Source organism: Brienomyrus brachyistius, unplaced genomic scaffold (assembly GCF_023856365.1).
Source record: "Brienomyrus brachyistius isolate T26 unplaced genomic scaffold, BBRACH_0.4 scaffold57, whole genome shotgun sequence".
Classification (NCBI taxonomy): Eukaryota; Metazoa; Chordata; class Actinopteri; order Osteoglossiformes; family Mormyridae; genus Brienomyrus; species Brienomyrus brachyistius.
In genome coordinates this window covers 1,653,770-1,714,717 of record NW_026042332.1, presented here as the reverse complement: position 1 = coordinate 1,714,717, position 60,948 = coordinate 1,653,770, and the positions used below count along the sequence as shown (strand labels likewise).

The 60,948-nt window shown below is 44.4% G+C and overlaps 1 protein-coding gene and 51 non-coding genes across 52 annotated transcripts; all 52 read left to right on the top strand.

Moving 5' to 3' along the window:
- Nucleotides 1-8,077: 8,077 nt before the first annotated feature.
- Nucleotides 8,078-8,159, top strand: trnal-uag (transfer RNA leucine (anticodon UAG)). The gene has a single exon. It is a non-coding gene; the product is annotated as a tRNA-Leu (tRNA).
- A 3,317-nt stretch (nucleotides 8,160-11,476) lies between these two features.
- Nucleotides 11,477-11,558, top strand: trnal-uag (transfer RNA leucine (anticodon UAG)). The gene has a single exon. It is a non-coding gene; the product is annotated as a tRNA-Leu (tRNA).
- Nucleotides 11,559-12,403: 845 nt separating this feature from the next.
- Nucleotides 12,404-12,485, top strand: trnal-aag (transfer RNA leucine (anticodon AAG)). The gene has a single exon. It is a non-coding gene; the product is annotated as a tRNA-Leu (tRNA).
- Nucleotides 12,486-12,712: 227 nt separating this feature from the next.
- trnal-aag (transfer RNA leucine (anticodon AAG)) lies at nucleotides 12,713-12,794 on the top strand. The gene has a single exon. It is a non-coding gene; the product is annotated as a tRNA-Leu (tRNA).
- Nucleotides 12,795-14,875: 2,081 nt separating this feature from the next.
- On the top strand, nucleotides 14,876-14,957 carry trnal-uag (transfer RNA leucine (anticodon UAG)). Its single transcript has one exon. It is a non-coding gene; the product is annotated as a tRNA-Leu (tRNA).
- Nucleotides 14,958-15,493: 536 nt separating this feature from the next.
- Nucleotides 15,494-15,575, top strand: trnal-aag (transfer RNA leucine (anticodon AAG)). The gene has a single exon. It is a non-coding gene; the product is annotated as a tRNA-Leu (tRNA).
- A 1,154-nt stretch (nucleotides 15,576-16,729) lies between these two features.
- trnal-aag (transfer RNA leucine (anticodon AAG)) lies at nucleotides 16,730-16,811 on the top strand. Its single transcript has one exon. It is a non-coding gene; the product is annotated as a tRNA-Leu (tRNA).
- Nucleotides 16,812-17,347: 536 nt separating this feature from the next.
- trnal-aag (transfer RNA leucine (anticodon AAG)) lies at nucleotides 17,348-17,429 on the top strand. The gene has a single exon. It is a non-coding gene; the product is annotated as a tRNA-Leu (tRNA).
- Nucleotides 17,430-17,656: 227 nt separating this feature from the next.
- On the top strand, nucleotides 17,657-17,738 carry trnal-aag (transfer RNA leucine (anticodon AAG)). Its single transcript has one exon. It is a non-coding gene; the product is annotated as a tRNA-Leu (tRNA).
- Nucleotides 17,739-17,965: 227 nt separating this feature from the next.
- trnal-aag (transfer RNA leucine (anticodon AAG)) lies at nucleotides 17,966-18,047 on the top strand. Its single transcript has one exon. It is a non-coding gene; the product is annotated as a tRNA-Leu (tRNA).
- A 227-nt stretch (nucleotides 18,048-18,274) lies between these two features.
- trnal-uag (transfer RNA leucine (anticodon UAG)) lies at nucleotides 18,275-18,356 on the top strand. Its single transcript has one exon. It is a non-coding gene; the product is annotated as a tRNA-Leu (tRNA).
- Nucleotides 18,357-18,583: 227 nt separating this feature from the next.
- On the top strand, nucleotides 18,584-18,665 carry trnal-uag (transfer RNA leucine (anticodon UAG)). The gene has a single exon. It is a non-coding gene; the product is annotated as a tRNA-Leu (tRNA).
- Nucleotides 18,666-19,510: 845 nt separating this feature from the next.
- trnal-aag (transfer RNA leucine (anticodon AAG)) lies at nucleotides 19,511-19,592 on the top strand. Its single transcript has one exon. It is a non-coding gene; the product is annotated as a tRNA-Leu (tRNA).
- Nucleotides 19,593-19,819: 227 nt separating this feature from the next.
- trnal-aag (transfer RNA leucine (anticodon AAG)) lies at nucleotides 19,820-19,901 on the top strand. The gene has a single exon. It is a non-coding gene; the product is annotated as a tRNA-Leu (tRNA).
- A 227-nt stretch (nucleotides 19,902-20,128) lies between these two features.
- trnal-uag (transfer RNA leucine (anticodon UAG)) lies at nucleotides 20,129-20,210 on the top strand. Its single transcript has one exon. It is a non-coding gene; the product is annotated as a tRNA-Leu (tRNA).
- A 227-nt stretch (nucleotides 20,211-20,437) lies between these two features.
- On the top strand, nucleotides 20,438-20,519 carry trnal-uag (transfer RNA leucine (anticodon UAG)). The gene has a single exon. It is a non-coding gene; the product is annotated as a tRNA-Leu (tRNA).
- Nucleotides 20,520-21,055: 536 nt separating this feature from the next.
- On the top strand, nucleotides 21,056-21,137 carry trnal-uag (transfer RNA leucine (anticodon UAG)). The gene has a single exon. It is a non-coding gene; the product is annotated as a tRNA-Leu (tRNA).
- A 227-nt stretch (nucleotides 21,138-21,364) lies between these two features.
- On the top strand, nucleotides 21,365-21,446 carry trnal-uag (transfer RNA leucine (anticodon UAG)). Its single transcript has one exon. It is a non-coding gene; the product is annotated as a tRNA-Leu (tRNA).
- A 536-nt stretch (nucleotides 21,447-21,982) lies between these two features.
- Nucleotides 21,983-22,064, top strand: trnal-aag (transfer RNA leucine (anticodon AAG)). The gene has a single exon. It is a non-coding gene; the product is annotated as a tRNA-Leu (tRNA).
- A 227-nt stretch (nucleotides 22,065-22,291) lies between these two features.
- On the top strand, nucleotides 22,292-22,373 carry trnal-uag (transfer RNA leucine (anticodon UAG)). Its single transcript has one exon. It is a non-coding gene; the product is annotated as a tRNA-Leu (tRNA).
- A 227-nt stretch (nucleotides 22,374-22,600) lies between these two features.
- On the top strand, nucleotides 22,601-22,682 carry trnal-aag (transfer RNA leucine (anticodon AAG)). The gene has a single exon. It is a non-coding gene; the product is annotated as a tRNA-Leu (tRNA).
- A 536-nt stretch (nucleotides 22,683-23,218) lies between these two features.
- On the top strand, nucleotides 23,219-23,300 carry trnal-uag (transfer RNA leucine (anticodon UAG)). Its single transcript has one exon. It is a non-coding gene; the product is annotated as a tRNA-Leu (tRNA).
- Nucleotides 23,301-23,527: 227 nt separating this feature from the next.
- Nucleotides 23,528-23,609, top strand: trnal-aag (transfer RNA leucine (anticodon AAG)). The gene has a single exon. It is a non-coding gene; the product is annotated as a tRNA-Leu (tRNA).
- Nucleotides 23,610-24,145: 536 nt separating this feature from the next.
- trnal-uag (transfer RNA leucine (anticodon UAG)) lies at nucleotides 24,146-24,227 on the top strand. The gene has a single exon. It is a non-coding gene; the product is annotated as a tRNA-Leu (tRNA).
- Nucleotides 24,228-24,763: 536 nt separating this feature from the next.
- Nucleotides 24,764-24,845, top strand: trnal-aag (transfer RNA leucine (anticodon AAG)). Its single transcript has one exon. It is a non-coding gene; the product is annotated as a tRNA-Leu (tRNA).
- Nucleotides 24,846-25,072: 227 nt separating this feature from the next.
- trnal-uag (transfer RNA leucine (anticodon UAG)) lies at nucleotides 25,073-25,154 on the top strand. Its single transcript has one exon. It is a non-coding gene; the product is annotated as a tRNA-Leu (tRNA).
- A 227-nt stretch (nucleotides 25,155-25,381) lies between these two features.
- Nucleotides 25,382-25,463, top strand: trnal-uag (transfer RNA leucine (anticodon UAG)). The gene has a single exon. It is a non-coding gene; the product is annotated as a tRNA-Leu (tRNA).
- Nucleotides 25,464-26,308: 845 nt separating this feature from the next.
- trnal-aag (transfer RNA leucine (anticodon AAG)) lies at nucleotides 26,309-26,390 on the top strand. Its single transcript has one exon. It is a non-coding gene; the product is annotated as a tRNA-Leu (tRNA).
- A 538-nt stretch (nucleotides 26,391-26,928) lies between these two features.
- trnal-uag (transfer RNA leucine (anticodon UAG)) lies at nucleotides 26,929-27,010 on the top strand. Its single transcript has one exon. It is a non-coding gene; the product is annotated as a tRNA-Leu (tRNA).
- A 227-nt stretch (nucleotides 27,011-27,237) lies between these two features.
- trnal-uag (transfer RNA leucine (anticodon UAG)) lies at nucleotides 27,238-27,319 on the top strand. The gene has a single exon. It is a non-coding gene; the product is annotated as a tRNA-Leu (tRNA).
- Nucleotides 27,320-28,164: 845 nt separating this feature from the next.
- On the top strand, nucleotides 28,165-28,246 carry trnal-aag (transfer RNA leucine (anticodon AAG)). The gene has a single exon. It is a non-coding gene; the product is annotated as a tRNA-Leu (tRNA).
- Nucleotides 28,247-28,784: 538 nt separating this feature from the next.
- On the top strand, nucleotides 28,785-28,866 carry trnal-uag (transfer RNA leucine (anticodon UAG)). Its single transcript has one exon. It is a non-coding gene; the product is annotated as a tRNA-Leu (tRNA).
- Nucleotides 28,867-29,093: 227 nt separating this feature from the next.
- On the top strand, nucleotides 29,094-29,175 carry trnal-uag (transfer RNA leucine (anticodon UAG)). Its single transcript has one exon. It is a non-coding gene; the product is annotated as a tRNA-Leu (tRNA).
- A 536-nt stretch (nucleotides 29,176-29,711) lies between these two features.
- On the top strand, nucleotides 29,712-29,793 carry trnal-aag (transfer RNA leucine (anticodon AAG)). Its single transcript has one exon. It is a non-coding gene; the product is annotated as a tRNA-Leu (tRNA).
- Nucleotides 29,794-30,020: 227 nt separating this feature from the next.
- Nucleotides 30,021-30,102, top strand: trnal-uag (transfer RNA leucine (anticodon UAG)). The gene has a single exon. It is a non-coding gene; the product is annotated as a tRNA-Leu (tRNA).
- A 227-nt stretch (nucleotides 30,103-30,329) lies between these two features.
- trnal-uag (transfer RNA leucine (anticodon UAG)) lies at nucleotides 30,330-30,411 on the top strand. The gene has a single exon. It is a non-coding gene; the product is annotated as a tRNA-Leu (tRNA).
- Nucleotides 30,412-30,946: 535 nt separating this feature from the next.
- On the top strand, nucleotides 30,947-31,029 carry trnal-uag (transfer RNA leucine (anticodon UAG)). The gene has a single exon. It is a non-coding gene; the product is annotated as a tRNA-Leu (tRNA).
- Nucleotides 31,030-31,256: 227 nt separating this feature from the next.
- On the top strand, nucleotides 31,257-31,338 carry trnal-aag (transfer RNA leucine (anticodon AAG)). The gene has a single exon. It is a non-coding gene; the product is annotated as a tRNA-Leu (tRNA).
- A 227-nt stretch (nucleotides 31,339-31,565) lies between these two features.
- trnal-aag (transfer RNA leucine (anticodon AAG)) lies at nucleotides 31,566-31,647 on the top strand. The gene has a single exon. It is a non-coding gene; the product is annotated as a tRNA-Leu (tRNA).
- Nucleotides 31,648-31,874: 227 nt separating this feature from the next.
- Nucleotides 31,875-31,956, top strand: trnal-uag (transfer RNA leucine (anticodon UAG)). Its single transcript has one exon. It is a non-coding gene; the product is annotated as a tRNA-Leu (tRNA).
- A 227-nt stretch (nucleotides 31,957-32,183) lies between these two features.
- Nucleotides 32,184-32,265, top strand: trnal-aag (transfer RNA leucine (anticodon AAG)). Its single transcript has one exon. It is a non-coding gene; the product is annotated as a tRNA-Leu (tRNA).
- A 227-nt stretch (nucleotides 32,266-32,492) lies between these two features.
- Nucleotides 32,493-32,574, top strand: trnal-aag (transfer RNA leucine (anticodon AAG)). Its single transcript has one exon. It is a non-coding gene; the product is annotated as a tRNA-Leu (tRNA).
- A 536-nt stretch (nucleotides 32,575-33,110) lies between these two features.
- On the top strand, nucleotides 33,111-33,192 carry trnal-uag (transfer RNA leucine (anticodon UAG)). Its single transcript has one exon. It is a non-coding gene; the product is annotated as a tRNA-Leu (tRNA).
- A 227-nt stretch (nucleotides 33,193-33,419) lies between these two features.
- On the top strand, nucleotides 33,420-33,501 carry trnal-uag (transfer RNA leucine (anticodon UAG)). The gene has a single exon. It is a non-coding gene; the product is annotated as a tRNA-Leu (tRNA).
- A 227-nt stretch (nucleotides 33,502-33,728) lies between these two features.
- On the top strand, nucleotides 33,729-33,810 carry trnal-aag (transfer RNA leucine (anticodon AAG)). Its single transcript has one exon. It is a non-coding gene; the product is annotated as a tRNA-Leu (tRNA).
- Nucleotides 33,811-34,346: 536 nt separating this feature from the next.
- trnal-uag (transfer RNA leucine (anticodon UAG)) lies at nucleotides 34,347-34,428 on the top strand. The gene has a single exon. It is a non-coding gene; the product is annotated as a tRNA-Leu (tRNA).
- A 227-nt stretch (nucleotides 34,429-34,655) lies between these two features.
- trnal-aag (transfer RNA leucine (anticodon AAG)) lies at nucleotides 34,656-34,737 on the top strand. The gene has a single exon. It is a non-coding gene; the product is annotated as a tRNA-Leu (tRNA).
- Nucleotides 34,738-35,891: 1,154 nt separating this feature from the next.
- Nucleotides 35,892-35,973, top strand: trnal-aag (transfer RNA leucine (anticodon AAG)). Its single transcript has one exon. It is a non-coding gene; the product is annotated as a tRNA-Leu (tRNA).
- A 227-nt stretch (nucleotides 35,974-36,200) lies between these two features.
- On the top strand, nucleotides 36,201-36,282 carry trnal-aag (transfer RNA leucine (anticodon AAG)). Its single transcript has one exon. It is a non-coding gene; the product is annotated as a tRNA-Leu (tRNA).
- An 845-nt stretch (nucleotides 36,283-37,127) lies between these two features.
- On the top strand, nucleotides 37,128-37,209 carry trnal-aag (transfer RNA leucine (anticodon AAG)). Its single transcript has one exon. It is a non-coding gene; the product is annotated as a tRNA-Leu (tRNA).
- Nucleotides 37,210-38,672: 1,463 nt separating this feature from the next.
- On the top strand, nucleotides 38,673-38,754 carry trnal-aag (transfer RNA leucine (anticodon AAG)). Its single transcript has one exon. It is a non-coding gene; the product is annotated as a tRNA-Leu (tRNA).
- Nucleotides 38,755-50,112: 11,358 nt separating this feature from the next.
- Nucleotides 50,113-58,866, top strand: LOC125724530 (serine/threonine-protein kinase pim-1-like). The gene is made up of 6 exons (XM_049001271.1): nucleotides 50,113-50,278; nucleotides 50,717-50,811; nucleotides 50,960-51,004; nucleotides 51,088-51,466; nucleotides 58,406-58,582; nucleotides 58,674-58,866. The coding sequence occupies exons 1-6, from the start codon at nucleotides 50,152-50,154 to the stop codon at nucleotides 58,769-58,771; spliced, it is 921 nt and encodes a 306-aa protein (XP_048857228.1). The 5' UTR covers nucleotides 50,113-50,151; the 3' UTR covers nucleotides 58,772-58,866.
- Nucleotides 58,867-60,948: the final 2,082 nt, after the last annotated feature.

Genomic DNA, 60,948 nt, shown 5'->3' with positions numbered 1-60,948 from the left:
CAATAAGGTTTAGTAAATTTTAATTCTAAATTGAAGGGGGGCCAAGCTTTGTGCTAAACTTTGTCACACTAAAAAATAGGAACCAACTTGCAGGCAGGCAGGGGAGGAGGCCTCACCCTAGACTGGTGTAGCAGAAAAAGCAGAAGGTGTGTGTTGCAGGGTTGTTGTGACATTATGCTTACTCTTGACCTACTGGGCCTAACAAGGGAAGGGGTTGCTGACGCCCCAGACGGGCTATATAAGCCAGACACAGACAATAGAGTTTGAGCTTCCTCGGGTATGTACTGTTTGTGCATCTGAGCGGCTCCCGGATCGCGGTCTGTGCAAGGAATAAAGAGAGCGGACTTACAACCATCCTTCGCCTCACGTATGCATCTCTTTCCTCATCAACGGACTCGGCGGAGTCTAACTCCAACAAAACTACTGTGTGTTCAACGAATATGGGTTTTCGAGTAAGATTTTCTCCAGATCTGATAGCTTAATTTTGAGAGAATAATTGGGTATTACGCTGCTATGTAGCTTGTTTTTTTTTCTACATTGGATGGAAACTTGTCAATCGGACGGACGGACGAGCGGCGGCTACGAAGGAGAAGACTGAAGAGGAGCGTCTGCCGACCGAAGCGGACCTTTCCGTGCCTTGTGCCTTCGTCCCATGTTACAGATAAGCGCCGAGACCTCATCTCACCTTGAAAGCAAATGTATGCTACGCGGGTGGACTGGACATTTTGCTTTGGGGTTTTGAAAGAGCTCCGAGTATATTTTGTATGTTTCGGTTATGTTTTGTAATTGCAACTGTGGGGAAAAGCCTTAAAAGAGGTACACTTTGTTTATATCTGTTTTTGAAAATAAATGCCGGCTGTTCATTTCGGCGAGGTCCTGTTGCTCTTATTACTCCTATTGGAAAAGTTCCTTAGAAAGAGGGCACTGACCTGTCGTAGTAACATTCTGTACTACATAGTGTGCCCCCTTACATTGACTGACTTATCCTTTCAGAACGAGTGACTGCCCTGTCCTTAGAGGATGTGTTGATGTTTGCCAGAGGGCTATAGCATCATTTCCACTTGCAGGAATGACACCACTACCATGCATTCAGTTTTTGACTGATTATCTTTCCCCAATGTCAAAGACCTGTGCAGATACGCTAAAGCTGCCACTCTTAGAATCATACAGTGACTTTGAGACAAACATGGAGTTTGATATTCAGAATTCTCCAGGCTTTTTGCTGCTTTTAAAACTTGACTATGCTGAGTCTGAATTTTAGAAGCCACTGAGAAGTTGGCTTATAAACATACCTAAACATGCAATAATCCAAATGTTTGTCCTCTAACCAGTGTTCCAAAGGTTCAGTTTATTGTTTCATCCTACATGCCGTGTATATTTTGGACGACATGTAGTTTTGAGTTGGCCTGTGTGTCATCATCTCCTGCATGTTCTGAGATCCGTCCCTTCGTAATTCATTCAGAGTAGAGGTTTTTGTTAGTGCTCATAGCCTTGTATTATTATTTGGTTAAATTTGTTTTAGCCTTGACCACTTTGACCATTTGTCTATCAAATAAGAATTATAATTTAAGAAGAAAAGAGCTTCATGTGTTACCTGTCAGTCTATTGACAAATGTGGATTCTTGATTCTTGTCCATAAAGATGAACAGCTTTACACGTTGGCTTTTTATCAAACTGAATCAAAACAAAAAATGTTTGAGAGCAAGTAGAACACGACTGTAAGATGTCACCTTTTTTGTTTTTTGTATGACTTCATACTTCACTGTTTAAGGTTCATATTAACTAGCTAACATTAAAGTTAGCTAGCGTTAAACCGCTACAAGTTTTGACTTTGGCCTAACATGACGCTGTGACAACGCTATTGCCTGTACCTGTAAATATGCGATTGTAAATTGTGAAATTTAACCTAATAAATTTAAACATTCATGTCGAACAACTTACCTAGAAAAGCTTATGCTCCCAGACTGCCAAGTCCACGTGGAAGATTCTAGTCAATGGAAACTCCTGCTACATCACTGCACATGTGCAAAGCTCGACTCGGCTTTTTCTCTCCAGCAATGCAACGTTACAAGTCCACTTTACTCACCTAACTTAGTATTAGAATTTTATCATGTAAAAGGAGACCATTACTCATTATTTTAATTAATTTAACAGGATAATGACATACAAGTAAAGGACCCTGATATATTTTAATAGAGAACAAGTGTTACCTTCTACAGTATAAAGTAAAATTTAAATAAAAACCGGATCAACCTCAGGGAGGGTGAAAACTGCGGAACTGAGCTGCTTTGAATGTTCAAATCAAAACTGTAAATGCAGTTACAATTGTTATGATGCACGCGGAAGTGCTGCAGATCCTTTCTCGATACAGTTGTGAAGTTTTTGGGTGACAATGAAACAAGACGGACCAATTTTTGAATGTTTACAGAGTATCAATATACTGTATTATCAAAACGAGATATGTAATGACATAATACAGGTTACATCAGTAAGATTAAGTCGATTATTTTTTTTTAATTCAGAATCTTGGAGAGACCAATACTATTCCTTCCTTGTTGTAATGTAAGGTACTGTCTCTTTGGAGAATCCTTGGGTATCGCTGGTTTGACTTTGTGATGAAGGAGCAGTTGCTAGAGGAGTCCCGAATGAGGCACGTTACCTGCTTTGTGATGGAGCGTCAGTTACGGCGCTATGGTGTTTCTCTGAGGATGATCCGGCTCATGGGATCCTCATTGCTGATAACCTGAGTGGCTGGACCAGGCCGAGGGGACGCCCACGTAACACATGGCTGCGGGAGATGGATGGCCATCTCCAGAGGGTGGGACTGGACCGTGTGTCTGCCTGGGGGGTCGCCAGCTGAGATCCCAAGGAGTTTCCCCATGTGGTGGGTGCGGCGACACGCTGCATCAGCACACACTCCCCGCCCTGACCTGACCTGACCTGTTCAGGATTTATAAGTTTAGCTATTATCGATTAAAGGTAAGCTAACACCTTCTCTAGCAGCTTCACATCTGAATTCATTAAGGACAGGTGACGATAGCTGGAACAATCAGCAGGGTTCTTGCCATGTTTTAAAAGTAATGAAATTATCACAGAGTTTATAGAGTAATAGAGTTGAGAAGACCTCATGGCCAAGGACAGCATACGAAACAGAGGATGGGCTAACAGTGGCCAATAGGATATTGCAACACTTCAGCTTGAATTCTTGGGAGCCTTATTTTTTGCAATCATTGATTTCATAAGTATTATTGGTTATAGTACCATATTTGGATTTCACACATGAAATAATAGCAAAGGAGTTGCACTAAAGGAGCTTGAGCGCTAACAACTTACTAGGCTTTGCTCCATTAACATACCGTGTCCTGGGTGGGTGAACATGTACTGTAGCCTTACACATAAGCGGACCATTAAGTTTGCCCTGCACTCTGGAGATCTGAGACTCTGGGTCCAGCTGCTGAGATTGCAGACTCCAAACCATTCAGTCGTGCCAAACACATGGATATTTAAACACACCAGGTTCAGCAGGGAGCTTCTGGTTTCCCTATCTTCTGACATCATTATACCGCTTTCAGCACTGAGCGGATGGTCTGCTGATGTCAGAAAACGAGGACATACTCACTGCTACATCCCATGCCTGTTTGACCTTGGAAGGCTGAGCTGGAACAGTTGTCCTCCCATAAATGATGTGCTCCAGCAGGAGCAGGTCTGTTTTCACAGATGAAAACTGATCAGGCTTGGCAGGCAAAGGCACCATTGTAATAGCAATCTGCTGTAGCTCATGCACTGCTGCCTTCTAAAGCTGAGGTGGTTCATTCTCATTGGTTCATTGCCTGTTACGCCTAAACATACCTCTGAAACATTAAAACAGTCAGGACAACCTTTTAGTGCCTTGCACTGATGCAAAGTTTTTTTTTTTCGCTGTCAAAATAGCAAAATGGATTTGGATACAAATATAAAGTAGCTTAAAAAGCTCTGTTATATTTTCTGAAAATTTTTTATGTGAAACTTTTGCACTAATGTACTGTAACAGACTTACACATACACAGTATTAGTACTTCTTGTGTGTTGTGATAAGTACCATTAGTGAGCTGTGCCCCTTCAGAGTTGCTGTAGGATGGGAGTGTTTTGAATCCGTGCATAATATGTGTATCGTTCATTCTTTGAATTTTCCATTTCAAAACCAAATCGGAAAAACAAAAAAAACAGACGGCAGCTTCATGAAGCATTCATAATGCACAAAACACATGGCCATAATGTATTATGCCTTTTTTGAAACATTTAGACCCATGTTTGTAATGCTTTTTCAATGCGCAACAGAAAATAGAAAGTCTACTTGCATTTTCAGTGATGTCAAGAAACATAAAAAATTGTCAAAATGCAATCAGGAACAAATGAGTTCTCATACCACAAAATGTTGAGGTTTTTTAACGCTCATCTCAATCACAGATATAATTTTTGCCCAATTCCTGAAATCCCGTTCACTTTCCTCTTAGGCTTTTTGCCGAGGGAAACGGATGATCTAAAATGCTAGAAAACCGCCTACAAAATGACATCAGACTTGCACTTGGCCATACCTCCACTCCATACCCAGAAGCAGGATCTGCTCTGCACAAGTTAAAAAGTCAGTGGGTGAATCTCCGTATCAGGAATTCAAAGACTGTACTTGTGATCTTGCTATAATTGGTCTGTTAACTTGCCTTCCAAGAACGAACTTGGGGCGCAATGAATCATGGAATTGTTCTCTTTTGGCAAGGATGCATCCAATGTATGCTTGACATTTGGGGTGGAGCAAGACCAACATTTACCGTCCTCATGTACTTGTGTTTTTAGTCTTGGAACTGCTCTTCAGCAATGGAAGATGAGGTAAAACAGGTACATGAGCACACAAGTACGGTCAAGTACATATACTTCCGTTTACCAAGTATGTGCAGGATACGACACTGCCTGATCTGTTCCACGTATGCATACATTTTTATGCTGCTTCAAATCTAACTTAGCAATTACAGACCTGACTTACATTCCATTTTTGGCAAAAGTTCTGGAGAAGACAGTCACTGCTCAACTTCAGTCATACTTGGAGACACACAACATACTGGATTGATTCCAGTCGGTCTTCCGCCAGTGACACAGCATTAAAACTGCCTTTCCCAAAATAAGTAGCCCTGTTGTGATCCATGCTTACATGATTGGCTGATCATGGTAAACAGCACTCTATTATGTGTACATATTCAGCAAGTAATCGTTTCAGTTACACAGCATTACATCACAAAGCATTATGTCATACACAGCATTGTCAAATGGCAATACATCATCCTCATATAGGGCATGTTCAGACGTTCATTCTAACCATATTGACTGCAACAGAAATAACCCTTTTTTTTCTTTCTTTTTTTTGTAAAAAAGTGCAGGTAGTGTGGCCGAGCTCACCTCACCTCAGATGCCTGTCTCCCAGCCCTTGATCCCGGAGCCCCTTCCCCTGTCTTCCCCTGTGACTGACTCTGTGCTCGCCGCTCGGGCTGCGGGTGGAGTGTGCCAGGCGTCACACCTGGCCGATGGACGGTCTGATGCTGCCCCCCCTCCCCCGTCTCCCTCTCCCTCCCCATCAGCTGCGTCCTGGGCGACGCCCTCCATGGGAAGCGAGACTTACCGCCTTTCAGATGCCCTAGACCGGGGCTCACCTACGATTTCAACAGTACTGAATGCAACGCCTGTGGAGGCCTGGAAAGGCCCTAGCTAAGACTAAGCATTCAGAATCGCCCCGGTCTGGGGCTCTTCGTCAGCACCCCCTGCCTGACATCACGGCTGCGCTTCGAAGGCAGAAGGAGAGGAGGCAGTCTGCGGCAGCTCACGCGGCCCTGCGTGCTGCGAGCTCGGGTCTGGATGATGGCGATGGCTTTTAACTGAATAGTTGTGGTTATTGTGTTTGGATTATTTTTTTGTTTTGCCATCGTCCCTTAGCGCCCCATCCTATGTTTTTAGGGGTCTCAGCGCTGCCATGTCTAACTTCTAAGAAGCCTGGTTGTCTGTATATGTCTAGAGAAAATTTCCTCACGCTAAAAATGCATGTGGGTGTCTAATGTGACTTTCTCATGTTGCCGACTCATTGGAGTTCGACCGCGGTTCAACACAAATCAACAGACAAGACCTGCCTGTTTCTCTTAGGATATCTATTGTATATAAAGGTTCTTCATATGAGCCGAACTGCAAAATAAAGATTAACATGGGTAGTGTGGCTGAGCGGTCCAAGGTGCTGGATTAAGGCTCCAGTCTCTTCGGAGGCGTGGGTTCGAATCCCAACGCTGCCATGTTTAACTTCTAAGAAGCCTGGTTGTCTGTATTTGTCTAGAGAAAATTTCCTCACACTAAAAATGCATGTGGGTGTCTAATGTGACTTTCTCATGTTGCCGACTCATTGGAGTTCGACCGCGGTTCAACACAAATCAGCAGACAAGACCTGTCTGTTTCTCTTAGGATAACTATTGTATATAAAGGTTCTTCCTATGAGCCGAACTGCAGAATAAGGAATAACATGGGTAGTGTGGCCGAGCGGTCCAAGGCGCTGGATGTAGGCTCCAGTCTCTTCGGAGGCGTGGGTTCGAATCCCACCGCTGCCATGTTTAACTTCTAAGAAGCCTGGTTGTCTGCATTTGTCTAGAAAAAGTTTCCTCACACTAAAAATGCATGTGGGTGTCTAATGTGACTTTCTCTTGTTGCCGACTCATTGGAGTTCGACCTCGGTTCAACACAATTCAGCATACAAGACCTGCCTGTTTCTCTTAGGATACCTATTGTATATAAAGCTTCTTCATAGGAGCCGAACTGTAAAACAAAGACTGACATGGGTAGTGTGGCCGAGCGGTCCAAGGCGCTGGATTAAGGCTCCTGTCTCTTCGGAGGCGTGGGTTCGAATCCCACCGCTGCCATGTTTAACTTCTAAGAAGCCTGGTTGTCTGTATTTGTCTAGAGAAAATTTCTAAACGCTAAAAATGCATATGGGTGTCTAATGTGACTTTCTCTTGTGGTCGACTCATTGGAGTTCGACAACGATTCAACACAAATCAGCATACATGACCTGCCTGTTTCTCTTAGGATGTCTATTATATATAAAGGTTCTTCATATGAGCCGAACTGCAAAATAAAGATTAACATGGGTAGTGTGGCCGAGCGGTCCAAGGCGCTGGGTTAAGGCTCCAGTCTCTTCGGAGGCGTGGGTTCGAATCCCACCACTTCCATATTTAACTTCTAAGAAGCCTGGTTGTCTGTATATGTCTAGAAAAAATTTCCTCACGCTAAAAATGCATGTGGGTGTCTAATGTGACTTTCTCATGTTGCCGACTCATTGGAGTTCGACTGCGGTTCAACACAAATCAGCAGACAAGACCTGCCTGTTTCTCTTAGGATAACTATTATATATAAAAGTTCTTCATATGAGCCGAACTGCAGAATAAGGAATAACATGGGTAGTGTGGCCGAGCGGTCCAAGGAGCTTGATTAAGGCTCCAGTGTCTTTGGAGGCGTGGGTTCGAATCTCAGCGCTGCCATGTTTAACTTCTAAGAAGCCTGGTTGTCTGTATATGTCTAGAGAAAATTTCCTCACGCTAATGATGCATGTGGGTGTCTAATGTGACTTTCTCTTGTGGTCGACTCATTGGAGTTCGACAACGATTCAACACAAATCAGCATACAAGACCTACCTGTTTCTCTTAAGATACCTACTGTATATAAAGGTTCTTCATATGAGCCGAACTGCAAAATAAAGATTAACATGGGTAATGTGGCCGAGCGGTCCAAGGCGCTGGGTTAAGGCTCCAGTCTCTTCGGAGCCGTGGGTTCGAATCCCACCGCTGCCATATTTAACTTCTAAGAAGCCTGGTTGTCTGTATTTGTCTAGAGAAAATTTCCTCACACTAAAAATGCATGTGGGTGTCTAATGTGACTTTCTCATGTTGCCGACTTATTGGAGTTCGACCGCGGTTCAACACAAATCAACAGACAAGACCTGCCTGTTTCTCTTAGGATAACTATTGTATATTTAGGTTCTTCATATGAGCCGAACTGCAAAATAAGGAATAACATGGGTAGTGTGGCCGAGCGGTCCAAGGCGCTGGAGTTAGGCTCCAGTCTCTTCGGAGGCGTGGGTTCGAATCCCACCGCTGCCATGTTTAACTTCTAAGAAGCCTGGTTGTCTGTATTTGTCTAGAGAAAGTTTCCTCACACTAAAAATGCATGTGGGTGTCTAATGTGACTTTCTCTTGTGGCCGACTCATTGGAGTTCGACAACGATTCAACACAAATCAGCATACAAGACCTGCCTGTTTCTCTTAAGATACCTACTGTATATAAAGGTTCTTCATATGAGCCGAACTGCAAAATAAAGATTAACATGGGTAGTGTGGCCGAGCGGTCCAAGGCGCTGGGTTAAGGCTCCAGTCTCTTCGGAGGCGTGGGTTCGAATCCCACCGCTGCCATATTTAACTTCTAAGAAGCCTGGTTGTCTGTATATGTCTAGAAAAAATTTCCTCACGCTAAAAATGCATGTGGGTGTCTAATGTGACTTTCTCATGTTGCCGACTCATTGGAGTTCGACCACGGTTCAACACAAATCAGCGTACAAGACCTACCTGTTTCTATTAGGATACCTATTGTGTATAAAGCTTCTTCATATGGGATGGACTGTAAAACAAAGAATGGCATCGGAAGTGCGGCTGAGCGGTGCAAGGAGCTTGATTAAGGCTCCAGTGTCTTTGGAGGCGTGGGTTCGAATCCCACCGCTGCCATGTTTAACTTCTAAGAAGCCTGGTTGTCTGTATTTGTCTAGAGAAAGTTTCCTCACGCTAAAAATGCATGTGGGTGTCTAATGTGACTTTCTCATGTTGCCGACTCATTGAAGTTCGACTGCGGTTCAACACAAATCAGCAGACAAGACCTGCCTGTTTCTCTTAGGATAACTATTATATATAAAGGTTCTTCATATGAGCCGAACTGCAGAATAAGGAATAACATGGGTAGTGTGGCCGAGCGGTCCAAGGAGCTTGATTAAGGCTCCAGTGTCTTTGGAGGCGTATGTTCGAATCTCAGCGCTGCCATGTTTAACTTCTAAGAAGCCTGGTTGTCTGTATATGTCTAGAGAAAATTTCCTCACGCTAATGATGCATGTGGGTGTCTAATGTGACTTTCTCTTGTGGTCGACTCATTGGAGTTCGACAACGATTCAACACAAATCAGCATACAAGACCTGCCTGTTTCTCTTAAGATACCTACTGTATATAAAGGTTCTTCATATGAGCCGAACTGCAAAATAAAGATTAACATGGGTAGTGTGGCCGAGCGGTCCAAGGCGCTGGGTTAAGGCTCCAGTCTCTTCGGAGCCGTGGGTTCGAATCCCACCGCTGCCATATTTAACTTCTAAGAAGCCTGGTTGTCTGTATTTGTCTAGAGAAAATTTCCTCACACTAAAAATGCATGTGGGTGTCTAATGTGACTTTCTCATGTTGCCGACTCATTGGAGTTCGACCGCGGTTCAACACAAATCAGCAGACAAGACCTGCCTGTTTCTCTTAGGATAACTATTGTATATAAAGGTTCTTCCTATGAGCCGAACTGCAGAATGAGGAATAACATGGGTAGTGTGGCCGAGCGGTCCAAGGCGCTGGATGTAGGCTCCAGTCTCTTCGGAGGCGTGGGTTCGAATCCCACCGCTGCCATGTTTAACTTCTAAGAAGCCTGGTTGTCTGTATTTGTCTAGAAAAAGTTTCCTCACACTAAAAATGCATGTGGGTGTCTAATGTGACTTTCTCTTGTTGCCGACTCATTGGAGTTCGACCTCGGTTCAACACAATTCAGCATACAAGACCTGCCTGTTTCTCTTAGGATACCTATTGTATATAAAGCTTCTTCATAGGAGCCGAACTGTAAAACAAAGACTGACATGGGTAGTGTGGCCGAGCGGTCCAAGGCGCTGGATTAAGGCTCCTGTCTCTTCGGAGGCGTGGGATCGAATCCCACCGCTGCCATATTTAACTTCTAAGAAGCCTGGTTGTCTGTATTTGTCTAGAGAAAGTTTCCTCACACTAAAAATGCATGTGGGTGTCTAATGTGACTTTCTCATGTTGCCGACTCATTGGAGTTCGACCGCGGTTCAACACAAATCAGCAGACAAGACCTGCCTGTTTCTCTTAGGATAACTATTATATATAAAGGTTCTTCATATGAGCCGAACTGCAGAATAATTAATAACATGGGTAGTGTGGCCGAGCGGTCCAAGGAGCTTGATTAAGGCTCCAGTGTCTTTGGAGGCGTGGGTTCAAATCTCAGCGCTGCCATGTTTAACTTCTAAGAAGCCTGGTTGTCTGTATATGTCTAGAGAAAATTTCCTCACACAAAAAATGCATGTGGGTGTCTAATGTGACTTTCTCTTGTGGTCGACTCATTGGAGTTCGACAACGATTCAACACAAATCAACAGACAAGACCTGCCTGTTTCTCTTAGGATAACTATTGTATATTTAGGTTCTAAATATGAGCCGAACTGCAGAATAAGGAATAACATGGGTAGTGTGGCCGAGCGGTCCAAGGAGCTTGATTAAGGCTCCAGTGTCTTTGGAGGCGTGGGTTCGAATCTCAGCGCTGCCATGTTTAACTTCTAAGAAGCCTGGTTGTCTGTATATGTCTAGAGAAAATTTCCTCACGCTAATGATGCATGTGGGTGTCTAATGTGACTTTCTCTTGTGGTCGACTCATTGGAGTTCGACAACGATTCAACACAAATCAGCATACAAGACCTGCCTGTTTCTCTTAAGATACCTACTGTATATAAAGGTTCTTCATATGAGCCGAACTGCAAGATAAAGATTAACATGGGTAGTGTGGCCGAGCGGTCCAAGGCGCTGGGTTAAGGCTCCAGTCTCTTCGGAGCCGTGGGTTCGAATCCCACCGCTGCCATATTTAACTTCTAAGAAGCCTGGTTGTCTGTATTTGTCTAGAGAAAATTTCCTCACACTAAAAATGCATGTGGGTGTCTAATGTGACTTTCTCATGTTGCCGACTCATTGGAGTTCGACCGCGGTTCAACACAAATCAGCAGACAAGACCTGCCTGTTTCTCTTAGGATAACTATTGTATGTAAAGGTTCTTCCTATGAGCCGAACTGCAGAATAAGGAATAACATGTGTAGTGTGGCCGAGCGGTCCAAGGCGCTGGATGTAGGCTCCAGTCTCTTCGGAGACGTGGGTTCGAATCCCACCGCTGCCATGTTTAACTTCTAAGAAGCCTGGTTGTCTGTATATGTCTAGAGAAAATTTCCTCAAACAAAAAATGCATGTGGGTGTCTAATGTGACTTTCTCTTGTGGTCGACTCATTGGAGTTCGACAACGATTCAACACAAATCAGCAGACAAGACCTGCCTGTTTCTCTTAGGATAACTATTGTATATAAAGGTTCTTCATATGAGCCGAACTGCTGAAAAAGGAATAACATGGGTAGTGTGGCCGAGCGGTCTAAGGCGCTGGATTTAGGCTCCAGTCTTTTCGGAGGCGTGGGTTCGAATCCCACGGCTGCCATGTTCAACTTCTATGAAGCCTGGTTGTCTGTATTTGTCTAGAGAAAGTTTCCTCACACTAAAAATGCATGTGGGTGTCTAATGTGACTTTCTCTTGTTGCCGACTCATTGGAGTTCGATCTCGGTTCAACTCAAATCAGCGTACAAGACCTACCTGTTTCTATTAGGATACCTATTGTGTATAAAGCTTCTTCATATGGGATGGACTGTAAAACAAAGAATGGCATCGGAAGTGCGGCTGAGCGGTCCAAGGAGCTTGATTAAGGCTCCAGTGTCTTTGGAGGCGTGGGTTCGAATCTCAGCGCTGCCATGTTTAACTTCTAAGAAGCCTGGTTGTCTGTATATGTCTAGAGAAAATTTCCTCATGCTAAAAATGCATGTGGGTGTCTAATGTGACTTTCTCTTGTGGTCGACTCATTGGAGTTCGACAACGATTCAACACAAATCAGCATACAAGACCTGCCTGTTTCTCTTAAGATACCTATTGTATATAAAGGTTCTTCATATGAGCCGAACTGCAAAATAAAGATTAACATGGGTAGTGTGGCCGAGCGGTCCAAGGCGCTGGGTTAAGGCTCCAGTCTCTTCGGAGGCGTGGGTTCGAATCCCACCGCTGCCATATTTAACTTCTAAGAAGCCTGGTTGTCTGTATTTGTCTAGAGAAAGTTTCCTCACACTAAAAATGCATGTGGGTGTCTAATGTGACTTTCTCATGTTGCCGACTCATTGGAGTTCGACCTCGGTTCAACACGAATCAGCGTACAAGACCTGCCTGTTTCTCTTAGGATACCTGTTGTGTATAAAGGTTCTTCATATGAGCCGAACTGCAAAATAAAGATTAACATGGGTAGTGTGGCCGAGCGGTCCAAGGTGCTGGATTAAGGCTCCAGTCTCTTCGGAGGCGTGGGTTCGAATCCCACCGCTGCCATATTTAACTTCTAAGAAGCCTGGTTGTCTGTATTTGTCTAGAGAAAGTTTCCTCACACTAAAAATGCATGTGGGTGTCTAATGTGACTTTCTCTTGTTGCCGACTCATTGGAGTTCGACCGCGGTTCAACACAAATCAGCAGACAAGACCTGCCTGTTTCTCTTAGGATACCTATTGTATATAAAGCTTCTTCATAGGAGCCGAACTGTAAAACAAAGACTGACATAGGTAGTGTGGCCAAGCGGTCCAAGGCGCTGGATTAAGGCTCCAGTCTCTTCGGAGGCGTGGGTTCGAATCCCACCGCTGCCATATTTAACTTCTAAGAAGCCTGGTTGTCTGTATTTGTCTAGAGAAAATTTCCTCACACTAAAAATCCATGTGGGTGTCTAATGTGACTTTCTCATGTTGCCGACTCATTGGAGTTCGACCGCGGTTCAACACAAATCAGCAGACAAGACCTGCCTGTTTCTCTTAGGATAACTATTGTATATAAAGGTTCTTCCTATGAGCCGAACTGCAGAATGAGGAATAACATGGGTAGTGTGGCCGAGCGGTCCAAGGCGCTGGATGTAGGCTCCAGTCTCTTCGGAGGCGTGGGTTCGAATCCCACCGCTGCCATTTTTAACTTCTAAGAAGCCTGGTTGTCTGTATTTGTCTAGAAAAAGTTTCCTCACACTAAAAATGCATGTGGGTGTCTAATGTGACTTTCTCTTGTTGCCGACTCATTGGAGTTCGACCTCGGTTCAACACAATTCAGCATACAAGACCTGCCTGTTTCTCTTAGGATACCTTTTGTATATAAAGCTTCTTCATAGGAGCCGAACTGTAAAACAAAGACTGACATGGGTAGTGTGGCCGAGCGGTCCAAGGCGCTGGATTAAGGCTCCTGTCTCTTCGGAGGCGTGGGTTCGAATCACACCGCTGCCATATTTAACTTCTAAGAAGCCTGGTTGTCTGTATTTGTCTAGAGAAAGTTTCCTCACACTAAAAATGCATGTGGGTGTCTAATGTGACTTTCTCATGTTGCCGACTCATTGGAGTTCGACCGCGGTTCAACACAAATCAGCAGACAAGACCTGCCTGTTTCTCTTAGGATAACTATTATATATAAAGGTTCTTCATATGAGCCGAACTGCAGAATAAGGAATAACATGGGTAGTGTGGCCGAGCGGTCCAAGGAGCTTGATTAAGGCTCCAGTGTCTTTGGAGGCGTGGGTTCAAATCTCAGCGCTGCCATGTTTAACTTCTAAGAAGCCTGGTTGTCTGTATATGTCTAGAGAAAATTTCCTCACACAAAAAATGCATGTGGGTGTCTAATGTGACTTTCTCTTGTGGTCGACTCATTGGAGTTCGACAACGATTCAACACAAATCAACAGACAAGACCTGCCTGTTTCTCTTAGGATAACTATTGTATATTTAGGTTCTTCATATGAGCCGAACTGCAGAATAAGGAATAACATGGGTAGTGTGGCCGAGCGGTCCAAGGAGCTTGATTAAGGCTCCAGTGTCTTTGGAGGCGTGGGTTCGAATCTCAGCGCTGCCATGTTTAACTTCTAAGAAGCCTGGTTGTCTGTATATGTCTAGAGAAAATTTCCTCACGCTAATGATGCATGTGGGTGTCTAATGTGACTTTCTCTTGTGGTCGACTCATTGGAGTTCGACCTCGGTTCAACACAAATCAGCAGACAAGACCTGCCTGTTTCTCTTAGGATACCTATTGTATATAAAGGTTCTTCATATGAGCCGAACTGCAAAATAAAGATTAATATGGGTAGTGTGGCCGAGCGGTCCAAGGCGCTGGGTTAAGGCTCCAGTCTCTTCGGAGCCGTGGGTTCGAATCCCACCGCTGCCATATTTAACTTCTAAGAAGCCTGGTTGTCTGTATTTGTCTAGAGAAAATTTCCTCACACTAAAAATGCATGTGGGTGTCTAATGTGACTTTCTCATGTTGCCGACTCATTGGAGTTCGACCGCGGTTCAACACAAATCAGCAGACAAGACCTGCCTGTTTCTCTTAGGATAACTATTGTATGTAAAGGTTCTTCCTATGAGCCGAACTGCAGAATAAGGAATAACATGGGTAGTGTGGCCGAGCGGTCCAAGGCGCTGGATGTAGGCTCCAGTCTCTTCGGAGGCGTGGGTTCGAATCCCACCGCTGCCATGTTTAACTTCTAAGAAGCCTGGTTGTCTGTATATGTCTAGAGAATATTTCCACACACAAAAAATGCATGTGGGTGTCTAATGTGACTTTCTCTTGTGGTCGACTCATTGGAGTTCGACAACGATTCAACACAAATCAGCAGACAAGACCTGCCTGTTTCTCTTAGGATAACTATTGTATATAAAGGTTCTTCATATGAGCCGAAATGCTGAAAAAGGAATAACATGGGTAGTGTGGCCGAGCGGTCTAAGGCGCTGGATTTAGGCTCCAGTCTTTTCGGAGGCGTGGGTTCGAATCCCACGGCTGCCATGTTTAACTTCTAAGAAGCCTGGTTGTCTGTATTTGTCTAGAGAAAGTTTCCTCACACTAAAAATGCATGTGGGTGTCTAATGTGACATTCTCTTGTTGCCGACTCATTGGAGTTCGATCTCGGTTCAACACAAATCAGCGTACAAGACCTGCCTGTTTCTCTTAGGATACCTGTTGTGTATAAAGGTTCTTCATATGAGCCGAACTGCAAAATAAAGATTAACATGGGTAGTGTGGCCGAGCGGTCCAAGGTGCTGGATTAAGGCTCCAGTCTCTTCGGAGGCGTGGGTTCGAATCCCAACGCTGCCATATTTAACTTCTAAGAAGCCTGGTTGTCTGTATTTGTCTAGAGAAAGTTTCCTCACACTAAAAATGCATGTGGGTGTCTAATGTGACTTTCTCTTGTTGCCGACTCATTGGAGTTCGACCGAGGTTCAACACAAATCAGCAGACAAGACCTGCCTGTTTCTCTTAGGATACCTATTGTATATAAAGCTTCTTCATAGGAGCCGAACTGTAAAACAAAGACTGACATAGGTAGTGTGGCCAAGCGGTCCAAGGCGCTGGATTAAGGCTCCAGTCTCTTCGGAGGCGTGGGTTCGAATCCCACCGCTGCCATATTTAACTTCTAAGAAGCCTTGTTGTCTGTATTTGTCTAGAGAAAGTTTCCTCACACTAAAAATGCATGTGGGTGTCTAATGTGACTTTCTCTTGTGGCCGACTCATTGGAGTTCGACCGCGGTTCAACACAAATCAGCAGACAAGACCTGCCTGTTTCTCTTAGGATAACTATTGTATATAATGGTTCTTCATATGAGCCGAACTGCAAAATAAGGAGTAACATGGGTAGTGTGGCCGAGCGGTCCAAGGCGCTGGATTTAGGCTCCAGTCTCTTCGGAGGCGTTGGTTCGAATCCCACCGCTGCCATAATTAACTTCTAAGAAGCCTGGTTGTCTGTATTTGTCTAGAGAAAATTTCCTCACACTAAAAATACATGTGGGTGTCTAATGTGACTTTCTCTTGTTGCCGACTCATTGGAGTTCGATCTCGGTTCAACACAAATCAGCGTACAAGACCTACCTGTTTCTATTAGGATACCTATTGTGTATAAAGCTTCTTCATATGGGATGGACTGTAAAACAAAGAATGGCATCGGAAGTGCGGCTGAGCGGTCCAAGGAGCTTGATTAAGGCTCCAGTGTCTTCGGAGGCGTGGGTTCGAATCTCAGCGCTGCCATGTTTAACTTCTAAGAAGCCTGGTTGTCTGTATATGTCTAGAGAAAATTTCCTCATGCTAAAAATGCATGTGGGTGTCTAATGTGACTTTCTCTTGTGGTCGACTCATTGGAGTTCGACAACGATTCAACACAAATCAGCAGACAAGACCTGCCTGTTTCTCTTTGGATAACTATGGTATATAAAGGTTCTTCATATGAGCCGAACTGCAGAATAAGGAATGACATGGGTAGTGTGGCCGAGCGGTCCAAGGCGCTGGATTTAGGCTCCAGTCTCTTCGGAGGCGTGGGTTCGAATCTCAGCGCTGCCATGTTTAACTTCTAAGAAGCCTGGTTGTCTGTATATGTCTAGAGAAAGTTTCCTCACACTAAAAATGCATGTTGGTGTCTAATGTGACTTTCTCTTGTTGCCGACTCATTGGAGTTCGACCTCGGTTCAACACAAATCAGCGTACAAGACCTGCCTGTTTCTCTTAGGATACCTATTGTATATAAAGCTTCTTCATATGAGCCGAACTGCAGAATAAAGATTAGCATGGGTAGTGTGGCCGAGCGGTCCAAGGCGCTGGATTAAGGCTCCAGTCTCTTCGGAGGCGTGGGTTCGAATCCCACCGCTGCCATAATTAACTTCTAAGAAGCCTGGTTGTCTGTATTTGTCTAGAGAAAATTTCCTCACACTAAAAATACATGTGGGTGTCTAATGTGACTTTCTCATGTTGCTGACTCATTGGAGTTCGACCGCGGTTCAACACAAATCAGCAGACAAGACCTGCCTGTTTCTCTTAGGATAACTATTGTATATAAAGGTTCTTCATATGAGCCGAACTGCTGAAAAAGGAATAACATGGGTAGTGTGGCCGAGCGGTCCAAGGCACTGGATTTAGGCTCCAGTCTTTTCGGAGGCGTGGGTTCGAATCCCACGGCTGCCATGTTTAACTTCTAAGAAGCCTGGTTGTCTGTATATGTCTAGAGAAAATTTCCTCATGCTAAAAATGCATGTGGGTGTCTAATGTGACTTTCTCTTGTGGTCGACTCATTGGAGTTCGACAACGATTCAACACAAATCAGCGTACAAGACCTTCCTGTTTCTCTTAAGATACCTATTGTATATAAAGGTTCTTCATATGAGCCGAACTGCAAAATAAAGATTAACATGGGTAGTGTGGCCGAGCGGTCCAAGGTGCTGGATTAAGGCTCCAGTCTCTTCGGAGGCGTGGGTTCGAATCCCACCGCTGCCATATTTAACTTCTAAGAAGCCTGGTTGTCTGTATTTGTCTAGAGAAAGTTTCCTCACACTAAAAATGCATGTGGGTGTCTAATGTGACTTTCTCTTGTTGCCGACTCATTGGAGTTCGACCTCGGTTCAACACGAATCAGCGTACAAGACCTGCCTGTTTCTCTTAGGATACCTGTTGTGTATAAAGGTTCTTCATATGAGCCGAACTGCAAAATAAAGATTAACATGGGTAGTGTGGCCGAGCGGTCCAAGGTGCTGGATTAAGGCTCCAGTCTCTTCGGAGGCGTGGGTTCGAATCCCACCGCTGCCATATTTAACTTCTAAGAAGCCTGGTTGTCTGTATTTGTCTAGAGAAAGTTTCCTCACACTAAAAATGCATGTGGGTGTCTAATGTGACTTTCTCTTGTTGCCGACTCATTGGAGTTCGACCGCGGTTCAACACAAATCAGCAGACAAGACCTGCCTGTTTCTCTTAGGATACCTATTGTATATAAAGCTTCTTCATAGGAGCCGAACTGTAAAACAAAGACTGACATAGGTAGTGTGGCCAAGCGGTCCAAGGCGCTGGATTAAGGCTCCAGTCTCTTCGGAGGCGTGGGTTCGAATCCCACCGCTGCCATATTTAACTTCTAAGAAGCCTGGTTGTCTGTATTTGTCTAGAGAAAGTTTCCTCACACTAAAAATGCATGTGGGTGTCTAATGTGACTTTCTCTTGTGGCCGACTCATTGGAGTTCGACCGCGGTTCAACACAAATCAGCAGACAAGACCTGCCTGTTTCTCTTAGGATAACTATTGTATATAAAGCTTCTTCATATGAGCCGAACTGCAAAATAAGAAGTAATATGGGTAGTGTGGCCGAGCGGTCCAAGGCGCTGGATTTAGGCTCCAGTCTCTTCGGAGGCGTGGGTTCGAATCCCACCGCTGCCATAATTAACTTCTAAGAAGCCTGATTGTCTGTATTTGTCTAGAGAAAATTTCCTCACACTAAAAATACATGTGGGTGTCTAATGTGACTTTCTCAAGTTGCTGACTCAATGGAGTTCGACCGCGGTTCAACACAAATCAGCAGACAAGACCTGCCTGTTTCTCTTAGGATAACTATTGTATATAAAGGTTCTTCATATGAGCCGAACTGCTGAAAAAGGAATAACATGGGTAGTGTGGCCGAGCGGTCCAAGGCGCTGGATTTAGGCTCCAGTCTTTTCGGAGGCGTGGGTTCGAATCCCACCGCTGCCATGTTTAACTTCTAAGAAGCCAGGTTGTCTGTATTTGTCTAGAGAAAGTTTCCTCACACTAAAAATGCATGTGGGTGTCTAATGTGACTTTCTCTTGTTGCCGACTCATTGGAGTTCGATCTCGGTTCAACACAAATCAGCGTACAAGACCTACCTGTTTCTATTAGGATACCTATTGTGTATAAAGCTTCTTCATATGGGATGGACTGTAAAACAAAGAATGGCATCGGAAGTGCGGCTGAGCGGTCCAAGGAGCTTGATTAAGGCTCCAGTGTCTTCGGAGGCGTGGGTTCGAATCTCAGCGCTGCCATGTTTAACTTCTAAGAAGCCTGGTTGTCTGTATATGTCTAGAGAAAATTTCCTCATGCTAAAAATGCATGTGGGTGTCTAATGTGACTTTCTCTTGTGGTCGACTCATTGGAGTTCGACAACGATTCAACACAAATCAGCATACAAGACCTGCCTGTTTCTCTTAAGATACCTATTGTATATAAAGGTTCTTCATATGAGCCGAACTGCAAAATAAAGATTAACATGGGTAGTGTGGCCGAGCGGTCCAAGGTGCTGGGTTAAGGCTCCAGTCTCTTCGGAGGCGTGGGTTCGAATCCCACCGCTGCCATATTCAACTTCTAAGAAGCCTGGTTGTCTGTATTTGTCTAGAGAAAGTTTCCTCACACTAAAAATGCATGTGGGTGTCTAATGTGACTTTCTCATGTTGCCGACTCATTGGAGTTCGACCTCGGTTCAACACGAATCAGCGTACAAGACCTGCCTGTTTCTCTTAGGATACCTGTTGTGTATAAAGGTTCTTCATATGAGCCGAACTGCAAAATAAAGATTAACATGGGTAGTGTGGCCGAGCGGTCCAAGGTGCTGGATTAAGGCTCCAGTCTCTTCGGAGGCGTGGGTTCGAATCCCACCGCTGCCATATTGAACTTCTAAGAAGCCTGGTTGTCTGTATTTGTCTAGAGAAAGTTTCCTCACACTAAAAATGCATGTGGATGTCTAATGTGACTTTCTCTTATTGCCGACTCATTGTAGTTCGACCGCGGTTCAACACAAATCAGCAGACAAGACCTGCCTGTTTCTCTTAGGATACCTATTGTATATAAAGCTTCTTCATAGGAGCCGAACTGTAAAACAAAGACTGACATAGGTAGTGTGGCCAAGCGGTCCAAGGCGCTGGATTAAGGCTCCAGTCTCTTCGGAGGCGTGGGTTCGAATCCCACCGCTGCCATATTTAACTTCTAAGAAGCCTTGTTGTCTGTATTTGTCTAGAGAAAGTTTCCTCACACTAAAAATGCATGTGGGTGTCTAATGTGACTTTCTCTTGTGGCCGACTCATTGGAGTTCGACCGCGGTTCAACACAAATCAGCAGACAAGACCTGCCTGTTTCTCTTAGGATAACTATTGTATATAACGGTTCTTCATATGAGCCGAACTGCAAAATAAGGAGTAACATGGGTAGTGTGGCTGAGCGGTCCAAGGCGCTGGATTTAGGCTCCAGTCTCTTCGGAGGCGTGGGTTCGAATCCCACCGCTGCCATAATTAACTTCTAAGAAGCCTGGTTGTCTGTATTTGTCTAGAGAAAATTTCCTCACACTAAAAATACATGTGGGTGTCTAATGTGACTTTCTCATGTTGCTGACTCATTGGAGTTCGACCGCGGTTCAACACAAATCAGCAGACAAGACCTGCCTGTTTCTCTTAGGATAACTATTGTATATAAAGGTTCTTCATATGAGCCGAACTGCTGAAAAAGGAATAACATGGGTAGTGTGGCCGAGCGGTCCAAGGCGCTGGATTTAGGCTCCAGTCTTTTCGGAGGCGTGGGTTCGAATCCCACCGCTGCCATGTTTAACTTCTAAGAAGCCAGGTTGTCTGTATTTGTCTAGAGAAAGTTTCCTCACACTAAAAATGCATGTGGGTGTCTAATGTGACTTTCTCATGTTGCTGACTCATTGGAGTTCGACCGCGGTTCAACACAAATCAGCAGACAAGACCTGCCTGTTTCTCTTAGGATAACTATTGTATATAAAGGTTCTTCATATGAGCCGAACTGCAGAATAAGGAATGACATGGGTAGTGTGGCCGAGCGGTCCAAGGCGCTGGATTTAGGCTCCAGTCTCTTCGGAGGCGTGGGTTCGAATCTCAGCGCTGCCATGTTTAACTTCTAAGAAGCCTGGTTGTCTGTATATGTCTAGAGAAAGTTTCCTCACACTAAAAATGCATGTGGGTGTCTAATGTGACTTTCTCATGTTGCTGACTCATTGGAGTTCGACCGCGGTTCAACACAAATCAGCAGACAAGACCTGCCTGTTTCTCTTAGGATAACTATTGTATATAACGGTTCTTCATATGAGCCGAACTGCAAAATAAGGAGTAACATGGGTAGTGTGGCCGAGCGGTCCAAGGCGCTGGATTTAGGCTCCAGTCTCTTCGGAGGCGTGGGTTCGAATCCCACCGCTGCCATAATTAACTTTTAAGAAGCCTGGTTGTCTGTATTTGTCTAGAGAAAATTTCCTCACACTAAAAATACATGTGGGTGTCTAATGTGACTTTCTCATGTTGCTGACTCATTGGAGTTCGACCGCGGTTCAACACAAATCAGCAGACAAGACCTGCCTGTTTCTCTTAGGATAACTATTGTATATAAAGGTTCTTCATATGAGCCGAACTGCTGAAAAAGGAATAACATGGGTAGTGTGGCCGAGCGGTCCAAGGCGCTGGATTTAGGCTCCAGTCTTTTCGGAGGCGTGGGTTCGAATCCCACCGCTGCCATGTTTAACTTCTAAGAAGCCAGGTTGTCTGTATTTGTCTAGAGAAAGTTTCCTCACACTAAAAATGCATGTGGGTGTCTAATGTGACTTTCTCATGTTGCTGACTCATTGGAGTTCGACCGCGGTTCAACACAAATCAGCGGACAAGACCTGCCTGTTTCTCTTAGGATAACTATGGTATATAAAGGTTCTTCATATGAGCCGAACTGCAGAATAAGGAATGACATGGGTAGTGTGGCCGAGCGGTCCAAGGCGCTGGATTTAGGCTCCAGTCTCTTCGGAGGCGTGGGTTCGAATCTCAGCGCTGCCATGTTTAACTTCTAAGAAGCCTGGTTGTCTGTATATGTCTAGAGAAAGTTTCCTCACACTAAAAATGCATGTTGGTGTCTAATGTGACTTTCTCTTGTTGCCGACTCATTGGAGTTCGACCTCGGTTCAACACAAATCAGCGTACAAGACCTGCCTGTTTCTCTTAGGATACCTATTGTATATAAAGCTTCTTCATATGAGCCGAACTGCAGAATAAAGATTAGCATGGGTAGTGTGGCCGAGCGGTCCAAGGCGCTGGATTAAGGCTCCAGTCTCTTCGGAGGCGTGGGTTCGAATCCCACCGCTGCCATAATTAACTTCTAAGAAGCCTGGTTGTCTGTATTTGTCTAGAGAAAATTTCCTCACACTAAAAATACATGTGGGTGTCTAATGTGACTTTCTCATGTTGCTGACTCATTGGAGTTCGACCGCGGTTCAACACAAATCAGCAGACAAGACCTGCCTGTTTCTCTTAGGATAACTATTGTATATAAAGGTTCTTCATATGAGCCGAACTGCTGAAAAAGGAATAACATGGGTAGTGTGGCCGAGCGGTCCAAGGCGCTGGATTTAGGCTCCAGTCTTTTCGGAGGCGTGGGTTCGAATCCCACGGCTGCCATGTTTAACTTCTAAGAAGCCTGGTTGTCTGTATATGTCTAGAGAAAATTTCCTCATGCTAAAAATGCATGTGGGTGTCTAATGTGACTTTCTCTTGTGGTCGACTCATTGGAGTTCGACAACGATTCAACACAAATCAGCGTACAAGACCTTCCTGTTTCTCTTAAGATACCTATTGTATATAAAGGTTCTTCATATGAGCCGAACTGCAAAATAAAGATTAACATGGGTAGTGTGGCCGAGCGGTCCAAGGTGCTGGATTAAGGCTCCAGTCTCTTCGGAGGCGTGGGTTCGAATCCCACCGCTGCCATATTTAACTTCTAAGAAGCCTGGTTGTCTGTATTTGTCTAGAGAAAGTTTCCTCACACTAAAAATGCATGTGGGTGTCTAATGTGACTTTCTCTTGTTGCCGACTCATTGGAGTTCGACCTCGGTTCAACACAAATCAGAAGACAAGACCTGCCTGTTTCTCTTAGGATACCTATTGTATATAAAGGTTCTTCATATGAGCCGAACTGCAAAATAAAGATTAACATGGGTAGTGTGGACGAGCGGTCCAAGGCGCTGGATTAAGGCTCCAGTCTCTTTGGAGGCGTGGGTTCAAATCCCACCGCTGCCATATTTAACTTCTAAGAAGCCTGGTTGTCTGTATTTGTCTAGAGAAAATTTCCTCACACTAAAAATGCATGTGGGTGTCTAATGTGACTTTCTCTTGTGGCCGACTCATTGGAGTTCCACAACGATTCAACACAAATCAGCATACAAGACCTGCCTGTTTCTCTTAGGATACCGATTGTATATAAAGGTTCTTCATGTGAGCCGAACTGCAAAATAAGGATTAACATAGGTAGTGTGGCCGAGCGGTCCAAGGCGCTGGATTTAGGCTCCAGTCTTTTCGGAGGCGTGGGTTCGAATCCCACGGCTGCCATGTTTAACTTCTAAGAAGCCTGGTTGTCTGTATATGTCTAGAGAAAATTTCCTCATGCTAAAAATGCATGTGGGTGTCTAATGTGACTTTCTCTTGTGGTCGACTCATTGGAGTTCGACAACGATTCAACACAAATCAGCGTACAAGACCTTCCTGTTTCTCTTAAGATACCTATTGTATATAAAGGTTCTTCATATGAGCCGAACTGCAAAATAAAGATTAACATGGGTAGTGTGGCCGAGCGGTCCAAGGTGCTGGATTAAGGCTCCAGTCTCTTCGGAGGCGTGGGTTCGAATCCCACCGCTGCCATATTTAACTTCTAAGAAGCCTGGTTGTCTGTATTTGTCTAGAGAAAGTTTCCTCACACTAAAAATGCATGTGGGTGTCTAATGTGACTTTCTCTTGTTGCCGACTCATTGGAGTTCGACCTCGGTTCAACACAAATCAGAAGACAAGACCTGCCTGTTTCTCTTAGGATACCTATTGTATATAAAGGTTCTTCATATGAGCCGAACTGCAAAATAAAGATTAACATGGGTAGTGTGGACGAGCGGTCCAAGGCGCTGGATTAAGGCTCCAGTCTCTTTGGAGGCGTGGGTTCAAATCCCACCGCTGCCATATTTAACTTCTAAGAAGCCTGGTTGTCTGTATTTGTCTAGAGAAAATTTCCTCACACTAAAAATGCATGTGGGTGTCTAATGTGACTTTCTCTTGTGGCCGACTCATTGGAGTTCCACAACGATTCAACACAAATCAGCATACAAGACCTGCCTGTTTCTCTTAGGATACCGATTGTATATAAAGGTTCTTCATGTGAGCCGAACTGCAAAATAAGGATTAACATAGGTAGTGTGGCCGAGCGGTCCAAGGCGCTGGATTTAGGCTCCAGTCTCTTCGGAGGCGTGGGTTCGAATCCCACCGCTGCCATGTTTAACTTTTAAGAAGCCAGGTTGTCTGTATGTGTCTAGAGAAAGTTTCCTGACACTAAAAATGCATGTGGGTGTCTAATGTGACTTTCTCTTGTTGCCGACTCATTGGAGTTCGACCTCGGTTCAACACAATTCAGCGTACAAGACCTGCCTGTTTCTCTTAGGATACCTATTGTATATAAAGCTTCTTCATAGGAGCCGAACTGCAAAATAAGGATTAACATGGGTAGTGTGGCCGAGCGGTCCAAGGCGCTGGATTTAGGCTCCAGTCTCTTCGGAGGCGTGGGATCGAATCCCACTGCTTCCATGTTTAACTTCTAAGAAGCCAGGTTGTCTGTATTTGTCTAGAGAAAGTTTCCACACACTAAAAATGCATGTGGGTGTCTAATGTGACTTTCTCTTGTTGCCGACTCATTGGAGTTCGACCTCGGTTCAACACGATTCAGCGTACAAGACCTGCCTGTTTCTCTTAGGATACCTATTGTATATAAAGCTTCTTCATAGGAGCCGAACTGTAAAACAAAGACTGACATGGGTAGTGTGGCCGAGCGGTCCAAGGCGCTGGATTAAGGCTCCAGTCTCTTCGGAGGCGTGGGTTCGAATCCCACCGCTGCCATATTTAACTTCTAAGAAGCCTTGTTGTCTGTATTTGTCTAGAGAAAGTTTCCTCACACTAAAAATGCATGTGGGTGTCTAATGTGACTTTCTCTTGTGGCCGACTCATTGGAGTTCGACCGCGGTTCAACACAAATCAGCAGACAAGACCTGCCTGTTTCTCTTAGGATAACTATTGTATATAACGGTTCTTCATATGAGCCGAACTGCAAAATAAGGAGTAACATGGGTAGTGTGGCCGAGCGGTCCAAGGCGCTGGATTTAGGCTCCAGTCTCTTCGGAGGCGTGGGTTCGAATCCCACCGCTGCCATAATTAACTTCTAAGAAGCCTGGTTGTCTGTATTTGTCTAGAGAAAATTTCCTCACACTAAAAATACATGTGGGTATCTAATGTGACTTTCTCATGTTGCTGACTCATTGGAGTTCGACCGCGGTTCAACACAAATCAGCAGACAAGACCTGCCTGTTTCTCTTAGGATAACTATTGTATATAAAGGTTCTTCATATGAGCCGAACTGCTGAAAAAGGAATAACATGGGTAGTGTGGCCGAGCGGTCCAAGGCGCTGGATTTAGGCTCCAGTCTTTTCGGAGGCGTGGGTTCGAATCCCACGGCTGCCATGTTTAACTTCTAAGAAGCCTGGTTGTCTGTATTTGTCTAGAGAAAGTTTCCTCACACTAAAAATGCATGTGGGTGTCTAATGTGACTTTCTCTTGTTGCCGACTCATTGGAGTTCGATCTCGGTTCAACACAAATCAGCGTACAAGACCTACCTGTTTCTATTAGGATACCTATTGTGTATAAAGCTTCTTCATATGAGCCGGACTGTAAAACAAAGAATGGCATCGGAAGTGCGGCTGAGCGGTCCAAGGAGCTTGATTAAGGCTCCAGTGTCTTCGGAGGCGTGGGTTCGAATCTCAGCGCTGCCATGTTTAACTTCTAAGAAGCCTGGTTGTCTGTATATGTCTAGAGAAAATTTCCTCATGCTAAAAATGCATGTGGGTGTCTAATGTGACTTTCTCTTGTGGTCGACTCATTGGAGTTCGACAACGATTCAACACAAATCAGCATACCAGACCTGCCTGTTTCTCTTAAGATACCTATTGTATATAAAGATTCTTCATATGAGCCGAACTGCAAAATAAAGATTTACATGGGTAGTGTGGCCGAGCGGTCCAAGGCGCTGGGTTAAGGCTCCAGTCTCTTCGGAGGCGTGGGTTCGAATCCCACCGCTGCCATATTTAACTTCTAAGAAGCCTGGTTGTCTGTATTTGTCTAGAGAAAGTTTACTCACACTAAAAATGCATGTGGGTGTCTAATGTGACTTTCTCATGTTGCCGACTCATTGGAGTTCGACCTCGGTTCAACACGAATCAGCGTACAAGACCTGCCTGTTTCTCTTAGGATACCTGTTGTGTATAAAGGTTCTTCATATGAGCCGAACTGCAAAATAAAGATTAACATGGGTAGTGTGGCCGAGCGGTCCAAGGTGCTGGATTAAGGCTCCAGTCTCTTCGGAGGCGTGGGTTCGAATCCCACCGCTGCCATATTTAACTTCTAAGAAGCCTGGTTGTCTGTATTTGTCTAGAGAAAGTTTCCTCACACTAAAAATGCATGTGGGTGTCTAATGTGACTTTCTCTTATTGCCGACTCATTGGAGTTCGACCTCGGTTCAACACAAATCAGCAGACAAGACCTGCCTGTTTCTCTTAGGATACCTATTGTATATAAAGGTTCTTCATATGAGCCGAACTGCAAAATAAAGATTAACATGGGTAGTGTGGACGAGCGGTCCAAGGCGCTGGATTAAGGCTCCAGTCTCTTCGGAGGCGTGGGTTCAAATCCCACCGCTGCCATATTTAACTTCTAAGAAGCCTGGTTGTCTGTATTTGTCTAGAGAAAGTTTCCTCACACTAAAAATGCATGTGGGTGTCTAATGTGACTTTCTCATGTTGCCGACTCATTGGAGTTCGACCGCGGTTCAACACAAATCAACAGACAAGACCTGCCTGTTTCTCTTAGGATAACTATTGTATATATATAGATTCTTCATATGAGCCGAACTGCAAAATAAGGAATAACGTGGGTAGTGTGGCCGAGCGGTCCAAGGCGCTGGATTTAGGCTCCAGTCTCTTCGGAGGCGTGGGTTCGAATCCCACCGCTGCCATATTTATCTTCTAAGAAGCCTGGTTGTCTGTATTTGTCTAGAGAAAATTTCCTCACACTAAAAATGCATGTGGGTGTCTAATGTGACTTTCTCTTGTGGCCGACTCATTGGAGTTCGACAACGATTCAACACAAATCAGCATACAAGACCTGCCTGTTTCTCTTAGGATACCGATTGTATATAAAGGTTCTTCATGTGAGCCGAACTGCAAAATAAGGATTAACATAGGTAGTGTGGCCGAGCGGTCCAAGGCGCTGGATTTAGGCTCCAGTCTCTTCGGAGGCGTGGGTTCGAATCCCACCGCTGCCATGTTTAACTTTTAAGAAGCCAGGTTGTCTGTATGTGTCTAGAGAAAGTTTCCTCACACTAAAAATGCATGTGGGTGTCTAATGTGACTTTCTCTTGTTGCCGACTCATTGGAGTTCGACCTCGGTTCAACACAATTCAGCGTACAAGACCTGCCTTTTTCTCTTAGGATACCTATTGTATATAAAGCTTCTTCATAGGAGCCGAACTGCAAAATAAGGATTAACATGGGTAGTGTGGCCGAGCGGTCCAAGGCGCTGGATTTAGGCTCCAGTCTCTTCGGAGGCGTGGGATCGAATCCCACTGCTTCCATGTTTAACTTCTAAGAAGCCAGGTTGTCTGTATTTGTCTAGAGAAAGTTTCCACTCACTGAAAATGCATGTGGGTGTCTAATGTGACTTTCTCTTGTTGCCGACTCATTGGAGTTCGACAACGATTCAACACAAATCAGCATACCAGACCTGCCTGTTTCTCTTAAGATACCTATTGTATATAAAGATTCTTCATATGAGCCGAACTGCAAAATAAAGATTTACATGGGTAGTGTGGCCGAGCGGTCCAAGGCGCTGGGTTAAGGCTCCAGTCTCTTCGGAGGCGTGGGTTCGAATCCCACCGCTGCCATATTTAACTTCTAAGAAGCCTGGTTGTCTGTATTTGTCTAGAGAAAGTTTACTCACACTAAAAATGCATGTGGGTGTCTAATGTGACTTTCTCATGTTGCCGACTCATTGGAGTTCGACCTCGGTTCAACACGAATCAGCGTACAAGACCTGCCTGTTTCTCTTAGGATACCTGTTGTGTATAAAGGTTCTTCATATGAGCCGAACTGCAAAATAAAGATTAACATGGGTAGTGTGGCCGAGCGGTCCAAGGTGCTGGATTAAGGCTCCAGTCTCTTCGGAGGCGTGGGTTCGAATCCCACCGCTGCCATATTTAACTTCTAAGAAGCCTGGTTGTCTGTATTTGTCTAGAGAAAGTTTCCTCACACTAAAAATGCATGTGGGTGTCTAATGTGACTTTCTCTTATTGCCGACTCATTGGAGTTCGACCTCGGTTCAACACAAATCAGCAGACAAGACCTGCCTGTTTCTCTTAGGATACCTATTGTATATAAAGGTTCTTCATATGAGCCGAACTGCAAAATAAAGATTAACATGGGTAGTGTGGACGAGCGGTCCAAGGCGCTGGATTAAGGCTCCAGTCTCTTCGGAGGCGTGGGTTCAAATCCCACCGCTGCCATATTTAACTTCTAAGAAGCCTGGTTGTCTGTATTTGTCTAGAGAAAGTTTCCTCACACTAAAAATGCATGTGGGTGTCTAATGTGACTTTCTCATGTTGCCGACTCATTGGAGTTCGACCGCGGTTCAACACAAATCAACAGACAAGACCTGCCTGTTTCTCTTAGGATAACTATTGTATATATATAGATTCTTCATATGAGCCGAACTGCAAAATAAGGAATAACGTGGGTAGTGTGGCCGAGCGGTCCAAGGCGCTGGATTTAGGCTCCAGTCTCTTCGGAGGCGTGGGTTCGAATCCCACCGCTGCCATATTTATCTTCTAAGAAGCCTGGTTGTCTGTATTTGTCTAGAGAAAATTTCCTCACACTAAAAATGCATGTGGGTGTCTAATGTGACTTTCTCTTGTGGCCGACTCATTGGAGTTCGACAACGATTCAACACAAATCAGCATACAAGACCTGCCTGTTTCTCTTAGGATACCGATTGTATATAAAGGTTCTTCATGTGAGCCGAACTGCAAAATAAGGATTAACATAGGTAGTGTGGCCGAGCGGTCCAAGGCGCTGGATTTAGGCTCCAGTCTCTTCGGAGGCGTGGGTTCGAATCCCACCGCTGCCATGTTTAACTTTTAAGAAGCCAGGTTGTCTGTATGTGTCTAGAGAAAGTTTCCTCACACTAAAAATGCATGTGGGTGTCTAATGTGACTTTCTCTTGTTGCCGACTCATTGGAGTTCGACCTCGGTTCAACACAATTCAGCGTACAAGACCTGCCTTTTTCTCTTAGGATACCTATTGTATATAAAGCTTCTTCATAGGAGCCGAACTGCAAAATAAGGATTAACATGGGTAGTGTGGCCGAGCGGTCCAAGGCGCTGGATTTAGGCTCCAGTCTCTTCGGAGGCGTGGGATCGAATCCCACTGCTTCCATGTTTAACTTCTAAGAAGCCAGGTTGTCTGTATTTGTCTAGAGAAAGTTTCCACTCACTGAAAATGCATGTGGGTGTCTAATGTGACTTTCTCTTGTTGCCGACTCATTGGAGTTCGACCTCGGTTCAACACGATTCAGCGTACAAGACCTGCCTGTTTCTCTTAGGATACCTATTGTATATAAAGCTTCTTCATAGGAGCCGAACTGTAAAACAAAGACTGACATGGGTAGTGTGGCCGAGCGGTCCAAGGCGCTGGATTAAGGCTCCAGTCTCTTCGGAGGCGTGGGTTCGAATCCCACCGCTGCCATATTTAACTTCTAAGAAGCCTTGTTGTCTGTATTTGTCTAGAGAAAGTTTCCTCACACTAAAAATGCATGTGGGTGTCTAATGTGACTTTCTCTTGTGGCCGACTCATTGGAGTTCGACCGCGGTTCAACACAAATCAGCAGACAAGACCTGCCTGTTTCTCTTAGGATAACTATTGTATATAACGGTTCTTCATATGAGCCGAACTGCAAAATAAGGAGTAACATGGGTAGTGTGGCCGAGCGGTCCAAGGCGCTGGATTTAGGCTCCAGTCTCTTCGGAGGCGTGGGTTCGAATCCCACCGCTGCCATAATTAACTTCTAAGAAGCCTGGTTGTCTGTATTTGTCTAGAGAAAATTTCCTCACACTAAAAATACATGTGGGTATCTAATGTGACTTTCTCATGTTGCTGACTCATTGGAGTTCGACCGCGGTTCAACACAAATCAGCAGACAAGACCTGCCTGTTTCTCTTAGGATAACTATTGTATATAAAGGTTCTTCATATGAGCCGAACTGCTGAAAAAGGAATAACATGGGTAGTGTGGCCGAGCGGTCCAAGGCGCTGGATTTAGGCTCCAGTCTTTTCGGAGGCGTGGGTTCGAATCCCACGGCTGCCATGTTTAACTTCTAAGAAGCCTGGTTGTCTGTATTTGTCTAGAGAAAGTTTCCTCACACTAAAAATGCATGTGGGTGTCTAATGTGACTTTCTCTTGTTGCCGACTCATTGGAGTTCGATCTCGGTTCAACACAAATCAGCGTACAAGACCTACCTGTTTCTATTAGGATACCTATTGTGTATAAAGCTTCTTCATATGAGCCGGACTGTAAAACAAAGAATGGCATCGGAAGTGCGGCTGAGCGGTCCAAGGAGCTGGATTAAGGCTCCAGTCTCTTCGGAGGCGTGGGTTCGAATCCCACCGCTGCCATATTTAACTTCTAAGAAGCCTGGTTGTCTGTATTTGTCTAGAGAAATTTTCCTCACACTAAAAATGCATGTGGGTGTCTAATGTGACTTTCTCTTGTGGCCGACTCATTGGAGTTCGACCGCGGTTCAACACAAATCAGCAGACAAGACCTGCCCGTATCTCTTAGGATAACTATTGTATATAATGGATCTTCATATGAGCTGAACTGCAAAATAAGGAGTAACATGGATAGTGTGGCCGAGCGGTCCAAGGCGCTGGATTTAGGCTCCAGTCTCTTTGGAGGCGTGGGTTCGAATCCCACCGCTGCCATATTTAACTTCTAAGAAGCCTGGTTGTCTGTATTTGTCTAGAGAAAATTTCCTCACACTAAAAATGCATGTGGGTGTCTAATGTGACTTTCTCATGTTGCTGACTCATTGGAGTTCGACCGCGGTTCAACACAAATCAGCAGACAAGACCTGCCTGTTTCTGTTAGGATAACTATTGTATATAAAGGTTCTTCATATGAGCCCAACTGCAGAATAAAGATTAGCATGGGTAGTGTGGCCGAGCGGTCCAAGGCGCTGGATTAAGGCTCCAGTCTCTTCGGAGGCGTGGGTTCGAATCCCACCGCTGCCATATTTAACTTCTTAGAAGTCTGGTTGTCTGTATTTGTCTAGAGAAAGTTTCCTCACACTAAAAATGCATGTGGGTTTCTAATGTGACTTTCTCTTGTGGCCGACTCATTGGAGTTCTACAACGATTCAACACAAATCAGCATACAAGACCTGCCTGTTTCTCTTAGGATACCTATTGTATATAAAGGTTCTTCATGTGAGCCGAACTGCAAAATAAGAATTAACATGGGTAGTGTGGCCGAGCGGTCCAAGGCACTGGATTAAGGCTCCAGTCTCTTTGGAGGCGTGGGTTCGAATCCCACCGCTGCCATATTTGACTTCTAAGAAGCCTGGTTGTTTGTATTTGACTAGAGAAAGTTTCCTCACACTAAAAATGCATGTGGGTGTCTAATGTGACTTTCTCATGTTTCCGACTCATTGGAGTTCGACCGCGGTTCAACACAAATCAGCAGACAAGACCTGACTGTTTGTCTTAGAATACCTATTGTATATAAAGGTTCTTCATATGAGCCGAACTGCAAAATAAGGAATAACACGGGTAGTGTGGCCAAGCGGTCCAAGGCGCTGGATTTAGGCTCCAGTCTCTTCGGAGGCGTGGGTTCGAATCCCACCGCTGCCATGTTTAACTTCTAAGAAGCCTGGTTGTCTGTATTTGTCTAGAGAAAGTTTCCTCACACTAAAAATGCATGTGGGTGTCTAATGTGACTTTCTCTTGTTGCTGACTCATTGGAGTTCGACCTCGGTTCAACACAATTCAGCGTACAAGACCTGCCTGTTTCTTTTTGGATACCTATTGTATATAAAGCTTCTTCATAGGAGCCGAACTGTAAAACAAAGACTGGCATGGGTAGTGTGGCCGAGCGGTCCAAGGCGCTGGATTAAGGCTCCAGTCTCTTCGGAGGCGTGGGTTCGAATCCCACCGCTGCCATATTTAACTTCTAAGAAGCCTGGTTGTCTGTATTTGTCTAGAGAAAGTTTCCTCACACTAAAAATGCATGTTGGTGTCTAATGTGACTTTCTCTTGTTGCCGACTCATTGGAGTTCGACCTCGGTTCAACACAAATCAGCGTACAAGACCTGCCTGTTTCTCTTAGGATACCTATTGTATATAAAGCTTCTTCATATGAGCCGAACTGCAGAATAAAGATTAGCATGGGTAGTGTGGCCGAGCGGTCCAAGGCGCTGGATTAAGGCTCCAGTCTCTTCGGAGGCGTGGGTTCGAATCCCACCGCTGCCATATTTAACTTCTTAGAAGCCTGGTTGTCTGTATTTGTCTAGAGAAAGTTTCCTCACACTAAAAATGCATGTTGGTGTCTAATTTGACTTTCTCTTGTTGCCGACTCATTGGAGTTCGACCTCGGTTCAACAGAAATCAGCGTACAAGACCTGCCTGTTTCTCTTAGGATACCTATTGTATATAAAGCTTCTTCATATGAGCCGAACTGCAAAATAAAGATTAACGTGGGTAGTGTGGCTGAGCGGTCCAAGGCACTGGCTTAAGGCTCCAGTCTCTTCGGAGGCGTGGGTTCGAATCCCACCGCTGCCATATTTAACTTCTAAGAAGCCTGGTTGTCTGTATTTGTCTAGAGAAAGTTTCCTCACACTCAAAATGCATGTGGGTGTCTAATGTGACTTTCTCTTGTGGCCGACTCATTGGAGTTGGACCGCGGTTCAACACACATCAGCAGACAAGACCTGCCTGTTTCTCTTAGGATAACTATTGTATATAACGGTTCTTCATATGAGCCGAACTGCAAAATAAGGAGTAACATGGGTAGTGTGGCCGAGCGGTCCAAGGCGCTGGATTTAGGCTCCAGTCTCTTTGGAGGCGTGGGTTCTAATCCCACCGCTGCCATATTTAACTTCTAAGAAGCCTGGTTGTCTGTATTTGTCTAGAGAAAATTTCCTCACACTAAAAATGCATGTGGGTGTCTAATGTGACTTTCTCATGTTGCTGACTCATTGGAGTTCGACCGCGGTTCAACACAAATCAGCAGACAAGACCTGCCTGTTTCTCTTAGGATAACTATTGTATATAAAGGTTCTTCATATGAGCCGAACTGCAAAATAAGGAATAACATGGGTAGTGTGGCCGAGCGGTCCAAGGCGCTGGATTTAGGCTCCAGTCTCTTCGGAGGCGTGGGATCGAATCCCACCGCTGCCATATTTAACTTCTAAGAAGCCTGGTTGTCTGTATTTGTCTAGAGAAAATTTCCTCACACTAAAAATGCATGTGGGTGTCTAATGTGACTTTCTCTTGTGGCCGACTCATTGGAGTTCTACAACGATTCAACACAAATAAGCATACAAGACCTGCCTGTTTCTCTTAGGATACGTATTGTATATAAAGGTTCTTCATGTGAGCCGAACTGCAAAATAAGAATTAACATGGGTAGTGTGGCCGAGCGGTCCAAGGCACTGGATTAAGGCTCCAGTCTCTTCGGAGGCGTGGGTTCGAATCCCACCGCTGCCATATTTAACTTCTAAGAAGCCTGGTTGTCTGTATTTGTCTAGAGAAAGTTTCCTCACACTAAAAATGCATGTTGGTGTCTAATGTGACTTTCTCTTGTTGCCGACTCATTGGAGTTCGACCTCGGTTCAACACAAATCAGCGTACAAGACCTGCCTGTTTCTCTTAGGATACCTATTGTATATAAAGCTTCTTCATATGAGCCGAACTGCAAAATAAAGATTAACATGGGTAGTGTGGCTGAGCGGTCCAAGGCGCTGGGTTAAGGCTCCAGTCTCTTCGGAGGCGTGGGTTCAAATCCCACCGCTGCCATATTTATCTTCTAAGAAGCCTGGTTGTCTGTATTTGTCTAGAGAAAGTTTCCTCTTACTCAAAATGCATGTGGGTGTCTAATGTGACTTTCTCATGTTGCTGACTCATTGGAGTTCGACCTCGGTTCAACACAATTCAGCGTACAAGACCTGCCTGTTTCTCTTAGGATACCTATTGTATATAAAGCTTCTTCATAGGAGCCGAACTGCAAAATAAGTAGTAACATGGGTAGTGTGGCCGAGCGGTCCAAGGCGCTGGATTTAGGCTCCAGTCTCTTCGGAGGCGTGGGTTCGAATCCCACCGCTGCCATATGTAACTTCTAAGAAGCCTGGTTGTCTGTATTTGTCTAGAGAAAATTTCCTCACACTAAAAATGCATGTGGGTGTCTAATGTGACTTTCTCTTGTGGCCGACTCATTGGAGTTCTACAACGATTCAACACAAATCAGCATACAAGACCTGCCTGTTTCTCTTAGGATACCTATTGTATATAAAGGTTCTTCATGTGAGCCGAACTGCAAAATAAGAATTAACATGGGTAGTGTGGCCGAGTGGTCCAAGGCACTGGATTAAGGCTCCAGTCTCTTCGGAGGCGTGGGTTCGAATCCCACCGCTGCCATATTTAACTTCTAAGAAGCCTGGTTGTCTGTATTTGTCTAGAGAAAGTTTCCTCACACTAAAAATGCATGTTGGTGTCTAATGTGACTTTCTCTTGTTGCCGACTCATTGGAGTTCGACCTCGGTTCAACACAAATCAGCGTACAAGACCTGCCTGTTTCTCTTAGGATACCTATTGTATATAAAGCTTCTTCATATGAGCCGAGCTGTAAAACAAAGACTGACAGGGGTAGTGTGGCCGAGCCATCCAAGGCGCTGGATTAAGGCTCCAGTCTCTTTGGAGGCGTGTGCTCGAATCCCACCGCTGGCATGTTTAACTTCTAAGAAGCCTGGTTGTCTGTATTTGTCTAGAGAAAGTTTCCTCACACTAAAAATGCATGTGGGTGTTTAATGTGACTTTCTCATGTTGCCGACTCATTGGACTTCGACCGCGGTTCAACACAAATCAGCATACAAGACCTGCCTGTTTCTCTTAGGATACCTATTGTATATAAATATTCTTCATATGAGCCGAACTGCAAAATAAGGAATAACATGGGTAGTGTGGCCGAGCGGTCCAAGGCGCTGGATTTAGGCTCCAGTCTCTTCGGAGGCGTGTGTTCGAATCCCACCGCTGCCATGTTTAACTTCTAAGAAGCCTGGTTGTCTGTATTTGTCTAGAGAAAGTTTCCTCACACTAAAAATGCATGTGGGTGTCTAATGTAACTTTCTGTTGTTGCCGACTCATTGGAGTTCGACCTCGGTTCAACCCAAATCAGCGTACAAGAGCTGCCAGTTTCTCTTAGGATACCTATTGTATATAAAGCTTCTTCATATGAGCCGAACTGTAAAACAAAGACTGACATGGGTAGTGTGGCCGAGCGGTCCAAGGCGCTGGATTAAGGCTCCAGTCTCTTCGGAGGCGTGTGTTCGAATCCCACCGCTGCCATGTTTAACTTCTAAGAAGCCTAGTTGTCTGTATTTGTCTAGAGAAAGTTTCCTCACGCTAAAAATGCATGTGGGTGTCTAATGTGACTTTCTCTTGTGGTCGACTCTTTGGAGTTCGACAACGATTCAACACAAATCAGCATACAAGACCTGCCTGTTTCTCTTAGGATACCTATTGTATATAAAGGTTCTTCATGTGAGCCGAACTGCAAAATAAAGCTTAACATGGGTAGTGTGGCCGAGCGGTCCAAGGCGCTGGATTAAGGCTCCAGTCTCTTCAGAGGCGTGGGTTCGAATCCCACCGCTGCCATGTTTAACTTCTAAGAAGCCTGGTTGTCTGTATTTCTCTAGAGAAAGTTTCCTCACACTAAAAATGCATGTGGGTGTCTAATGTGACTTTCTCTTGTTGCCGACTCATTGGAGTTCGACCTCGGTTCAACACAAATCAGCGTACAAGACCTGCCTTTTTCTCTTAGGATACCTATTGCATATAAAGCTTCTTCATACGAGCCGAACTGTAAAACAAAGACTGACATGGGTAGTGTGGCTGAGCGGTCCAAGGCGCTGGATTAAGGCTCCAGTCTCTTTGGAGGCGTGGGTTCGAATCCCACCGCTGCCATATTTAACTTCTAAGAAGCCTGGTTGTCTGTATTTGTCTAGAGAAAGTTTCCTCACATTAAAAATGCATGTGGGTGTCTAATGTGACTTTCTCATGTTGCCGACTCATTGGACTTCGACCGCGGTTCAACACAAATCAGCATACAAGACCTGCCTGTTTCTCTTAGGATACCTATTGTATATAAATATTCTTCATATGAGCCGAACTGCAAAATAAAGATTAACATGGGTAGTGTGGCCGAGCGGTCCAAGGCGCTGGATTAAGGCTCCAGTCTCTTCGAAGGCGTGGGTTCGAATCCCACTGCTGCCATATTTAACTTCTAAGAAGCCTGGTTGTCTGTATTTGTCTAGAGAAAGTTTCCTCACACTAAAAATGCATGTGGGTGTCTAATGTGACTTTCTCATGTTGCCGACTCATTGGAGTTGGACCGCGGTTCAACACAAATCAGCAGACAAGACCTGCCTGTTTCTCTTTGGATAACTATTGTATATAAAGGTTCTTCATATGAGCCGAAATGCAAAATAAGGAATAGCATGGGTAGTGTGGCCGAGCGGTCCAAGGCGCTGGATTTAGGCTCCAGTCTCTTCGGAGGCGTGTGTTCGAATCCCACCGCTGCCATGTTTAACTTCTAAGAAGCCTGGTTGTCTGTATTTGTCTAGAGAAAGTTTCCTCGCACTAAAAATGCATGTGGGTGTCTAATGTGACTTTCTCTTGTTGCCGACTCATTGGAGTTCGACCTCGGTTCAACACAAATCAGCATACAAGACCTGCCTGTTTCTCTTAGGATACCTATTGTATATAAATATTCTTCATATGAGCCGAACTGCAAAATAAAGATTAACATGGGTAGTGTGGCCGAGCGGTCCAAGGCGCTGGATTAAGGCTCCAGTCTCTTCGAAGGCGTGGGTTCGAATCCCACCGCTGCCATATTTAACTTCTAAGAAGCCTGGTTGTCTGTATTTGTCTAGAGAAAGTTTCCTCACACTAAAAATGCATGTGGGTGTCTAATGTGACTTTCTCATGTTGCCGACTCATTGGAGTTCGACCGCGGTTCAACACAAATCAGCAGACAAGACCTGCCTGTTAGTCTTAGAATACCTATTGTATGTAAAGGTTCTTCATATGAGCCGAACTGCAAAATAAGGTGTAACACGGGCAGTGTGGCCGAGCGGTCCAACGCGCTGGATTTAGGCTCCAGTCTCTTCGGAGGCGTGGATTCGAATCCCACCGCTGCCATATTTAACTTCTAAAAAGCCTGGTTGTCTGTATTTGTCTAGAGAAAATTTCCTCACGCTAAAAATGCATGTGGGTGTCTAATGTGACTTTCTCTTGTGGCCGACTCATTGGAGTTCGACAACGATTCAACACAAATCAGCATACAAGACCTGCCTGTTTCTCTTAGGATACCTATTGTATATAAAGGTTCTTCATGTGAGCCGAACTGCAAAATAAAGCTTAACATGGTTAGTGTGGCCGAGCGGTCCAATGCGCTGGATTAAGGCTCCAGTCTCTTCGGAGGCGTGGGTTCGAATCCCAGCGCTGCCATGTTTAATTTCTAAGAAGCCTGGTTGTCTGTATTTGTCTAGAGAAAATTTCCTCACGCTAAAAATGCATGTGGGTGTCTAATGTGACTTTCTCTTGTTGCCGACTCATTGGAGTTCGACCTCGGTTCAACACAAATCAGCATACAAGACCTGCCTGTTTCTCTTAGGATACCTATTGTATATAAAGGTTCTTCATATGAGCCGAACTGCTAAATAAGGAATAACATGTGTAGTGTAGCCGAGCGGTCCAAGGGGCTGGATTTTGGCTCCAGTCTCTTCGGAGGCGTGGGTTCGAATCCGTCCGCTGCTATGTTTAACTTCTAAGAAGCCTGGTTGTCTGTATTTGTCTAGAGAAAGTTTCCTCACACTAAAAATGCATGTGGGTGTCTAATGTGACTTTCTCTTGTTGCCGACTCATTGGAGTTCGACCTCGGTTCAACACAAATCAGCGTACAAGACCTGCCTGTTTCTCTTAGGATACCTATTGTATATAAAGCTTCTTCATATGAGCCGAACTGTAAAACAAAGACTGACATGGGTAGTGTGGCCGAGCGGTCCAAGGCGCTGGATTAAGGCTCCAGTCTCTTCGGAGGCGTGGATTCGAATCCCACCGCTGCCATATTTAACTTCTAAAAAGCCTGGTTGTCTGTATTTGTGTAAAGAAAATTTCCTCACGCTAAAAATGCATGTGGGTGTCTAATGTGACTTTCTCTTGTGGCCGACTCATTGGAGTTCGACAACGATTCAACACAAATCAGCATACAAGACCTGCCTGTTTCTCTTAGGATACCTATTGTATATAAAGGTTCTTCATGTGAGCCGAACTGCAAAATAAAGCTTAACATGGGTAGTGTGGCAGAGCGGTCCAAGGCGCTGGATTAAGGCTCCAGTCTCTTTGGAGGCGTGGGTTCGAATCCCACCGCTGCCATATTTAACTTCTAAGAAGCCTGGTTGTCTGTATTTGTCTAGAGAAAGTTTCCTCACACTAAAAATGCATGTGGGTGTCTAATGTGACTTTCTCATGTTGCCGACTCATTGGACTTCGACCGCGGTTCAACACAAATCAGCAGACAAGACCTGCCTTTTTGTCTTAGAATACCTATTGTATATAAAGGTTCTTCATATGAGCCGAAATGCAAAATGTGGAGTAATACGGGTAGTGTGTCCGAGCGGTCCAAGGCGCTGGATTTTAGGCTTCAGTCTCTTCGGAGGCGTGGGTTCGAATCCCAGCGCTGCCATGTTTATCTTCTAAGAAGCCTGGTTGTCTGTATTTGTCTAGAGGAAGTTTCCTCACACTAAAAATGCATGTGGGTCTCTAATGTGACTTTCTCTTGTTGCCGACTCATTGGAGTTCGACCGCGGTTCAACACAAATCAGCAGACAAGACCTGCCTGTTTCTCTTAGGATAACTATTGTATATAAAGGTTCTTCATATGAGCCGAACTGCAAAATAAGGAATGACATGGGTAGTGTGGCCGAGCGGTCCAAGGCGCTGGATTTAGGCTCCAGTCTCATCGTAGGTGTGGGTTAGAATCCCACAACTGCCTTATTTACAACATCGTGTTCTCGCTTCACCAGCAGAAGGAGAAGATGCAGTCTGCGGCAGTGCTGCAAGCTCGGGTCCGCACGATGGCGATGACTTTTAACTGAATGCTTTGTGGTTTTCTGTTTCCTTTTTTTTGATGTATGTTTCTTGTCTATTTATTTTGTTTGATTTATTTTTATGATTTACCATCATCCCTTAGCGCTCCATCCCCTGTTTTATGTTTTTGTTGTCTGTGGGTATACTTTTTTCTTGATCATTTATTTATGAGTTTTATTGTTTTATTTCCTTTTTATCCGGTGCGCTCTGTGTCTTTTATCCCTGACGTCGCCCGCTCATTGAGTTGGGTGGCGGGTGGTGGTGCTGGCGGTTTTATCTCGTGTGGGGACGTCTCGCTTTCAGTGGTTTTGTGTGTGTTTTAGCTCCGTGCCCCGTTTTTACTGGTTTTATCGTGTCTCCTTGTGCCTGCTTTTAAAATGACTCTTTTATTGACATCCTTGAATGCCCGGGGGCTGTGCTCCTGGGCGAAGGTGCAGGCTATTTTAACAATGTGCAAAGACACTACCGTTTTATGCCTCCAGGAGACTGGGTGGGATGGGGCTTTTATTGATCGGGTGCGAGACGTATTGGCGGGCGACGTCTTCTTCTCCACTGCTTCCGTTAGGCCGGGTATCATTGGTTGGGGCGTCGCGTTGCTCTGTCGTGGGCCCCTAGTCGAGTCAGCATCACTGCTGTACTTGGATGGTGGGGGTAAGTGCCTGGCAGTCAGACTGCTTTTAGGGGGCGGCTTCGCCTGTAGTATAGTAGTCGTGCACGCGCTGACTGATGGGGCCCGTTGTGCCTCCTATTTTGACTGTCTGGCTGTGCGTGTAGCACAGTGGCCCTGTCCTCTCGTCATTGGGATTTTTATTTATTTTTTATTTTTTTTCCCTCCACCACCCCCGCTCTGTGGAGGACTACTTTATTTCTATTTATTTATTTTTATTTATTTCCTCATGAGAGGGAGAAAGAGGTGGAAAGAAGGATGAAAACTGAGAAGAAGGGAAATAGAGAGGGAGGGAAAAGAGGAAAAAAAACACAGATAATCTGCTTCAATACCTGCTGATGAGAGAAAACAACCAACATCTGTATGAATCACAATGACCATGTTAAGAAGCAACAGCCGATCGAGACAGTGTGTGTCTGTGAGTACCAGTTTGTACACCTGTGTGCACACCTGTGTGTGTGAGCGCGCTGGTGTTCAAAAGATTTCTCCATGTAAATGTCTAGTAGTGTGTGTGGGGAGCCACAGCCCCACCCCTCAGGACATGAAGCAGACACAGAGGAGACCCGGGCCCCAGACATGCAGAGGCCCCCCAGGGCATGGGAGCCCTGGAGGACCACCACAGGGAGAATAGCAGCCCTCACCCAGAAAAGGGCAGAGGAGAGCTCTGGAGGGAGGCCATCCGGCAGCCACAGTGCAGGAGCCCCAGGGGGCCTGGAGGCGAGCCCGCAGGCTCCACCAGCGGCCGGCCCCACCAGGACAGACCGGGCCCCGAGCCCAGAGATCCAAGGGTGCCCCAACCCACCAGCAAGGGCCCGACCGAGCCAGGAGAGCAAGACCCCGCCAGGCAACCGCTGAAGGTGAAACCAGCACCCACCCGAGCACCCAGTCCCGGACATTGAGAACCACCAACGCACCAGCGGCCGGGGGCCCCATCCACCAGCAGGGAGTGTGGCGGGGGGGAATAGAGTCCGAGATGTTATTTCAGGTGGAGTCTAGGACCCAACCTGACATGTGTGTATAAACAAACAGGCACACACATATACAAGCATACGTTCCCACCCTCATGCACACATAAACAAATATTTACACATTCACCCAACATTTAGACACACAGAAATGAATGCTGTACACATACTCTCACTCCCCATATATACTCTATGTGGACCCCTATTGTTTCCTCTGGCGAGGAGACCAGAAGACCACCCAGGACCCCGCAGCAGCCGAGAAGCCCAGCAGCTCAGACCCCGGCCAGACGGCCAGCTCTTCCTCTCAGCCCCCAGCTCCAAGTGGCGAACAGAGAATGGGGGTGTGAAAAGACCCCATGCCCCCCTTCGCCCGCTCAAATGTGGTGTTGGTGCATGTTGTTCTAAAGTGCTTTTAAAACAGGTGAAAGGCATGGCGCTAACCACCCCCTGCCGCGCAACAGCTGGTGAGATGCTGAGATGTGGGGCTTGGCACTAGAGGTAAGGCTGAATGAACAGACCGCCCTCTGGATGCCATTCTGTGTGCCCACCCCCAATGCCCTAACAGGAATAATCCTAAAAGATGATCACTTCTAGTTTCAGAAGCACCGTCAGAATAGAATGCAATCAGTTTATTATATAAAAAACCCTGAGAAATCCATCCATCCATCCATTTTCCAAACCGCTTATCCTACTGGGTCGCGGGGGGCCCGGAGCCTATCCAGGAAGCAATGGGCACGAGGCAGGGAACAACCCAGGATGGGCGGCCAGCCCATCGCAGGGCACACTCACACACCATTCACTCACACACACACACCTATGGGCAATTTAGTAACTCCAATTAGCCTCAGCATGTTTTTGGACTGTGGGGGAAACCGGAGTACCCAGAGGAAACCCCACGAGGACATGGGGAGAACATGCAAACTCCACACACATGTGACCCAGGCTGAGACTCAAACCTGGGTCCCAGAGATATGAGGCAACAGTGCCAACCACTGCATCACCATGCTGACCCTGAGAAATGCTCATCAGTTTTAGTTTAAGGTCTGGATCCTGCTGCATCCTCTGTTCCAGACTGAGTTGATGATGGTCTTGCAGGGGCAGCAGACCTTCGTCAATGCCTAGGTCCAACAACTTAGCCCAAGACCAATAATGATTTTTTGTTGATCAAACACCATCTCAAGTTTCATAAGAACTTCCCTAAGCAATGCTATGAAAAAGAAGTTTAATATATTAAAATGAGACACATACACACACCATAATGCCCTATGATAGCCGTCATCTTAAAGTACAGTCAGCCCAGCAATGTCTAGGCAAATAAAACTGCAACAAAATCCATTTAGTTGTATGGAATACATGCTTATACCGTGTGTCCCCTGGCCAGTGGATTTGTAAAAGAGGTGGGGTAACAAAACAATCTGGCCAAGATGACAGAAATTAATGGCTTGGCAACATGCAGCATGAAAACATTTAGAGTACATGTTGGAAAGCTGTCTGGGAGACCAAGTTTGTCTACGTCAACGCTGACTACCGTTTATATGTTACATTACCTTAAATCAAGAGAAACAGACCTCTGTACATCTTCATTTAGGCACTCAAGCTTTTGAGCTGACTGACAGGCCACCCACTAATGTTATATGACGGACTGATAGCTGAGAATCACTGCAATCCAAAACAACATAGTCATCGATGGCAACGGCTATTTGTTATTGATTTGTTAATTAATGGCTTCTAATTAGTTTATTTTCTTATCAAACATAGAATCGAAATTATGTGTTATTTTCCTTCATCCATCGATTTATTTTCTTCACATTTAAAAATTTCATGAGGTTAACTTATTCGTTACTGGTGGTCAGTCGGCACAAAGATTTCTGGTTGACATGTATCTTTGCTTTATGGCCTCATTAAATAACGTCCGAAAGACGTTATGAACTTGTAGCTGCCTATTTCATCTATATCAACAAAGTGTCCATGAATTCCAGCAGTGCAGTGCGGTTATACCGAATGGTTGGTTCCTCCAAACTCAACTGTGAATCTCCGTGAGTTTGCAAATGTGAGACTTAAATGGGATTTACCAATTACCAATATCACTTAGTAACCTGTGTTAGAATGCACGTCCACAGTGAGCTGCATTACCAGATCATGTAAACGATTGGTAGCAAAGTTCCCCTCATGGCTGTTGAGAGAGAGAGTCTCGTGATATTTCAGGCGAGTTTGAGGTTTCAGAGCATAACAGCCAGTTCGCACAGAGGCAGTGAGCACTCAATGAACGGAGGCTGAAGTTGTGTAAAAAACATGCATTTATTCTTAACTAACACGACAACTAACATGACAGATGTAGTATATGGATCTGTTTCTTTAGGTGGATGACAGTAGGTTGTAGAGGTGATGAGCTGAGGGAATGGTAGCACTCCAGAAGGTGCGGTGTTTTGAGCGGTTGTTGGAGTGGAGCCCCTTTGAATTTCTCTCTTTGTGAAGGTTTAAGGTGAAAGGTTTTGTCTTGGGGTTGCAGTTCACTGTTGGGTAGCAGGTCTTCACCAGCAGGCTTCAGGACTGGTTTCTTTACTGGGCTTTGCGGTGGTCTGGCGATTTCTTGATGGTATTCTCATCAAGTTCATGAATAGGGATGACCAGGAATCCGACACCTGAACCAATGGCTGGCCATCTAGTTGCCGGGCAGATCAACATCAAACACACAAATACAACACTAGTAACAAACTGTGTATTTTAATAGGGGTTACATCAAAGGTCACATGACCGAACCAGAAACCAGGTCTCATTACATCCACTTGTCTGAGAAGGAGAAAGCTATTGGTTTTTATTGTTGGCATTTTCTTGGATTTAAATATCCAAATGTTAGTGAGAAGAAGGAAATGTTCTTGTCATGACCAGTAAAGTTCTAGAAGTGGGACAATCCTAGCAGTGATTTCTGCTGTATATTATAATGCACAAAATCAAGGAATTTCAACCATAAGTTTCCATCACATGAAATCTTTGGATATTATGGATATATAATGTGAGACATGAATTTATAAATAGGGGAGAACCACAAATATGCCATAAAGAACCATAATATTATTAGTCAAGGGGGCTGGGTCATGATCACTGATCATTCTACTCCTACTTCTATCCTGAGAAACTTGATAAATACTGTCCCTGAACTGGAACAGACTGAGAACTCCAACAGAACACCCAACACATCCCTAAAGTTACTCTCAGGCTGTGTGGCTTCCTCATAGCCATGTGACAGGCTGCCCAGGTGCTAACATCACCACTCAGCCTGTCTTTGTATGATACTGGGGGAAAATAAGCGACAGCAAGACTATGAAGCTCTAATAGCTAACAATAAGAAATCAGAAATTTGCAGAGAGTTCTCTATCGGCTAAGATTAACTTGTTGGTGTTAGATTGCTAGTGACGTACTGAATTATCCCCATTCAGGACTACTAACGTTAGCTAACATTATAAAATCCATTTTTTTCTTAAGGCTCTATCCTAATAACATTAGCTAACATAAGCAGATACATTCCCTTGTAGTTGCTTATGTATGAGGAAGCGTATAGCTTAAAGCCCTTATCCATTTTGGTGGCAGGAGTTTTAGATGTCAACCTGCACCCATCTTTGGTAGCTTGTGAAAGCATCTCTTGAATAAAACAGCAGCATATTCAACTTTGATCGTAGCACAGACCTGACCTGGAAACAATGTGACCTGTTTTACAGAATAAGAAAGTCTGTTGTGCCTAAACCCCATACCCATTATATTAGAGTAGACCAGTGGTTCTCAGACTGGGGGGTGCACCCTAGGTATTGCAGGGGGGCAGACCAATAGGATAGCCTACGCTCCACTCGAACACTGCTAGCAAAAACATGGACAAGTTTGTGCACCCAGCCAAGCCTCCAGCAGAGGCTGACTCTTCATCAGCTGCAAGTTCAAGCTCCAAAGCAAAGAAGAGAAAATATGATGAGTCATATCTGGCCCTTGGTTTCACAACGACAATGGTGGGTAACCAGGAGAGACCACAGTGTGTTGTGTGTCTGAAAATACTCGCTGCTGACAGTCTGAAGCCAAACAAATTAAGACATCATCTGGAGACAACAAACCCTAAGCATAAAGATAAGCCAGTTGGTTTCTTTAAAGGAAAACTCACAAACCGCCGTGCACAACAAAGCATCATTACTAAAGTTATACAGTATCTTTGCCTAAAAACGCTCAACTGGCATCATATAAAGTTGCCTACCGAGTTGCTCACTGTCAAACACCACACACAATAGCTGAGGATTTAATATTTCCCTCCACTATCGATATGGTTGCAACTATGATTGATGAAGCAACAGCCAGCAAGTAAAAGGCAATTCTGTTATAAAACAATATGATCGCAAGCTGCATTCATGACATGTTAGAAGACATAGAGGAGCAGCTGACTGACAAGGTGCGGGACAGACGCCACTTCGCGCTGCAGGTGGATGAAGCTACTGACAGTGACAGAGACTGTTTATTCATAACATACATCAGATGTATCGATGCTGAGGATTTCAAGCAGCAAATTTCAAGGATTCTGTAAGCAAATTACTGGCAGAGCCACTGCAGAATAAATGCTTAAAATCATAAACACCGACGGGGCTATGGCTATGGCTGGGAAACGGGGCGGACTGCAAGCACTCGTGAAGCGCTTCTCCCCCAATGTGCGATGGACACACTGTATGATCCACTGAGAAGCGTCGGTGTCTAAACAGCTGAGTCCCGAGCTAAACGATGTAATGACGGATGTCATCGCTACAGTAAATTGCATTAAAACACGCCCCATCAAAGCCCGGATTTTTCCTGCCCTGTGCGAGGAAATGGGCTCCAACCACACAGCTGCTTTGTTTCACAGTGAGGCTCGTTGTCTGTCACGCGGGAAAGTTTTTACCAGAATATTTGAGCTCCGAGATGAGATCAGCGCTTTCATGGAGGAAGAGGGTCACGAGCTTGCCAATAAGTTTAAAAATGACAAATTCCTCCTGAAAGTTGCATACTTGAGTAAGATGTTTCAGAAACTCAATGGGCTAAATCTACAGATGCAAGCCACCGATACACACCTTCCACATCGGGCAGATAAAATCACATCATTCACAAGAAAACTGGAGATGTGGGATCAGCGAGTTACTGAGGGAAATATAGACTCATTTGGGAACCTGAAAACATTCATTGAGCTCAACAAACTTCAGAACACAATGATCCCATGCATGAAAGCTCACCTCTCCACTCTACAAAAACGTTTCCAGGACCTTAAAATATTTGACTGGATCCGAGACCCCTTCAGTGGTACACTGCAGAGGAGGAACAGTTCATTGTTGTCACCTCAGATTCATCAATGAGCCTGCAGTTTAAGTCTAAAACACTGGCTGCATTTTGAATTGGAGTGGAGAAGGATTACTCAGTGCTAGGAGGGAAAGCTGTGGGCACACTCCTTCCTTTTGCTACATCCTACCTATAAGCTTTTCTGCTGTGGTCTCTATTAAGACAAAATACACATCAAAGCTGCACATTGAAAAAGAACTAAGAGTGACTGTTTCCCAGCTGCAACCCTGAATTGAGAAGATGTGCAGCACAAAGCAAGTCCACACCAACCACGGAAAAGTGTGAGACTTGAGATGATCCCCTTTTACGTTTTCTTCTGACTGGGAACTGGTTAATTTCCCAGCCATTCGTGTGGAGACAGCTGTTTATTCTTCTTTATAACTTCACTATGCTCTTTATTTCTCCCACAGTGATGAAATTGCACCATTTGTAATTGCATTTGTTTCGCTCGATTAGAAAACTTTATTAAATAAAGTTTGATTCTGAACCTGTGTAGATTGAAGGGGGGGGGGGATCAATAATGTTCCTATCTGGGAAAGGGGGGCCCTGCAGAGAGAGTTTGGGATCCACTGGACTAGACAATGTTATATTAGACAATGGCATGGCTAATGATGCAGCTGTAGATCTAGACTCTAGATCTTCCTTGGGCTAAACGATAAGGTTTCAAGGGACAATAAATAAGACATTCTATTTTTAAAATGTTCAATTAAATCAAGACTGACATTTCTGAGTAAACTCATAATCTATGTGCTATATCTACTGCATCATGGGCTACAGTGTGAGACGATAATAGCCAAAATATATACTAAAATAATGAATATTGAATATATAATTGATTTTTTATTAGATAGTTTTATTATTTATCAAATTATTTATCAATAGCAAATTGAATATAAATATGAGTAACAGTGTTGTTTGGTTTGGTTTTTGGGTTGTGGGTGAGCTTCAAGTTCAGCCATGTCTTTGGCATGGAGCTGGGTAATCTCAACATTTACACGCTAAAAGATCACGTGTTCCTATTACAGTAATGTAGTTCACTGCATTCCTTAGCCGTCAAACTGTCAGAAATATTCTTACAATATTCTTCTCTTACAATATCGCAACACAGTTTCTATTACACTATACATCCATTTTCTGAAACCACTTGTCTTACTTAAGGTTGCGGTGGGGGGGAACTGACCTGTCAGTCAAAAACGTATTAGCCAATGGGGACGCGACCCTGAAAAAAAAAACCCGCCCACGCGAGACGTTTATGTCAGAACTATAAACAAAAAAGTCGGGGAGCGAGAGCGAGTAAGCTTGCAACGTAAACAAATGAAAACATCATCAAAAGACCAATCATGTGTTTGCAAGTTATAATTTTTACTTTTGAGATGACATTTTTTTTGCTTCAGTTAGTTTTTTTCTTTAGCCTTGTTTTTGCTTGATGTCAAAAAAGTTTGCTTGATAATATTGGCACAGATTCCATATGTAAGGCGCTTTCACAGCGAAGTTACGGAACCTGGTCCCGGTTTACAAGTTCCTGGGTTGTCATGCCTTTTGTAACTCCTGGTCACTTTCATGTGTCACACCGCACAATAGAAACTAGGAACTTTAAGGTCGTTGCTTAAACTCCACACATAATTACACCGCCACGCCGAAACAACGGTGGATAAATAAGTCAATCACTTTGTTAGTTAATAATTTATTAGTTATTTGGGGGATCAATTGATCAAAACGGAACACAGTTCAGAACTTTCATTTATATTTTACTTTTACTTACGATCTGCATTGTTTATGATTCTTATTACATCTGGCCAGCAGATCGATCCTTCGTTTCCCACAAAATAATACATGATGTAACGTTATTCCGCTAATAAGCTCTGGCTAATTTCTGGGCTGGCACCGGCAATATTGGACAAAAGTGCATTGCTTATTCATCTAATTTTCCGATGCAGAGATATGGAGACACAGGGGCTCCGTAGTGTTACTATACATCTGATACACACTTATAATGTAGCAAGTGCCAAGTTCATGTCTGTTGTTTTGAACTTTTGAATCAATATTAACAAGCCCCTGAGTATTAAGTAACAAACCATTTTAAGATCCATGACCTTTTTTTATTTGTCTGTGTGTTGTTTTCTGTATTTTAACAATATAGGTAATATATTACATACGTTTCAGGAGCTTACATAAATAGAAACGATCGTTTGCTTTGAGACAACGTAAGGTTATGAAGATGCGCTGTATACATAAAATTGAATTGAATATTATGTACAGCGCTGTATTGTGTTATATCGTATTGGCATTATACGCACTTCAGAAATTTAATTGGTACAGTACTGTAATTTGAAAAGCGTTTCAGACAACTACTGTAGTTTTAAATCGTCAATAAAATGAAGTAAATAGCGACGCTGTCTGTGACACCCGCTCCGTCCGCTCCTCGTGTGTGCCACGCCCCCTAATTACCCACGTGTGATTCCCTGATTGTGCCAAGTCGCATCATGTTCTTTTCTGATTAGTTCCCTGTATTTAAGTCTCTGTTGTACACGAACCCGTTGTCTGTCATTGATGTTACCTGGTGTTTGTCGACCCATGATTCCAATTAAACCCTCGTTTTGCCCCGTTAATTCGCCTGTCTGCCTGCTTCCTGTCTGCTCGCCTGCCCGTTTGCCTAGCCAGTGATCATGAAGCGTGACACTGTCCTTATTTTAATATAATATACAAATGTGAATCAGATGGTAATCTGAGACATAATTAAGAAGCAGAAAAAAGCGGTAATAACCATCATCCGCATATATAATGATCAATTTCTCCCAGACAAACGTGATCATTAGATGCGGTTCCCAGTGTATTTCCATTCAGCGGAATACAGCGGAAGACTGCCTTTCGGTGATCTGGTTCGCTTTTTTCCTCCTTAATCAATTTGTTAAATATTCCCACAAACCAGCCACGCTGTTTATGACTGAGCCAGAAACTTTAGACTGCATTTCCTATGTGATCGGTTAAGTTGTTTCTGCGTTTTAATCGTAATGGCAGATTCCTTGTCACTCCGTGATTTCTGATGTACTAGTTGGAGATATTTTGAGCTTTAGAACGAATGAACCACAGCTTGTTAGAGAACAGGTAACTAACAATTAACAATTCATCCATATTCAATAGTCGTGCATGATTTTGGACTACGGGGAAACCGGAGAACCCGGAAGAAACACCATCCATCCATCCCATCCATCCATTTTCCAAAGCGCTTATCTTACTGGGTCGCGGGGGTCCGGAACCTATCCCGCAAGCAATGGGCACGAGGCAGGGAACAACCCAGGATGGGGGCCAGCCCATCACAGGGGACACTCACACACCATTCACTGTCACATGCATAGCTACGGGCAATTTAGCAAGTCCAATTAGCCTCTGCATGTTCTTGGACTACTGGAGAACCCGGAAGCAACACCACGATGACAGGGGGAGAATATGTAAATTCACAACTAATTATATTATTGCTAAATAATATATTCAAATGTCTCTTTTATTATTCAATTTTACGACGGGGGGACTGAGGGGCCTCTGGGCTGCAGCCCATGTAACCCCGTGCATGATGCCGTCTGTTGTTCTAAAATCAACAATATTTGAATGATGCTCATCCATCCATCCGTAACTGGTCAGCCACAAAAGCATCATTTAATTGCATCTTGCTTAGCATTCAGAAGGACGTCTTTACTCCTTCAGTATCGATTACTCATGATAGCAAAAATGGGTAAAAAACGCTCCCACTTCGATTCTGCTGACGAATCTCCTGCGAAAAGAAGGAGAGAGAGTACGGAAGTTCGGAGTACCGGCGAAGTCGGGTCCAAAACTCCCCGCAAAGGTTGGAATTTAAATTTTATCGTCTTTCGATAGAGAATGAAAATTACACCTAAGAAAGCCATGTAAATCTCTTTCATAAGGCTTGCTGCAAGACCAGATGTGAACAGTGTACTGGACTTATAGATTAAACAAATAAATAAATGCCACATTGATTGATAAAAAATATCGCTGAACGTTTGAAAAGTAAACATACCCAAATTGATTCAATACTAGTACTGTAGCTGTTTTGATTCAGAAGCCGAGCTTACTCGGACTGCACCATCTAAAAGGCAAACTAATGATAATACTGTATTTAAAAGCCAAGTTTAGGATAGGCATGTGGTAAAGAAATGTTAATGCATGCTATTTAAAGTTATTAGTGAAGTGTCTGCAACTGTATTATCCTGTAGAAAATGCTGTATGGACTCTTTTTCTGAAGTGTACCTGCTTAATGTTGTAGAACATTTGGAGGACCTGTACCTCCAGGGCCATCTACTTGGAACGGGTGGCTATGGGGCAGTTTTTGCCGGCATTCGCAAGGCAGATGGCTTCCCAGTAAGTGACCAAATGGTGTAGCCGCGACATGCGTAGTAATATCTCTCATAGGGATCCCTTTTATTGCACCTGTTACAGGCACCTATAAAAGGTGATGATTTCTCAATAAATCCTACACTAAATTTGTGTTTTTTTTTTTTACCTCTAGGTGGCAATCAAATATGCCAGAAAAACTGAAAAGAAGCTAGAACTGGTAAGTGTTTTCAGTCATAGAGCTGGGTTTATTTGGAAGAATTTCTGTCTAAATATATGTATATCCTTCCCTCCCATTCATAGCCTGGACTTGACGGGCCCATGCCATTGGAGGTGGCGCTGATGAAGCTTGTTAGCAATGAGTCATCTTGTGCCAACGTGCTCAAGCTCATCGACTGGTTTGATGGACCACAGGATTATATTATGATCCTGGAAAGACCGGACCCATGCGAAGATCTCTTTGATTTTTGCAAAAGGAAAGGAGGCCTCCTGTCAGAAGGTGTTGCCAGGCACGTGATGGTGCAGGTCCTCCACGCCTTGCGTCACTGCCAGGACTCAGGCGTCCTCCATCGAGACCTGAAGTCAGAGAACCTTTTGATCAGGACAGACACTCTGGAGGTCAAGCTCATCGACTTTGGCTGTGGCGATATCTGGACAGATTCCCACTACACAAAATATTCAGGTCAGTGAGAGAGGCTAATTAAAACCTGTCAAACTAACCCCTGGTTCAATAGCAAGTGGCGGGTAGTCCAGTGCAGTGTTTTCCAGTGCAGTGTTTCCCCTACCATTAACCTGCGTGAAGTTGCCCCCCATATGTTTCAGATTTCAACCAAACTGGTCTCAATCGTATGTGCCGCGCTTGTGCCAGATTGGGCCATTAAAACGATCCTTTGTGCTGTTTTAGTTTCTGAGATATAGTCTGTGTACATGGTGACGTCATCAGCGTGAAGTAGGTGGCCCATTTTCCTCTGATTTCCACCAGACCGATCGCAATTGTGTGTGTTGCATTTGTGCTGGGTTGTGCCATTAAAACTATCCTTTGTGCTGTTTTAGTTTCTGCGATATTAATGTCTGTTTACATGGTGACGTCATCAGCGTGAAGTTGATGCCCCATTTGCGTCTGATTTCCACCAGACCGATCGCAATTGTGTGTGTTGCTTTGTGCTGGCTTGTGCTGTTAAAACTATCCTTTGTGCTGTTTTAGTTTCTGCGATATTAATGTCTGTTTACATGGTGACGTCATCAGCGTGAAGTTGGTGCCCCATTTGCGTCTGATTTCCACCAGGCCGATCGCAATTGTGTGTGTTGCATTTGTGCTGGCTTGTGCTGTTAAAACTATCCTTTGTGCTGTTTTAGTTTCTGCGATATTAATGTCTGTTTACATGGTGACGTCATCAGCGTGAAGTTGATGCCCCATTTGCGTCTGATTTCCACCAGACCGATCGCAATCCCGTTTGCTGCATTTGTGCCATTAAAACTATCCTTTGTGCTGCTTCAGTGCAGAGATATTGCTTATTTGCATGGTCACGTGACTCTGCTGTTAAGTTAGCCCCCCATTTGCCTCCGAACCGGTCTCAGTAGTTTGTGCCGTTTAAAAATTGTCTGTGCTGTTATTTTTCTGAGTTATACCTCTTACTTTACGCCTTCACATGATCGCCGTATAGTGCTCAGGCTCGTGTTTCTCATGTGAACAGAAGGTGGAGCGTTTGATGACTCCGTGTCAAAGCTGGACGTAGACTTAGTCAGCCCCACCAGCCAGATACCGCATTTCAGGATCCTGCTAGATATTTTCACAAATGACCGACCGTTACATACTGCCTCGTTACTTGCAGGCTTGACCCAGGTTATCATGTGTTCTACCAACTCAGCACAGCACAGGACGTCCATTTCTTGAGTTGTGGGAGTGAAAAAGCAAAACGACAATATGTAAAGTGGCTCTTGCGGTGTGAAAAGCGATTGTGTGCCATTTACAGTGGTAAAGCACATCACATAACTCTAAATTACGTGCAGACGTACATAGCGTTTTGCTACAAGGTAGCTAGTGAACGCCACGGCAGCAAATGCGACCAGTTAATGCTTAATACTCTACAACAATGTATAATAAACTCTTGTCATTTTGCCTGCACTGTGTGTTGCAATGTCTACAGATGTAGCCACTTGAATTTTCCCCTGTTTCCATGATGGGGCCTTGGCTGGTCCATGACTGGCCCCTGCTGGGTCCTGGGTGGGACATTGACTGTAATGAGATCCCCCACGATGATGTAATGAACAAGGGGGCCGGCATGATCTGCCCCTTACCTCTGTCTGTAAAGTACTTGCAATGATTTATCCATCCACCAGGGAGAGCAGTGATTATGAAAGCTGAAGTGACTTACCAGAGTAAGTCTTACCAGTAGTTTTGGAAAAGGAGAGTGACCCAAGATGTGTGTAACAGACTAATTACAGGCCTAAACAAAGTAATAAGGATGATTGTGGAGAATAAAGGTGGACAGAGTGGAAAATGAAAATAAAAAAATCAAATGGTTCTGTACGGTGCTTGAATAAAACAGACACATTCCTTAGTGCAGAGGTCTCCAACTCCGGTCCTGGAGGGCTACTGCCCAGCAGGTTTTCTATCCTACCTGGCTTCTGATGAGCCACACCTGTCCTCAGGTAAATATCAGGAACAGGTGTGGCTCATCAGAAGCCAAGTTACAAGTCTGCAAGTTGTGTCTAACTAGGTGAGCAAGGTTTAAAGTTTCATCAAACAAGTGACTGATTCAATAAATGACTTTTGGCAATTGGCAGTTTCGTTCCCAAAATGATTTTTATTATTTCAACAATTTGGAAAAACTAAAATATTTCACCTATCTAAAAAAACATTTATCCCAAATTGCTACAAATACTTTTATTCAGCACCAATAATTGGAGATCATTTAGAGAGTGATTATTCTATCTTTTTGTTAAAACCTATTTTCAGTGGTGCTGACAAATTGTAAAAAATCACATCATAAACATTTTTAGCCAAGACTTTTGAGCTCTGAGGCTTATAGACATTGGGGCTGGCTACACAAACAGAATTGTATTTGGTGTGATTACTAAAGTGTTACAACTTTGAAGTGACTTTGGAGTCACCACACCTTTGCATACTGTCAATGGCCCATGGAATGTCTGTCACTGCTCCTCACACCAATCAGTTTGGAAAGGCAGTGTGAATTTTACAGTTTTTTTCAATTGCTAAGACAGATACTGCAATTCTGGAGTTGCTTTCTCAAAACTCTTCAAACAGTCACCACAACATTATCTTATACAAAATGCAATCAATGACTAAATGCAATCATGACTAAAAGTCATGGATTCCTGTCTCACTCACAACATTAAATTTTCAGAGGCCATTTTGCAGATACCAACATACTGACCCTAAAACTGCTAACAAGACCGTCAAAACTGAAATATGTAATTTTCTTAAATTACTATCAAGATCCTTTCTAAAATAGATGGTAAAAGCCATATAATATAAACAAATTGACACAAGACCAAACAATGAATGCTGGATGCCAAGATATTTCTCCAGAGAAATGCCAAGGATGGATCTGGCATGTAAAGAGATACTACCCTAGATTCTACTCTGTCTTAGCGATTGAAAAAAACTGTAAGAAAAGACACAATACTAGCCTTTTTACAGTTTATAACATGCAACAGATTAAACGTTGATAAATAAAATATGCAATCACATTATATTACAGGACTAATACAAAACAATAAATGAATATTAGAACAACAAATTGTCGCTCCTGATCAAGATGCCAAGCTTCAAAACAGTTCCTGTCTGGTTGAAGGCAGAGATTGAAAGCACATGCTTTGCACTTCCGAGGGGTTTTTGTATGTACTGTACAATATCATAGCGCTGGATTAGTATGTACCAGCATGAGCGCTAGCCAAGTACCTAGCCCTGTTTGTCTCTGGTGTAAAAACTTCGGCTGTGTCTTCAGTTCACCTTAACTACAACAAGTTATTCGGCTAAGCAAGAAATCCTGCTTTGTGAAATACCCCCGATCTCAACCCTATTGAAAATTTGTGGGTTATGCTTAAAAGCCGGGTCCGTGCCAGGAACCCAGCTAGTTTAATTTAGCTAGAAATTCTGAGTGGTCAAATATTCAGCCAGAATTATGCCAGAAGCTTGCTAATGGATACCAAAAGATTCTGGTTGATACCTGTTGTACCTGTGTGTGTAAACTTGTGACCACAACTAAATTATGTTTTTGTAAAGAAAGCGCCATCTCATGGTAACACCCTGCAAGTGAACAGATGGGCGGGTTTAGACGAGAATTTAGGCACATCCCCAGAAGGAGGGGGGTTACTCCCTTTGGCTGGCTTTTGGCAGGCAGCCGCCTTGGAGGGGAAAATTGGTTCCCATGGACCCTCTTACTTGTTGTACATGGCGGTTAAATAAAAATGTCCGATAATGAAGTTTTACTTTCTTTGTAAAACTACAGCGAAAAATACGTATGTCTGTATGCTGGGCTGGGCGATATTGTCTAAAACTAAAATCTCCAATTTTTTTACTTGTATCTGTGTCTGGGTCTATGTCAGGGGACAGCATATAGGCTGCCAACTCATTTTTGACTTTTTCTGACTTGGACTGGGAGGTAGAAGGCACTTTCTTCTTGAAGAAGCTTGCCAATGTCTTTTTCTTCTTCAGCTCAGGCTGTGCTGCATCTTCATCTTGCACCTGCAAAGTAGGGTCAGGTTGTGGTGTGGCTTCGTCAGCAAGGAGAAACTTCAGCTCCATAACAGCTCTTTCCTTAATTTGTTCCACCTTGTTATGTTCAGTGTAAGTCATCCGGAATCTGGGCTCCATTAGTGAAGACATGTCCAAGGGTTCATCTGTGACAGTTCATCTTCTATTAAGGTACCCCAGTATGTTGTTTTTGTTTAGTTTTGTTAGTTCAGTATCTCCCTCATCTGGCTGTAAGAGACTGCTTCTGAACAGATGAAGCATCGGTTTGAGGTAAGAGACACTGACATAAGTCTCCCCAGACTGGGCCTCAGTGAATTCTTGGTGTGGTTTCACAGCTTTGTTTACTGATTATAAAATATCTATGTCTTGCCATGTCGACATGAGGTGACGAGTTTGCTTCTCAGACCCCAAGATCCGGGCTATGGCTTTTTCCTGTTCCAGAACTCGCTCTACCATCCTTTGCCTTGAAGCCCACCTTGTTGGGCCCTCTGTGATAAGCTGGTGGGTGGGGAGGCCGAGCTCGGCTTGTACCACAGCCATATCTCTTCTTCTTGTCCAGCTGAATGTGAGGCACTGACAGCCTTTTTAGAAACACCAGTGGCTCGTCAATTCTTGGGTCCTTTACACCATTCTCTGTACAGCAAAAAGGCAAACTACAATTACACACTGTACAGCACAGACATTTGTTTACTTATAGGATGCCTAAATGCTTCCCCTCTTTACATTTCATTAATGCATATGAAACACTAGCATACAAACTCATGTATGGCTGCATGTTTCGGCTGGATCACAGGTCTGAGGTAGTTGAGTAACACAGCACATTCTCCAGCAGCTGTGCAATTTTTTTCACTGTACTGCTATATAAACATGGTAGGGCTACTTCGGTATAAGACTTTCGGCTTGGAAGCTCATATTTGGGGTCGATTGTTTTTAGCTTCTGGAAAAACCCGTTTTTCAATAGTGCAAATGGGCACCATATCTTTGGCGATATGAAATGTCACCGCATCTGTAATTTCTTTCCATCGGGGTCCCTTCTTATCACATGGTACGCAACGCGAATAAGACGCTGATATTTTTATCTGCTCTTTAGCCAAGTTTGCAAAAGGTACAGTATGAACAATTCTGGACATGCCACTTTTTGTTCAAATGTAAGTAAAAGCTGAGAAATATTTTTTTTCCACAATGATACCTCTTGTACATGTCTTATTATCTTCTGGGAGACGCCTGTGTCATTTCCAATCAAGAAAAAACTTGCTGGTTGAATAAAAGTAACTTAAAGTCAAAATTTGGCAGGTGTATGAATAATTCTGGGCTTGACTATATATATATGTGTGTGTGTGTGTGTGTGTGTGTGTGTATAGTTAATGCACACATATAGACCTCACAAATATTAACGCTCCCCCCCCCCTTTCTAAGATGGCATTGCTCACGTGAAAATGCAGTGCTCCCTTATTGCTATTACTACCTTATTACTACCTAATTCCATGCTACATATGAAATGCATATGGCTATCAGTCGCTGAGAATCTGAATTTATTCAGCAGGATCCTGAAATGCAGTATCTGGCTGGTGGGGCTGACTAAGTCTATGTCCAGCTTTGTCGCAAAGTCATCAAACGCAATCAAGTAAAGGCATAAACTAAGAGGTATAACTCAGAAAAAATAGTACAGAATTTTTAAAGGGCACTACTGAGACCGGTTCGGAAGCAAATGGGGGGCAAAGTTAACGGCGGAGTCACGTGACCATGTAAATAAATAATATCTCTGCACTGAAGCAGCACAAAGGACGGTTTTAACGGCACAAACCAGCACAAACGCAACACACACGATTGCAATTGGTCTGCTGGAAATGGGGGGCCAACTTCAAACTGCTGACGTCAACATGTAAACAAACATTTATATGTCAGAAACTAAAACAGCACAAAAAAAAATTTTAACGGCACAAATGCGGCACATACTATTGAGACCAGTATCTGAAGAATATGGGGGACCAACTTCACGCAGGTCTACCATTATATAAGGGGGGCACCCCGCCTCTCCAACGGCACCTCCCACCCCCCGTTGAAGGTCAAGTTAATTTTATTTAATTTTATTTTCTATATAGCTCCAGATCACAACAGAAGTCATTTAAGGTTACCTTTCCTATAGAACAGGGCTATACATTGTGCCTTTATCAAAAGTAAACAGCCTTATGTTATTCATCTTATTTACACAACAGCTTGTCATTTTTGTCTCTACACGGTCGTGCGTTTACAATTGTCCTCTGGTCTCTGTATCGCACATGGAGTTCTGCCCCGATGCACACACACAGACACGTGCACGCACACAGGTGAGCACACTCCCACCAGCGGACAGGGAGCACACGTTGGAAAATATGTCGCGTCAACCACCTGAAAAGCAGACAAAAATATCTGCTCCCAGGGTGGAGGACAAACATCCACAATAGGCTGCAAGGAAGACCATCTTGCAGCCTGCCTGCAGATCGGGAATAAATGGGCCGGACGTTTCTGACTTCCCATATCAAGAGGCTCTAGAAATGTCCTTCCAGAAGCCCAGAAAGATACACTGCAGTGACATTTTATGGATAATTGTCATAAAAAGAAATGTTCTGATGTTTAGTTCAGTTGTAATATTGACTGCTGTCATTAAAAGAAACACAGGAAGACCATGAATCTTGTCGGTGACTGTCTGCCCCCCCCCCCCCCCCCCCAAAACAAACAAAAAAAAAAAGCTGCAAACCCAGGGGAAACACTGCAGTGATCAAGAAATCTGGACATGTGATCAAACTTCCTGCAGGGGAGTTGGATTTGTGTTCATGAGTCCTAATCTAACTCGTTTCAGTAAAAATATAGGTTTATGAAAGATTTTGTGAGTTTATGAAAGACTTTGCTTTGTTGTTTTAGGCACAAAGATCTTCGCTCCCCCAGAGTGGTTCCTGAGCAGAGAGTATCTGGCTGGCCCCGCCACAGTCTGGTCTGTGGGGGTTACACTATTTAATCTAGTGTGCGGCTACCTACCCTTCCACAACCAGATGGCAATCATTTCAGGCCGCCTGAAATTCCCCCCATGGGTCTCTTCTGGTGAGCAGCTTATTTTTTGTCCCGTGACTTGAGTCTCCTGACGGGGAGTGTTTTTTTCTGACTAACTATGTGCCAAATTATTCTCTGACAGGCTGCTGCAATCTAATTCGCGGGTGCCTGAGACGCAAGGCGGCGAACCGGCGGAGCTTGGAGCAGATTCAGCGCCATCTCTGGCTGCAGCAGAAGTGACTGCTGACTATTATTGGGCCTTGTCAATTATTTTCTTACTGTTTTGATTAAGGTTGATTAGATAAGGTTATATAAGATAAGTTTTTTTAAGTTGTTATATAAGTTAAGATTATATAAGATATGTTTATATAAGATAAGATTATATAAGTTAAGATAAGGTTATATACGATAAGATTGTATACGATAAGATTATATAAGTTAAGATAAGGTTATATAAGTTAAGGTTATATAAGATAAGTTTATATAAGATAAGTTTATACAAGTTAAGATAAGGTTATATAAGATAAGGTTATATAAGTTAAGGTTATATAAGATAAGTTTATATAAGATAAGTTTATATAAGTTAAGATAAGGTTATATAAGATAAGATTATATACGATAAGATTATATAAGTTAAGATAAGTTTATATAAGACTAAGATAAGGTTATAAAAGATAAGTTTATATAAGATTAGTTAAGATATGATTGGATAAGATAAGATGTCTTTGAGCCGACCCTTTATCATGTTTGAGGGGTTTGCGTGTTCCAATGATCCCAGGAGCTATGTTGTCCGGGGCTTTATGCCCCTGGTAGGGTCACCCAAGGCAAACAGGTCCAGGGTGAGGAACCAGACAAATTAGGCTCACTAGACACCTTATGGTAAGAAAATCATTGGATCCACGATTTCCCTTGCCCGGACGCGGGTCACCGAGGCCCCCCCTGAGCCAGGTCTGAGGGTGGGGCTCGATGGCGAGCGCCTGGTGGCCAGGCCTGCACCCATGGAACCTGGTCAGGCACAGCCTGAACAAAGCACATCAATGGGCTCATCACCTGTAGGAGGGGTCATAGGGGTCAGGTGCAGTGCGAGTTGAGCAGTGGCCAAAGGCGGGGACCTTGGCGGTCCGATCCTCGGCTGCAGAAGCTAGCTCTAGGGACATGGAATGTCACCTCTCTGACGGGGAAGGAGCCTGAGCTGGTGCATGAGGTTATGAGGTTCTGACTAGATATGGGTCGGCTTGGGCTCTGGAACCAGTCTGCCTGAGGGGGCTTGGACCCTCCTCCACTCTGGAGTTGCTTGCGGGGAGAGGCGCCGAGCAGGGGTGGGCATACTTATTGCCCCCTGGCTGGGCGCCTGTACATTGGGGTTTACCGCAGTGGACGAGAGGGTAACCTCCCTTCGCTTTCAGGTGGGGGGATGGGTCCTGACTGTTGTTTGCACTTATGCGCTCTGAAGTGGCAGTTCAGAATACCCACACCCATTTTGGAGCCCTTGGAAGGGGTGTTGGAGAGCACTCCTCCTGGGGACACTCTTGTTCTGCTGGGGGACTTCAATGCTCACTTGGGCAATGACAGTGAGACCTGGAGGGGCGCGATTGGGAAGAACGGCCCCCCCCCCCGATTTGAACCTGAGTGGTGTCTTGTTATTGGACTTCTGTGTTCATCACGGATTGTCCATAATGAACACCAAGTTCAAGCATAAGGGTGTCCATATGTGCACTTAGCACCAGGACACCCTAAGCCGCAGTTCGATACTCGACTTTGTAGTCGTGTAGGCATGTCTTGGACACTCGGGTGAAGAAAAGGGCAAAGCTGTCAACTGATCACTACCTAGTGGTGGGTTGGCTCCGCTAGTGGGGGAGGAAGCCGGCCAGTCCTGGCAGGCCCAAGCATATAGTGAGGGTCTGCTGGGAACGTCTGACGGAATCCCCTGTCAGGAGGAGTTTCAACTCCTACCTCCGGCAGGACTTCTCCCATGTCCTGGGGCAGGCGGGGGACATTAAGTCCGAATGGGCCATGTTCCACGCCTCAATTGTTTAGGCAGGTGACTGGAGCTGTAGCCATATGGTGGTCGGTGCCTGTCGTGACAACAATCCCCGACCTGTTGGTGGACACCGGTGGTGAGGGATGTCGTCAAGCTGAAGAAGGAGTCCTATCGGGCCTTTTTGGCCTGTGGGACTCCAGAGGCAGCTGACGGGTACCGGCAGGCCAAGAGGAATGCAGCTTTGGTGGTCGCCAAGGCAAAAACTTGGGTGTGGGAGGAGTTTGGCGAGGCCATGGAAAACGACTTCCGGATGGCTTTAAGGAGATCCTGGTCCACCATCCGACGTCTCAGGAAGGGAAAGCGGTGCAACATCAACACTGTTTATGGTGGTGATGGGGCACTGCTGACCTCAACTCGGGACGTTTTGGGTCGGTGG

What these genes read in the sequence shown, in the direction of transcription:
- LOC125724530 (XM_049001271.1), top strand. Translation starts at nt 50,152, where the DNA reads ATGATAGCAAAAATGGGTAAAAAACGCTCCCACTTCGATTCTGCTGAC. An exon ending in GTCCAAAACTCCCCGCAAAG is followed by an intron (nt 50,279 to 50,716) that starts GTTGGAATTTAA and finishes TTAATGTTGTAG; the next exon opens with AACATTTGGAGGACCTGTAC. An exon ending in CCCCCCATGGGTCTCTTCTG is followed by an intron (nt 58,583 to 58,673) that starts GTGAGCAGCTTA and finishes ATTCTCTGACAG; the next exon opens with GCTGCTGCAATCTAATTCGC.